This window comes from Tursiops truncatus, chromosome X (assembly GCF_011762595.2).
Source record: "Tursiops truncatus isolate mTurTru1 chromosome X, mTurTru1.mat.Y, whole genome shotgun sequence".
NCBI classification, from domain to species: Eukaryota; Metazoa; Chordata; class Mammalia; order Artiodactyla; family Delphinidae; genus Tursiops; species Tursiops truncatus.
Genome location: NC_047055.1, coordinates 41,091,092 through 41,163,180, shown reverse-complemented (window position 1 = coordinate 41,163,180; position 72,089 = coordinate 41,091,092). Strand labels below are relative to the sequence as shown.

The 72,089-nt window shown below is 38.6% G+C and overlaps 1 protein-coding gene across 1 annotated transcript; it reads left to right on the top strand.

The window, feature by feature from the left end:
* The first annotated feature begins 32,062 nt into the window (after positions 1-32,062).
* FAM199X (family with sequence similarity 199, X-linked) lies at positions 32,063-60,159 on the top strand. The gene is made up of 6 exons (XM_004331042.4): positions 32,063-32,259; positions 40,040-40,259; positions 50,155-50,304; positions 50,691-50,852; positions 51,942-52,208; positions 53,492-60,159. Exons 1-6 carry the CDS (start codon positions 32,063-32,065, stop codon positions 53,660-53,662), a joined length of 1,167 nt encoding a protein of 388 aa, XP_004331090.1. The 3' UTR covers positions 53,663-60,159.
* Positions 60,160-72,089: the final 11,930 nt, after the last annotated feature.

Below are 72,089 nucleotides of genomic sequence, written 5' to 3'. Positions count from 1 at the left end.
CTGAACCATGCACGCACAGGGCAGTCTCCAAATAGCTCAGATAAAACTAAAAGAACTAAATAGAAATTTCAGCTGGTACTTACTGCAGGGGAAATTGAGTATGGAGTTTGAGTTCTGTCAAGTTGACCACCTGCTAAAACAAAAAAATCAATACTCTTCAGAGGGACACAATGGAATCCAGATTCTCTACAACATGTCCTCTGACAAATCCAAATGACTGGGCATATCAGAAACAGAAAAATGTGACCCATACCGAAGAAAAAAGGTAATCAATGAAGACTAGCCCCCAAGATGACGTAGATGTTGGAATTAACAGAGAGGAGTTTTTAAGCAGCTATTATACCTATGTCCAAGGATACAGAGGAAAACATGCTCAAAATGAACAGCAACCTGTTGCATTCCATCCAGGTAGAGATGATCAATATGTAGATATGGGCAACTGATTCAAGGTGTAGAAGAGACATGGCAAGACTGGCCAGGAGCTACAGTACCCACTGACATCCCCTTAGTTCAGATTCTCATTGTTTCTCATGTAGACTATTAAAACAGTCTCATAAATTATCTTTCTGCTTCTGGTTACTATTTACTATGACACCCCCCCACAAACCCTAAGCACATCTACATTGATTCCAGAATTAACTTTTAGAATACAGCTTTAATCAGGACTTTATTGGTTGCAAGTGACAGAAACACAACTTTGACTTGAACACGAGAAGGAATTTATTGGAAGTCTCACATAATCATACAAAGGGCAAGGATGTGGATGGGCCTCAAGGACAAGACCAGAGACTTGAACACTAATAGGAATTTACAGCTCATCCTGCATGCTGACTGCATTTTCTCAGACAAGCTTCCTCCCTGGAGTTGTAAAAGGGCCACCAATAGGTCCTGGCCACACATCTCCAAGCTGTGCCACAAAAGTGGGACACAATACTTTCCCCCATTTAAGTTGGTTTAAAAAAAATTGAAGCGAAGGATTCTGATTGTTCTGATCTAGATCACATGCCCATATGCCAACCAATCAAATCAACTGAGACTGGGGAGATGATAGGGTACTTGGAATGGAAACACCAACTAGAACTCCATGGCTGGACAGGAGAGGAGCAGCACTCCCCCTGAAAAAATAGGGTTTTGTTTCCAAGGGAAGGGAAAGACCCTGGGTAAACAAACAAAAATAATAAAGGTCCAACAGGTTTCCTGTACTCTCTATCTCAACTCCTGGTAACCCCATCCTCCTTGCAATCACCCATGGCAGAGTTCTGGAATTTCTCTTATAGCAGAGACTACCAGTTGTCCCAAGTATCTGTTCTTTCCTTCTCTCTACCCAGCATTTTGCTGCTTAGAACATGAACGTGATGACTAAAGCTCTATCTTGTACCATGGGGACAAGTGTCACACTGTGGAGATGACAGGCCATTAAGCCTTCTAGGGTTTAATGAATTTCTTTCTTTAATGAAAGAGAAATGAATTTCTATCCTGTTTAATCCACTGTTATTTTGGATGTCTGATAGCTCACAGCTGAACCTAATCCTAACACCCTCACTCCCCACATCTAATCAAGGCAAAACAATCTAGAAGTTAAGAGTGGCATTCAGAGAAACAGGTTAGAGTGGGTTAGAACCAACCACCTGGACTTAAATCTAGGCTCTGTGGTTTACCCGCTCCATGATCCTCCACAAGTTGCTTTATCTCTCTGTATCTCAGTTTCCTCAGGCATAAAATGAGGTCAATAATGTTATCTACCCCATAGATTGGTTGTGAGAATTACGTGAGATAATTCACATAAGCACTGAGAGTAGCGCCTGGCACATAATAAAAGCTCAGTGAGTGTTAGCTACCGTTTTCAATGCCTGCCAATTTTACCTACTAAAAGTCCTGGAAGACAGTCCATACCTCCACTGCCTAAGTGCCACTTTATTCCACGCCAAGGAGCCCTGCCTCCAGTCCTATTCCTCCACAGCATCCTCCACACTGCCTCAGCCTGATTTTTCTAGAGCACCCCGATCTGACCAGGTCACTCCTTTTTGAAACCTCTTGATGACTCCCCATTAGCTACAGAATGAAGTCTTAACTCCACAGCTGGGTGACCAAGGCCTTTTTGGATGAGGGACCAACTGGCCTTTCTAGGCTCACCACCTGCCACTCTTCCACCACCGACCACACCCTGGCTGTAGCACTGAGCTATCCTCTACCACTACTTCCTTACCTGCCTCAAGAGTGTCAACCACTCCCTCTCCCTCTCTCCTGAACTCTTTCCTCTCTTGGCTTCTGTGGCACCACACTGTCCTGATTTTTTTCCAGTCTCCCCAGCTGTTCCTTTTTCATCTCTCTCATGGGCTTCTCATTTTCCACTCCCTTGGAAAGTGTCAGGGTTCCCTCCTTAGTCCACTCCCTGTTTCACTGCATGTCCTCTCCCGAGTGATGACATCTACCGTCAGGCTTTCAAGCTCCACCTACACGCTGTGATCCCCTGATCTTCACTCCTGACCGCCGACCTGGGCTCTGGTCTCACACATCCTCCTGAAGATCACATGGACACAACCTTAGCATGTCCAAAGTGGAGCTCATCTTCCACCCCAAACTCGCTTCTCCTCTTTGCACTGAATCTACTGGTGGCACCACCATTACCCAAGCCAGAAACGTTCATTCTCTACATCTAAGAAATTACCAAATACTGCTGAATTCACATCCTCAGTAACTCTCCAGTCTGTCTTCTCCTCTCCATACTCACCGCCATTGCTTTAGTCTGGCACTCCTCCTCTGTAGCATGAACTCAGCAATAGCCCCTTCTCTGCCTCCAATCCAAATGATGACGTGTGTCACCTACCTACAGTGATAACCTTATCATGTCACTGCCCTGCCTGAAACTCTTCACTGGTTCCCACTGCCCAGTCAGACAAAATTATTCCTTTCCCCATAGTTGTTAAATATCTACTATGTACCAGGGACTACGTTAAGTATTGGGTTGGCCAAAAAGTTCATTCGGGTTTTTCCGTAAGATGTTACAGATTACAATGTTGACTATGAACTGGCCCCTGCCTTCTAAGGAATTTGCCACCTATCTGGGAAGACAGATACACAACCACATACTAATAACATAGTGTATTAAGTCTTGTGATAGATATATTCACAGAGCATTACAGGAGCATAAGACTGAGTTCCTTGAAGCAGAGACTTGGGTCTTCCTAATCTTTGTATCCCCAACATCTGGTACCAGGTCTGATTCAATAGAGAATTGTTTTTGAATACTGAACTGATGATCCTCTCTGATCCTCAGTTTCCCTCTATGTAAAATGGCTCACAGCTCATATATCAAATGAATTAAATCTATGAACTTTGATTGAATCCAGATTTGAATGAAACAAATACAGTTTTAAAAATGAGACAACTAGGTAAATTTGAATACTTGGTATATATTTGATAATGTTAGGATATTATTGCTTGGGTTTTTTTTAAGTGTTATAATGATACTGTGGTGTGTTTAAAAGTCCTTACCTTTTAGAGGAATGTAAGAAAGTATTTAAAAACGAAATTATGCAGTGAAAAATTATCTGTGATTTGCCTGAAAATAATCCAGTGGTGTTGGATGGGGGGGTATAGCTGAAACAAGCCTGGCCACGCCTATGTTAATAATTGCTGAAGCAAGATGGTGGACAAAATAAATTACAAAATTAATCTCTCAGGGTTCTGTGGCAATTCAACAACATGATTATATTAAGTTTCTGATACAGTGCCTGCTGTCTCAAAAAATGTTAGTTTTGCTTCTCACCTCACTCTTTTAATTCCATCCAGGGCATAGCAGGAGACACAAGTTGGTGGTGTGGGAGTTAGAAGCCCAACATGCAAAGAATTGGAAATATACTCAGCATGGTTTCTCTCCTCTGCCTGGTAAAGACAGAGCGGCTTGAGCGCCAGATGACTCCCAAGCAGCCTTGGGTAGGAATAGCAGTGCTCCAAAACCAGCAGAACAAAGGGGAAGAAATCATGGCTTGAATTTCTGTGGAGAGGAGAGAAAAACAGCGTCAGACATAAACATGAACTCTTGGCTGGAAAGGGCTCCTCTTTTCCTCTTCTACCTGAATCCCTGTGCAGTACTGCCACCTGGTGACTCTCTAGCATCACTTTACCTAGTTCCTGGATGCTGTTGGCTCTCATAGATCTGACTGCACTGAAAATTCTAGAAGGGAACAGCCCCTCTCAACCAAATGTTCCCTGAATTGCTCAAAGTTGAGCATAACATATCATATCCCTCATGTCCTGCAAAGTGCCTTGTACTCAAGCTCTGTTATAGTACCTCTCACTACATTAGGATTGTTTACCAGTGAACATGCATTCACCTAACAAAATTACTAGGCATGGGAGATACAGAGTGAACAGTTGAATTCTGTTTAATTGAGCATATAAACAGAGTTAAACATGTAAACAGAAAATTAAAATAATCACCTTCCCACCCACTATAAAATTAGTTACATTTAACATTTGTTGAACATTTACTATATGCCAGGAACTTGTCTAAGTCCTTTATGTACACATGTATTAACTCATTTAACTCTTACAGTAATTCTATGAGACAGATATTATCCTCCAGAGGCACAGAAAGGTTAGGCAAATTGCCCAAGGTCACAGAGCTAGGAAATGTTAGGGCTCAGATTCAAGCCTGACCTGGGTCCAGAGCCCCTGCTCTAGTTAAAAAAAAACTACCACTGTGCCTCCACCCTCCCCAGTGCCTGTTTGATGAGTGAATAAATAAAAATCTTGGACCTCTGAAACCCAAAGAGAGAAAAGCTCAGGTAGTAGAATCTACTCCCAGGAGGTTAAGCTGATCAAGGACTTGATTCCATCCCTCTGAATCTCACCTAGGCCCTGGGGGTTCTCTCTGTGGGATTCCTGCCTCTATTGCAGTGCCCTGTTTAACGTTCTGTCTCTCAAACATAAAACAAAAAACACTCCATACAATTCTTCCTAACATATGGAAACATGCTGGCATTTTCAATAATATGTTACCAAATTCTAAAGGTGAACTGAACAGAAATAAACAAAGCAATTGCAGGAAGCATTTAAAAACAATTTCAATTCTGACCATACTGACATGGTTTCCAGCTTTGTGCATTTGGTATCTGGATTTGTGGCTGGACTCAGATTAAAAATCTGGCTGCCTTAGGGATATAATGTACAACATGATAAATACATTTAACACTGCTGTATGTTATATATGAAAGTTGTCAAAGAGAGTAAATCCTAAGCCTTCTCATCACAAAGAAAACTGCTTTTTTCCTATTTCTTTAATTCTGTACCTATATGAGATGATAGATGTTCACTAAACTTATTGTGATAATCACTTCATGATATACGTATATCAAATCATTATACTGTGTACCTTAAACTTATACAGCAGTATATGTCAATTATACCTCAAAACTGGAAGAAAAAATTATATGGATGTCTTTTGGTGAGCACTTACTCTGTGCAAGGCATTGTATTTTGCACTATTGATGCATTATCCCATTTAATCTTCTCACCAAACCTGTGAGGCAGGAAAAAGGGGGACCCTATTTCACAGATAAATAGGGTCAGAGAGGTTAAATTGCCCAGGATCATACAGCTAATAAGCATATAAGCAGAAAGTCTGGGATTTGAACTTAAGCAGTCTGATATCAGAACCTGAATTCTTGACCATTATGATATACTGCCTCCCCCATTTTTTTGATCATTGCCTAGTCTCTGGCTTTCTCCCAGGGATAAGCCTGGGATATATTCTTACAGTGGCTCAGTGAGGGGAATTAATTACAGATATCTCAATTGGTTGCATTAAATTTAACTGCTTTCCTACTCACCACACATTTTCTTCAACTAACCAACATGCACCCATTCTTGCAGGATCAGATCAAACCCGTGCCTCCTTCAGGAAGCCTTCCCTGATCTCTCCAGCCCACTACTCATTGGTTCATTCAGTAAGTGTTTGTTTCCCCCTTTTTAATATTATTCTCTCCCAAATTCCTTCTCAAGGAAAGGTCCAAGTCCAATAAACTTTCTGGGGAATGTGGTGAACAGTAAAGGGGAATTGGTGGCCCATCTCTGCAGAAGTTTGGCTCAAACATATCTCCAGGTTTTCAGATGCCTATGAGCACAGAAAGAAACAACCTAGTTGGGGAAAAAACAACATTATCTCACTGGCTGCCCATAGTTTTCACCCACTGTCCTACTCATGATCGTAGCCCAGCCTCAGTCCAGGACAGTCTTTTAGAGTCCTGAAGACACAGGAAGAGGCCATCTTCAGCATTTTCATTGTTAGTCCAAATCCTGCCCACTGCTAAGAAGTTCTGACCCAAATATCCATACAAGATTGTTATTTTAGATGGAGCTCTGATTGTACCCTAAACAGAATAAAAATCTGTGAGGAAGAGCTTTCAGAATGGCACAGTAGGAACCTCTGAAGATCCATTCTTGCAAAACAGCAATGAGAACACTGGCAAAAAGTGTTAAAATCAACTTTTTCAGAACTATGGACATGATTCAAAAGTTTGCAGACAATCTGAGGAGCATTTATTCAAGAAAACTACTTAGTCTTGCTAAGAACACTGATCTTTGGGGCCTTTTAACTTGCCCTATTTCAACCCCCTCTCTCCTGTTCAGTGGTAGCCTTGAAAACCAGCAGCCTCACACCCATGGTAAAAGGCCATGAAAGCCAGCTGCCTAACAGTCACTGGTGGGGGCAGAACAGCCTGGAGCTCCTCAAAAACTCCCATCCTCAGAGCACTATGACTATTTGATCTGTCAGCTCCCTGAAAAAGCCTCTTTCCCATGGCTTGTAGTTATTTGACATGACTCAGCAGGGCGTGAGAGAGTGGGAAAAGCCCTATTTACAGGGCATTTGCCAAACATTATCAGTGGCAATTGTTTAACATCACAGCTGCCTAGGCCATGATACCTGTTGGGAAAAACAAAAGACTGACCATAAAACTTAAAAGGAAGATCTGGAGAACGAGATGTCCAAAAAGGTCTTTGAAAAGCTACAATACATTCCTGAGGATCTAAAAGTACACACACATGAAGGGCTGTGCACATGCCCAGGAAAGACATTAGAAGGCTCCCATGTCTCACCTCTGGCTAACCTTGAGAGTCTGTGAAAACAGGAAGTGAAGGCTAAGGCATAATTGTGAACCGCTTACCAGAGCACTGACGGTGTACCACAATACACGCAGAGCCTTTCTGCAAAAAGTGGGAGGGTTACTGGTTCAAGACACTTTAGAAAACCTCTGACCAATTATTAGCTGACAACTAAGCCACAGTGATATAACCGGGCAAGACTTCAGTGGCTACACACAACAGGAAATACAGACTTTACAGAATTAGTCCAAGAAAGACACTAAACAAAGAGCAACAACAAAAAACAGCAACAACAACAAACCCTTGCAGTGTGAATGTGATTTCCAGAGTTGCCACAGTATTCAAAATGTCCACGTTTTTTTTTTTTTTTTTGCAGTACGCGGGCCTCTCACTGTTGTGGCCTTTCCCGTTGCGGAGCACAGGCTCCGGACGCGCAGGCTCAGCAGCCATGGCTCACGGGCCTAGCCGCTCCACGGCATCTGGGATCTTCCTGGACCGGGGCATGAACCCGTGTCCCCTGCATCAGCAGGCGGACTCTCAACCACTGCGCCACCAGGGAAGCCCCCAAAATGTCCACTTTTAAACAAAAAAATATGAGACACACGAAAGAAAGAAAGAAAGAAAAGAAAGAAAAAGAAAGAAAGAGAGAGAGAGAGAGAGAGAGAGAGAGAGAGAGAGAGAGAGAGAGAGAGAGAGAAAGGGAGGGAGGGAGGGAGGAAGGAAGGCCCAAATACAGGAAAAAAATCAGTCAATAGAAACTCCCTGAGGAAGCTGAGACATTAGACTTACTAGACAAATGCTTCATATAACCTCTTATAAGTATGTTGAAAGAACTAATTAAATCAAACCATGTACAGAGACTTAAAGTATGATAAGGATGTTTCACCAAACAGAGAATATCAATAAAGAGACAGAAATTATTAAAAAGAGCCAAACAGAAATTCTGGAGGTGAAAAGTACAATAAATAAAATATTCACTGGAGGGGCTCAACAGCAGACTTGAGCTGGCAGAAAAAGGAATCATCAAAATTGAGGACAAGTCAATTGAGATTGGCCAGACTGAGGAACAGGAAGAAAAAAGAATGAAGAAAAATGCACAGAGCTTCAGAGACCTTTGAGCATACCAACACACATATAATGAGCCCCAGAAGGAGAGGAGAAAGAGAAAGGGACAGAAAGTATTTTTGAAGAAAATATGCTTGAAATTCTCCAAATTTGATGAAAAACATTAATCTATACATCCGTGAAGCTCAACAAATTCCAAGATAAACTCAAATGAATTCACACCTAGACACATCATAAGACCAGAAACAAGACAAGGATTTCCATTCTTGCCACTTCTATTCCACATTGTGCTGGAGGTTCTAGCCAGGGCAATGAAGGGAGAAAAAGATATAAAAAGCATCCATGTTGGAAAGAAGTATTTGTAGGTGGCATGATCTTTTACATATAAAATCCAAAGGATTCACAAAAATACTATTATAATTAATAAAATCAGCAAGGTTGCAGGTCAACATACAAAAATCCAATACATTTATATACAGTAGCGATGAACACTCCAAACAGGAAATTAATAAAACAATTCCGTTTATAATAGCATAAAAATTACTTAGGAACTAATTTAACAAAAGAAGTGCAAGACTTGTATACTGAAAACTACAAAACAATGTTTAAATAAATACAAACAATCCCGTGCCCATGGATCAGAAGACTTAATATTGTTAATATGGCAATACTCCATAAATTGTTCTACAGATTCAATGCAATCCCTATCAAACTCCTTGCTGTCTTGCAGAAATGGATGAGATGATCCTAAAATCACATGAAAATTCAAAGGGTCCAAACAGCCAAAACAATCTTGAAAAAAAAAAAGGAAGAAGTAAGTAATAGGACTCAGAATTCATGCTTTCAAAAATTACCCCAAAGCTATAGTAATTAAGACTGGTACTGGCGGAGGATTAACATACAGATCAGTGGAATAGAATTGAGAGTCCAGAAATAAACTCAGACCTTTATTTTCAACAAGGGTGCCAAGATCATTCAATAAGAAAGAATAGTCTTTTCAACAGATGGTGCTGGAACAACTAGGTATTAACAGGCAAAAGAATGAAGTTGGACTCCTACTTCACGTTATATGCAAAAAGTAACTCAAAATTGATCAAAGACCTAAATGTAAGAGACTAAAATATAAAACTAGAGGAAAACATAGGTGTCAATCTTCCCAATCTTAGATTAGGCAGTTGTGTCTTAGACATGATTCCAAAAGCACAAGCGATGGCTTGTAACTGAGATTTGTTTTTAGTAAAAGATTAAAACAACCAAAATAAAACTCCTGAAAACACTCTCTTAGATATAGCTCCTTAATTCTTTGGGTCTGTTCAGCATGTTTGGCTTCTCTAACACCTATTCATTACATATGTGGGGTGCCACTCACGTCTCCCCTTAGGCTTCTGATGGTACATACACACAAGGGTCTGTTTTAATAATTTTAATAATAATAATAATGACAGATATAACACTTAACATTTAAACAGCACTTACTGTTTAAACATGGATGAATCTAGACATTATCATACTAAGTGAAGTCAGAGAAAGACAAATATCATATATCACTTATATGTGGAATCTAAAAAAAAATGATACAAATGAACTTATTTACAAAACAGAAACAGGGAATTCCCTGGTGGTCCAGTGGTTAGGACTCTGTGCTTCCACTGCAGGGGGCACAGGTTCGATTCCTGGTTGGGGAACTAAGATCCTGCATGCCGCGCTGCACAGCCAAAACCAAACAAACAAACAACCCAAAACAAAACAGAAACAGACTCACAGACTTCGAAAACAAACTTATAGTTACCAAAGGGGAAAGGTGGGGGAGGGATATATTAGGAGTTTGGGATTAACATATACACACTACTATATATAAAGTACATAATCAACAAGGACCTACTGTATAGCACAGGGAGCTCTACTCAATATACTGTAATAACCTATATGGGAAAAGAACCTGAAAAAGAATGGATATATGTATATGTATAACTGAATCACTTTTCTGTATACCTGAAACTAACACAACATTGTAAATGAACTATACTCTAATACAAAAAAATAATAAAATAAACAGCACTTACTGTTTGCCAGGCACCATCCTAAGTGCTTCACCTATATTAACTCTACAAATCCCCCTAACAACTCTCTATTTTACAGATAAGAAAACTACAACACAGAGAGGTTTAATACCTTGCCCAGAGTCATCAAAGCCTATGGGGTGTGGAGCCCAAACTGCAACACAGGCAATCTTCCTCCGGAGTCTGTGCTCTTCATCTGGGCAAGCTCCCTTAACTCCTCAGATGGAGAGTTTTTTATAAACCATGTGGCTTAGGACTAGACTGAGGCCAAAGTGCATTTCCTACTCCCACTGCCCCAGATTTTAAATCTTACAAACTGTACCTTCAGGTACCACAGATAAGGAGATACTTTTCCTATATAAATTTAGTCAAAATCACTTTGGCCCTGGGGGTGGGAATCAGGAAGAAGAAAGATTGGAGTAGAGCTAAGGAAAAGATACCTTTTTCAGAACCGAATAAGCAAAGGCAAGGAAACAAAAGATCACTATGCCAAAGGAGGAAGAATTCAGATTGGGAAGGGAAAGCATATGGGATTTTCCTTAGTGAGATTTGAGGTAGGAGTTATCGGGATGATGACCACAGGCCAGTAAGTACAGGGGCTAAAATGTATATGGTTTTATCCATCCTATTTCCTGTTTTTCAGCCACACCTATGGCCTCCATTACCTGGGGTCAGCTCTACTGAGAGAGCAGGACCTCTTGGGCAACCATAGACTCCAGCCACATTGTCCCACTGTGATGCCCCCAGCAAGGCCAATAAAAGGCAGCCATTAGTAATGAGCTCTGCTTTTTTTTTTGCTTTTAAAGAAATACTAACTTTCCCAAGGTTTTTACATAAAATGACATTTTGTGCCCAGTGCATCATATTTTTCTTTTATCAGAACATTAATGCAAGAGTTCAGTGGGAGCTGTCTCAGATTCCTCAGAATTGCTACCAGGGAAAGATAAGTGGTGCAAGAGAGCAGTGGAAAAATACAAGCGCAGGAAAAGCTGGGGTTTTCTGGCTTTGTGTTTCTCCTTTCATGCATCAAAGCAATGCATGAGATAAGAACTTGTGATAAGTAAAAAATACCCATGCCCCCTAAGGTCATTGTTATCATCCTTGTACATGAATGCTTATTTACCCCAATTGCTTATTATTTCAGTAAATATTTACTGAGTGCCTACTATGTGCCAGGCACTGCTCTAGGCACTGGGGAATGCATTAGTGAATGAAACAGATACCAAAGGTTTGCGCTCATGAAGCATACTACTTCCTCCTGCTTTTCCTCTCCCCCGCTTCCTCTTCTTCTCCTTCATCTAGTGGAAAACATCAAGCTGTGAATTAGGAGACCCGGGTTCTGGCCCTAGCTCTGCCACTGATTGGATATATGATGTTCATTAGCATCTCCAGGCTCAGGTGTCCTCTCTGCAGATCCTAAAGATGAACAAAACATCCCTCTTGGAGCTGTGAGGAACCCCCAAATCAATCTAATATAGATTCTGTTTTCCAGGGGCTCACAGACTGGTAGGAGGGCCAGACACATGCCCAGATAACTATAATGCAAACTGAAGGTGGCAGAAAAGAGAAACAAGGAAAGGTTATGAAGAGGAGAACATGAGAGCTAGGTTTCCAAACAAGTGGCGCTCACTGACTTTGGGCCTTGAGTGTGTGAACAGACAGGAATACTTTTCGAGGAAGAATGTAGAGGGAATAAGAAGAACCAGCAGTAGGAGAGGGGTGATCAAGGTTCAAATGGGGGAGTTCAGTGTGGCTGGAACACATTGAAAGAGCCAAACACCAAATTCACAGGAATTTTTACAAGGAAACAAGAGACTGAGACATTCTGTACTTGGCCAATAACCATGAGGTCAGTTGGTGGTTGTACTCAACATTTATAACCAATACCTTTTGAGTGCTCACCGATTACACAATTCCAATAATAGTACTAGGACTTCTATTCTAACTTACAGATTGAATGTCTTACCCAGCAAGAGCTATTCGTGTGTGTAAAATATAGACACATATGGAGGCTTTAAAAGTGAACCATATTCTGCCAGATTAAAATAATAAAACTTCTATACATGTCATTGGAAATAACACTGTGATTTCCTCCAACCTCGTACAATGATATAGAGGAGAGTATCGTCCCTCACCCTCTGGTTATTAAATACTGTTAATTAGGGTCACTACTTGTTTCCTTATGGAAAAAAAAACCCCACATACTTCTGTTAATCAAGATGTTCAATTAAAGAAATAACTAAATAGTTCCAGATCTTATTTTAAAAGGAGGTGCAATTATCTACAGAAGTTTCATTTAGTGTACTGGATAACTTCCCTTTCCATTCTTCCCTCTTCTGTCCACTCTGGAATCAAAGAGCTCAGCAGCAGCAGGAGCAACAGCAAAGCGAAATGCTTTGTCCCTAGCCTGTTTTCCCTCTTACAATTACTTGCCTTCCTTGCTCCTTTCACTCCATTTCTTCTGTGTTAACCAACATTTCTACCTCTGTTTGGGTTACTATTGCTTTGTGCTAAACCAGTCCAAAACTCAGTGGTGCAAAACAATCATTTTATTTTGTTCTCGGAATCTGTTCAGGAACTCAGTATACAGCAGGGATGTCTTGATTCTACTCCGTGATGTCTGGAGCCTCAGCTGGGAAGACTCAACAGCTGGGGGCCTTAATCATCTAGATGTGTCTTCATTAACTGGTCTCCTGGTTGATGTTTGCTATCAGCTGGGACTGCTGACCAGAGGACCTGTAGGTGGCCTCACCATGAACTTGGGCTTTCTCAAAGCATGGCAGTCTCAGGGTAGTCAGACTTCTTACATGGCAGCTCAGGACTCTAAAGGTCAATGTCCCTGCAGATAAGGCACAAGCCACACTGCCTCTTACGGCCTAGCCTCAGAAGTCACAGAGTCTCATTTCTCCCTATTCTATTGATTTAGACAATCAAAGTCTGCCTAGATTCAAAGCAGAGGGGATGTCAACCCGACTTCTCAATGGAAGGGTGGCAAGGTCACATTATAGAAGAGAGCATGGGATGAGAGGTACTGTTATGGCCATCTTTGAAAAATATAATCTGCTATATTCTCCCATCCACTTACCTTGCTTAAGTATACTCTTATGATTTTTTTAAAGGGAAACAATCTCAGGAGACTGCTATTTCTCACTGAGGCTCCTAAGTTCTGTTACAGGGTAACCAGATGCTTTAATCCACACCCAGCCCTCAGTCTTTCCTGTTCAACACATCTAACCATTTCTCTGCTACATATGGCTCCTGGCAGAAAGGGAATTTGGTCTCCTACAGGCTGCTGGACCTGGCACTGATCACTCTGAGGAGAAAAGCAGCCACTGACATATGGGAGCTGTCCTGGCCCTCACAGCGAGGCCTTGTTGTTCTCCTGATGAGCGTAACCAATTTCACAGACCATCAACATCAGACAAGGCCACTCTGTGACAAAAGCAAGACTACTGCATAGTCATGTCTGAAAAGAGACAAAACATGAACTTTGACCAAACCACAAAATAAGCAGACGTCCTCCTATCCTGGCTAATAGCTGCTACTTTACAAATTGGCCTCCTTCTAGTCTATCCTCCTAGATAAGATTCATTAAGATACCCAATCATGGGGCTTCCCTAGTGGCGCAGTGGTTGAGAGACCGCCTGCCGATGCAGGGGACACGGGTTCGTGCCCCAGTCCGGGAAGATCCCACATGCCGCGGAGCGGCTGGGCCCGTGAGCCATGGCCACTGGGCCTGTGCGTCCGGAGCCTGTGCTCCACAACGGGCGAGGCCACAACAGCGAGAGGTCTGCGTACCGCAAAAAAAAAAAAAAAAAAAAAAAAAGATACCCAATCATGGAATTACCCCTATGTACAGTCTGTTACTTCCTAACAGAATCCAATCCAGAGCAAAGCCTCGCTTCTTTAAATCCTCCCCCAAATCACCTAACACAAGTCCAAATCCTATAATAAGTCCTTTCTAACACCCTCTGAGACGTTTCATCAGTTCCCCGTGGTGTGCATTCTCCCTCAACTCACTAACTAATCAACCCAACTTGTTAAACCATAGATATGTTCCTGGTGGACTTTGGCTGCAGGGCACTGGAACTCCTCTAAGGACCTTGAAATTAGAAAACACATTTCTGGCAAGGCCATTTCTGATCTCCTGAACTCCAGCTTTCAGTAAGACTTTGGATTTGGCTCTTTTACATGCAGTTTTGGAAGACAATTATATGAATTCCTTGGATCTCCAGAGGCTATTAAAATGCTTCCATAGTTTTAAAAAATACATATTTATACGAGATTAGGTTATCAGGGTTTCTTCATCGCCTTATCAAGTGCAGAAAAGTTATGATAAATAGCGGCAATAGCTACCCTGTCCCCAACAGATCACAGGACCTAAGGGGAACCTGGCTGCAGGCACATGGGTGTTTAGGCCTCTACTGTGGGAAAAGCAATAAGTTATACACCCAGCAACTGGCTCATCAGTTGCAGATTCCAGATTCTAGAATATACTTCTGCCTCTTCTTCCTCCTAGTGAGTTCTTCACTTTTATCTAATCTTATTTTGCAAAGAAACGTGATATTAATTATGATAATTACCCTTCTCCCCTCTACTTTATAGTTCTCACTCACTTGATGTAAGAACTCTCATCCTCAGAAGAACCATTCCAAACAAAACAATGACATCCATAGCCTTGTGGTTAAGTGCCAGACCTAAAACCCCACTCCACTCCAGGTGAGAGATACACACTGATTTAAAGTTGTTTAGGGAATCAGCTGTAACAAGCAAGAAGTCTGAATCTGCTGAAACAGATTCAGGACTGCAAACAATCCTGTCTGAATCTGAATTCTGGAGTAATCATGTGTTTGCTGCTCTGACACAGATGGCCCCAAATTCTCTTCAGCATCCATCTGTCTGCTCACAGGGTCCATAAGCTATTGAGTGTTCAAGCAACAAAATTAAATCATTCCTACTTAGGAATCACTTAGGACACAATGATACATAGTTCAAAATCATAGGTTTATTTTATTCCTTTTTATCTCCTCATATTTCATAGAAAATTATACTGTCTGTAAGACTAAGTGCGAATTAGGCAGAGATGAGGACTGGTGAGGAGGGGAGGAGTCAGTGCACAAGTATAACTGAAAGGCTCACCAACCATAAGTGAAATTTAATTGATATTCAAGAGTCGTGTGTGTGACTGCCGACAAGGTTCAGAACACGCTACCCCAAAATATGGCACCGTAGCACACTGAATATTTTAAAGCTGAAGGAATTTGAGTAAATGGCAGAAACAAGGACACTTGACCTCTTGCCCCTCTTCTCCCCTGAGACAGGTCATAAAACCCTCATGTGAGAGGTTCCCTCCCTATATCCAGAGGAAAGGAGAATCTTTATCTCCAAAAATACAAAGGGATGTAGAGAAAAATCCTAACAAACAGGACTTGTTAAGTCTCCCCCAGTTTACTACACTTCCCTCATACTCCTTAATTTGTCATATTTCTCCATGACTTCCCAATCTTCGTCAAACCTAGCATAAAATACTCAGCTCTGTTTCTCTGGGTCTTCATTTCCCTATGCCGGCTCCTGCGTCATGGAAAACTTACATTAAATACATTTGTATGCTTCTCTCTTGTTAATCTGTCTTTGTCAGTTTAATTTTCAGACCCAGCCAGGGACCCTAAAAGAGCCAAGGAAAACTTTTTCTTCCCCTACAGTGTCCTGCTGACTCCCTTGCAATGTGGATATGACAGACCCTTAGATTTCTGAAACATCCAGGGTACTGGTCATCCTAGCATCTTGCTGGCCCCTGAAAAGGCTCACAATAGACCAAGGCCAGTTTATTTGGACTTTTTTGTGTGTTTTATGTGGGTTTGCATGTTTGGTTTTGGGGCTTGGTTTGGTTTTGTAACTGGCCTGTGGGGAAATTTGGGATCCAACACTGACAGGTCTAGAATGAGTGACATTTCTAAAAATCTGTCCTGGCCTTTTTCAGGCTCATGGGAGGGTATGGAGGGTAGGCAGAACTGAGGACTGCCACCCTCCAGTAGGCTGTTTAGGTCAGTCCCTCAAGGAAGGTTTCAAGTTAATCTCTGGCACAGTAAGAATTCTGGTCCCTTCTGTGCTTTACAGTGAATAAACTGATTATTTCTTCTGAAGAGGAAGGGGTTTCATTGAGGGTGGAAAAATAAATAAAACTACTTATCACACCATCTCAATTCTGGCTGCTTATACAAATCTTTGTGTTGAGTAGATTGTCCCAACTGTCTTTTCATGTTTTAACTTCAAACATAATTTATTACCAGAAGTTAGAACACCTCATTTGGGGGGAGGTGATGACACAAGTAGGGGTGTGAGTTCTGTAAATAACTAGCTACTTGAATATAACTCAGAAAGGGATCTGAAAAGGAAATAACTACTTTGTTTTTTAAACAATTTAAGGAACTCTGAACCCCATGAGCGAAGAAAAAGCTGATGCAAACCTTACTTTGTTTAGTTCAGGAAGATTCATCTTTGCTCTTCCATTCAAAACATACAAATGAACAACAAAAACACATCCGTTTTATTTCATATCTACCATGACTTATTTCAGACTTGTCTAACCTTTAGAACTGTGCCCAGCCTTCCCTAGAGATGTCCTTTCTGGTTTACTAATCTCAGTTCTGTAGAGACCAGTACTTCTCCAAGTGTGGTCCCGGAACCAGCAGTATCAGCATCTCCTGGGAACTTGCTAGAAATGTAAATTTGGGGGCCTACCCCAGACCCACTGAATCAGCAACTCTGTGGTGGAATCCAGTAATCTGTGTTTTAACAAGCCCCCCAGCTGATTCTGATGCACAGGAAAGTTTGAGAACCATTGACTTGGACTGTCTGCTATACTGTTTTTTCTCTGGTAAACAAAGCAGCAGGTTTGATGATTCAAACTTTTAAAAAGATTGCTTAGGATTCCAGGTAAATTCACAATTCCCTGCTATGAACTGAGTATGCTAGAAAACCAAAGAGCTGGCACAGAAGTGTTTCATATGGTTAAGGCAGAGAGCCCTTGAGTTCTGCACTCTGGTCCTACCCAGAGCTTGCAGGCTATGCGTGCAAGGGGAGGCCTTGATCTCAAGTTAAGAGTGACTCTCCAGCAGGGGTCCTGGAAGTGCCACTGTGATGGACAAATGCTCTCACCAGGAATAAACGAGTTTGGGCCTTAAGTGCTACTCAGTCCTCCAGGTAGCTGCACCTGAGCTAAACAGGGAGGGAACACGCTTGGAGAAATTGCACATAGTTTTTCCCTGCTTATTTTATCTTTAAAATGTATGTCAAATCACCACATCAAAGATCATCCCAGATGGCAACCTCAGGAGAGTCTGTGGCACCCAGTAGGTTATCAAAACACTTGGGGTATCTCTATCTCCTTGTATTGTAATTGCCTGTCTCCAAATGCATATAGTAATTGACAGGCTGTAAGTGTCGAGGATAAAGGCTAATTCCTTTCCTCATACAGAACTTCTAGTACAGTACCCAGCACAGAGCAAGTACTTGGTAATTTGTTAAAGGGAGTCAAGCCATCAAAAGTAGAATCTGAAACCAGGAGCCCAATAAAATCACTCCAAAGTCATCCCATATAGGTACGATTCATATGTGCTGGTGTCCCGCCAACAACACGTTTTCACCCTGCTGATTTTACCCTCCATTCGTCTATCCGCCACCTCTCCCATCCCAAAAGATTCACACAACTCATCACCTACGTAACATATTTACACGCCCCCTTCCGACACCCACGCCCTCAATTTTCGCCGCCGGGTCCGTCACTCTGTCAGTTCCCCCGTCTCCTCACCCCCTCTCACTTCCGTTCCCCTGTCCCAGCGCGGCTGGAGGCAGGACATGCCTACGCCTTCAGCCCAAAACAAGTGCTACAAACCTCCGCCTCGTCCGCCCTCCCGGCGGCGGCCGACGGCCCATGCCTTCCGGCCTCTGAGAGCAGCTGCGCCGGCAGTGGCCAGACCCAGCCTGCCGATGGCCCTTACTTAGGGTCGGTCATAATAGAAACGCGCACTGGATATTTCCCAGGCGCCCTGGGGCGACGTACAACGGAGCTCCCAAAATCCTCTTCGCCTCCGCTCGGTCCACCCCCAAACTCCGGTATTAACCCCTTCACGTCTATGTTCATTGGCCCATCGACGCCCCTGGCACGCAGATTGCTTCGTGGAGATTTCGGACACTTAATTGGTAAAATACATAAAAGACCGGGCCTGTCCCTTAGTTATAGTTATCTATTGAAGATTTTCTCAACTTGCTTGTAAGTTGACTTGTAAACTTACTAACTCATTTTTAAATAGGAGCTTAACTTGTTGACGACATGAACGGTTTATAATGATGCGTTTAAGCTTCCGGACCTACCGAAACTCTCAATTTCCTGTTTCTAACTGTTCACCTTGACCTGTGCCTTTTCTACCCTCCATTCCCCATCTCTTTTTGGTTCTTGACTGATTATTTAACTGCATACCTCAATGGTTAAGGGCACAGGCTTTGTAAACCTGACTTTCTGGGTTTGAATCTCCATTCTACCACTATGCAACCGTGGAATCTTGGGCAAGGGATTTAAGCACGCTATTCCTTGGCTTCCTCATCTGTAGAATGGTTATGATAGTAGGTTGTAGTGAGAATTTTAAAAGTCACATGCAAGCAGCACCTAAAACATTGCCTAGCACAGAGTTAAGCGGTATATTGAAATAGAAATTATAATTATTGACGCTAATGGATATGTCTTCTCAGCTAAGACCTTCTCGCTGATAAATAATAAACAGCAATCATGGTTAACGTTTGAGCGTCTGTGGACCAGGTACTATGTTAAGTGCTTTACACCCATTTTTGTTGTTGTTGTTTAATCCTCATGATCATTGGCGGTAGTTGTAAGTACTGTCCTTCTCTCTCCTCTTTGTTTTTCTAAGCAGCTAAGAAAATTCAGGCCAGGAGCTTCCCTGGTGACGCAGTGGTTAAGAATCCACCTGCCAATGCAGGGGACACGGTTTCGAGCCCTGGTCCGGGAAGATCCCACATAACGCGGAATAACTAAGCCCGTGTGCCACAACTACAGAGCCTGCGTGCCACACCTACTGAGCCCGTGTGCCACAACTACTGAAGCCCGTGCACCTAGAGCCCGTGCTCCACAACAAGAGAAGCCACTGCAATGAGAAGCCAGTGCACTGCAATGAAGAGTAGCCCCTGCTTGCTGCAGCTAAAGAAAGCCCACGTGCAGCAACAAGGACTCAACACAGCCAAAAATTAATTAATTTTTTAAAAAGGAACATAAGGGTTCATATATCTTAAAAAAAAGAGAGAGAGAAAATTCAGGCCAGTGAGATAGCAGATAACTCAATAACTTGCCCACGGTCACAGAGCTAATAACAAATAGAGCCGAGACTTAAACTCAGAGATGTCTTGGCCCTTCTCAAATATCACTGAGAAAATGGCCATAAATTCTTTTGGAGTGTTCTTCTTTTCCCTAAGAGTTGCCTCAATATCCATGCAGGTCAGGAAGGCTAGGTTCTCTTCAGAGACAGAAGGGACAGCAGGCGATAAAGCAAGGGTCTCTCCTTTGAAGGCTGACAGCAAAGATGACTAAAATAGCAAGTCAGAGTGAGCTCAATTATTGTGCCCTATTGTGCCCCACAGGCCCCATTACTGCCCAAGGCCACCAGAGATAAAATGTGCAGGATCCGCAACTCACCCCATCAGTCTCTAAAACTTGGGTATTATAAAAGATTTTGCTTGTTTTAAGACATCACCAAGAGACTCTTTAATATACTATTCTGACTCCAGATAAAGTGGTAGTAATTTCCACATTAGCAGCAGGTAGAATAAGGTATTTCTACCTCAGCCCAAGAGCACAGGGAAATCTCCTCTTTCCCAGATAAAAACAAAAAAGGAATACCCTCCTTTCCCTCAGAGCCTACAGTACCCAGGGTCTTGTTACTCTTTCTCCACATTTTTCAGGAGAAATACTGGTGATGATAAAGGGACTGGTGAAGGAGAAGAAGGTAAGTCCCTAAATTTGCTGAAGGTAAACCAAGTACTGCTTTGTCCCCACTCCTGTACCACTTTTGTAGCTCCCTGACCTTCTTTACTCCTTTATGGCACTTCAGAACACATTACCCTGCACACCCAGGAAAGCCTCTGGGCTTGAATTGCAGAAGAATCAACTTGCCTTTCTCTCTTCACAACACCCAACAATAGCACACGTGTCTGGGCTTGGTTTTCTACTTAAAGTGGGTCAACTGTACTCCAATAAATTTTTTTAAGTGGCTAAGTTTAAAAAGAAAAAGGAGAGATAGCATGAGAAAGCTTTTAACTTAATTTCCTCCATTATTTATAGTGTCAAACTATTAGAAAATGTCAGCATAAGGGTAAGGCTGAGAGAAGTCCAGTTCCAGAGGCCTGGTGCAAAGCAGAAGTGTTGACAGAGGGAAAACAAGCAGACAAGGGTGTCTCTAGGGCCAGTAGAAATAAACAAAGCAGAGAGGTTGGGTGCAGATCTCAGACACAAACAAGAGACCCTACCCTTACAGCTCCTTTCACCCTAAACCACATATCCCCATTCCAGAGACTTCATCTGCTTTAAATTCTCCCAACCAACTCTGTTCTTTCACTGCTGGGCATCTTGCCCTGATCACAGAAGCCACCACCAGCTGCTATTGCTTAGCAAAGAGAGTAGGTAAGGGGAGAGGATATTCCTAAATCGAATGTTAGAAAGGGAGATGTGTTCCCATCATCTCATCCCAGTTTTTCTCATAACATAATTTTAGAAAGTGTCATACATAGTTTGTGTTCAAGTTCTGCAGTACTTTCTGTGGTATTTTTCAGTTATATGTTTCTTAAGGGCTGATCTGGGGTCCTGATACACATATGACAGTGTTTCTATAGTGTACACATACTGCTGGTGCCCAGTTCAGGCCCCCTTTGCAAGGCAGATGGACGCACCCCCAGAAGCTGTGGGTGTTAGCAGCTAACTACACCCGCTTCCTTTTCTGGATAATTGTACTCTGCAGAATAAGAGCTTCAGTACTCTACAAGACTCCTACTCCCCACACACCCCTGCATCCTGCAGTCAATGACTGATGATGAGAGTACATAATGCCAGACTTTGCCTCAAGGTAGACCAATTTTGTGGTGCAAAATCTATCCCAGCACTCCTTGTGGGGTCAGGTTGAAGCTGGTTTCCAGCTGGCTTAAGTTTTTTCTCCCTGCTGTATCCTGCTTCCTTCACTCCCCTGCACTTGAGAGCACTCCCCTGATAAATCACATGAAGAACCCCCCTCCCCGCACCTCAGTCTCAGGCTTTGCTTCAGGCAACCCTCCCTAAGACTTTTTTTTTTTAACTGAAATATAGTTGATTCACAATGTTGTGTTAGTTTGGTATACAGCAAAATGATTCAGATATATATAGATGTATATTCATTTTCATATTATTTTCCATTATGGCTTATTACAGGATATTGAATATAGTTCCCTGTGCTATACAGTAGGACCTTGTTGTTTATCCGTTTTATATCTAATAGTTTGTATCTGCTAATCCCAAATTCCTAATTTATCCCTCCCCCACCCCCTTTCCCTTTGGTAACCGTAAGTTTGTTTTCTGTGTCTTTGAGTCTCTCTCTGTTTTGTAAGTTCATTTGTATCATTTTTTTAGATTCCACATACAGCTCATATCATATATTTGTCTTTCTCTGTCTGACTTACTTCACTTAGTATGATAATCTCTAGTTCCATCCATGTTGCTGCAAATGGCATTATTTCATTCTTTTTTATGGCTGAGTAGTATTCCATTGTGTATATATACACCACATCTTTATCCATTCATCTGTCAATGGACATTTAGGTTGCTTCCATGTCTTGGCTATTGTTAAGTAGTGCTGCTGTGAACATTGGGGTGCATGTATCTTTTCAAATTAGAGTTTTCTCTGCATATGTGCCCAGGAGTGGGATTGCTGGATCATATGGCAACTCTATTTTTAGTTTTTTGAGCAACCTCTATATATACTGTTTTCCATAGTGGCTGTACCAATTTACATTCCTACCAACAGTGTAGGAGGGTTTCCTTTCCTAAGACTTTATTTTATCTCATGTTTATCAGAGGACTAAGCAAGCAAGGCCCTCTGTAGGCCCCCCATTGTAGGCAGAACAGTCGTAACCATCTCTGGGGAAGCCAGGGGTGAGTTAAGGTGCAACTAGATAGGGACCCTCAAATTAAACTTGGATACATGACCTAACAAATGAAAATGAGGCTCAGCCTATTCATAACATCTCTTGTCTTGCTGACATTAACAGACTACATTCACTGAAATTAGAAATAAAAGTAAATTCTTTCATGCTTCATTGTAGTTCTTTTTCAATACAGAATCTGAAAAAAATCTTATAATTGTTAGAAAAAGCTATGTGACACTCCTTAAAAATTTGGTTAGATTGTAAATATTTTGTGATAGATATTCTTGCTCTAATAACACGCATCTTAAATTTATCAGTTGTTGGTTGTTTCATTTCTGTTAACTGTAAACCGTTACTGAAGATGGCCAAAGAACAAGCCCAAGGTTGGATACCCGATAAGGATGCTCTTATTAATCTAGAAGTGTTAAAAAAAAAAACGCCAGATTACCAGTTTGCAAATAATAAAAATATATCCTAATTTAATAATTCTGCTATGACTCAGAAGACATATTGGGGTCATTATTATAAACCTTGATCATAATATTGTAGAAGTATATAGGTATTGGTTGAGTAGGGTTCAGGTTGAAAAAGGGTTTAGGTTGAAAATGACCAGATTTTTAAAATTACATTTGCAGACATACAAAGTCCTTAACTTCTGGCATCACATTCAGTTTTTTTCCTCCAACACATAAATCCTATTATATATCCTTTGTAAAGCCACCCATACCAAAACAGTTAACTAAATATCACTCTTCTGGCTTAAAATAAAAGAGCCAAGGCAATTCTTTTCACTGGGATTATCCTCTCTATTAACTTCCATCTAAATTAAGACCTAAACATATCTGAAAACTTATTTCTGTATATTTGAATATATTCCTTTTAGTGTGACCTCTCATCATTAATTCCCTTTTTTATTTATTATTTTTATTTATTTACATGTATTTATTTGTATGTTATGTTATTATTTATTTCAATTCCTTTTTATTTGTTATTTAGCGAAATATATTGATTGTATCCTCCCTTGAAAAAAGTCAGGTTATGGAGGGTCTTTTTTTTTTTTTTTGCGGTACGCGGGCCTCTCACTATTGTGGCCTCTCCCGTTGCGGAGCACAGGCTCCGGACGCGCAGGCTCAGCGGCCATGGCTCACGGGCCCAGCCGCTCGGCGGCATGTGGGATCTTCCCGGACCGGGGCACGAACCGTGTCCCCTGCATCGGCAGGCGGACTCTTAACCACTGCGCCACCAGGGAAGCCCCTGGAGGGTCTTTTAAGTGGTTGTTTTTGATTTGGTAACTGAAATAAGCATTTCCTATTTCATAAGAATAAAATATCATTATTAAAAAATTTATACTAATCTGAGAAATATTGGTTGTTTCTGAAAAGCCCTTTCTACATTAGTCAAATAAATCTCAATGTTTATAGGTCTTATGTATTATTTTAGTTCTGTACAAGATTTTCAGTATAGCATAGGAAAGAATACTATTTTAACTTGCATAACACAGGTATACTGAAGAGGAGAGATGACTTTCCTAACTTGTAATAATGGTTAAATGAAGTCTTGGTAAGAGCAATTGAAGAATGGAGAATTACTCATTAAAAATTTTAAAGTGCTAAAACATTGGAATGGATAGAATTATACAGGGGAATAATATATCTTATTTCCTTTTCAGAAATAATAAGAAAATTATATGAGGGCAGATATGTACATTTTATTACAATAGTACCCTCTGTTGGTATTTCTCAAACATTTTCTGGCCACCAACCCTTAAGGGTTTCCATGATTGTATATGATTAATATCACATCATCCATTTCTAATAAAAAACATTTGCTAAGTCCTTCATCTTTCAACATTCACTAGTTTCACCACAAAAATTATATGAAATTTCAGTGTCACTGTTTGATCCAAAATGCCCATCTTTCCTGGCCTAGTTGACAGATACTCATATTCTAAAATCCCAGGCCAAGTGTCACTCCCTCTGTGAAGACCTTCCCAGTCTCCTTTTTCCTATGCAGAATTCATCCTTTCCTTAAATGTGCACTCATAGGTCTTTATACATACCTCTTTTAAACCTTACATCTTACTATATTATAATTATATGTTGTATCAATTAGCAATTGTGTTTGCCTGTCATTAAGAAACCCATTATTTTTCTATCACATAAAAGAAATCTGAAGGTAGGCAGTTCAATATTGTTACAGCAGCTCCTTTGATCTTTTTGCTGTGTTTTCCAAGCTCAAGCTCTGCCTTCCTAACTCAAAGTTTCCTCAGTGTAACAATATGGTTGCTGTAGTTCCAGCCATCACACCCGTGTCCTAGGCAAGAATGAGTAAAAAGGTAATGCCTCCCAGCTTAGCAACTTCATAAGCATCATCACTCCTCCTCCCCTACCCCAGTGCATGTATGTGCACACACACATACACATGGACAAAATTATGGAGCTTTCTAGGAAGCCCCACCCAACAACTTCCACCTATGTACCATTGACCTATATTTAGTCACATGGGCACCCCTATCTGAATGGAAGGCTGAGAAATTACATTATTTCCCATTTGGGTACATAGCCACCCCCCAACAAAACCACATTTTATCACTTAGAAAGAATGGGGAGAAAGGTATGTGATAGACAACTAGCAATCTCTGTCACATTTTTTTCACTTTTTAAAAAATCATATATGTTTCCTTACCTAGATTGTAAAATCTTGGATGGTTTAGAGTATGTCATATTTATTTTGTATTTCCAGGGCCTAGCATAGTGCAAGACACTGTTCACTGTTTATTTCCTTCACCTACAATATGAAGGGTTATTCTATGTAATCTGCCTAGATAAAAAAGATTTCATGTTTTACCAGAATAATTTTCCGTGCTTTGTATTGACTTTATCATGTCCTTGATTATTTAAGAAAACAAAGTTTCCTCACTTATGAAAGAGTTAATGTTCTTGATAGTCATATTACTTCTGTTTATTTTTAAGTGCTTTATTGTTCCTTTCACATGAATAGCCAAATATTGTTTCTTTTCACCAACTCTCCTATTTTAAGTATCCAAATCTCCTGACTTTTGATTCTGTTTCCTTCCTAAGATTGACTCCTAAATGTAAAATGAAATAAAATAACTTTCAGGATATATTTTCTACCAGGCCCCTGGACAATCAAAAACTTGTTCTTTCACCTTAGAAAAAGATGCTAGAAACTATTATGTTTATTCAATATTACTATTGATGAGATGCATGGGAAGAGTTTTCTAATCAGAAGAGATGCTCAGCCTTCTCCAGGTTAAATTTGTATGGGCAAAATGTTATTAACATAAAAATTTCAAAATTGTATGCTAAATGGGAAGCACCTAGAGATTTCTCAAGGCCCTTGGTCTCCATGATGTTTCTATTTGTCAGAGTCCTGGTGATTCTTTGCCTGAGAATATTAGGCAATAGCAGTATAGCATGATCAGTTATAATTTCAGTTACTATTTTAAACTGCTTCTTGGCCACAACCTTCTTATTAATTTGAATCTAGCATCTTCAAGGCCAGTGGTTTTTAAATGAGGATGTGCATCAGACTTAACCTATGGATTTCCATTAAAATAAAGTTTTTTTGGTAACTACTCCAGATTTACTGAATCTCTTTAGTTGGTATTCTTGATATCCTGTCAATATATATTCTTCCTGTATGTTTGGTATGTTCATGGTATAGAATGTACATTATATCTCTATTATTACTTTTCTTACAGTTTTTTCCTCTAAAAAAAACTATGTTCATCTCTTTTTGTAAATCATATGTAACATTTACTGTCTGATGAAAATAAGCTCAATCATTATCCTTATAGATATTTTGTCTAAAACTTTGGGAATTGGCTTTATTATTGGGATTGTCTCTTATATCATACATTTTGGCCCATTGGTTTGTCTTCTAGGAAAAAGGATAAGCAGATAATTTAATTCAAGAAAGAAAAAAAGGGAGGGGGACTCTGACTAGAGAACTGAAGCCCTAACTACTTTTGGGGAATTCTGGATTTCTTTTTCCTCTCCTCAGACCTCTTAATTTCATGCTTTATAAGAGGCCCAGAAAGTAGAGGAAATCTTACATGCTGTGGTTCAGGGAATATCAAGCGATTTAGACAATGCCACTGCAGTGGGCTGAATGGTAACCCCCTGAAACATATTTCCACTTCCTAATCCATGAAATCTTTGAATATTACAATATATGGTAAGCAAAAAAAAAATGATAAATTTAAGGATTTTGAGAGGAGACCTCATCCTAGATTATCCAGGTGGGCCCTACATCCAAAGACAAGTGTCATTATAAAAGTGAGGCAGAGGAAGATTTGACAGACACACAAAGAAGGCAGTGTGATGAAGGCAGATGTTGAAGAAATGAAGCTACAAGCGCATTAATGCCAGGGCAGCTACAAGAAGCTGAAAGAAGCAGGGAACCACTTCTCCCCTAGGGCCTCCAGAGTGAGTGTGGTCCTGCCAGATTTCAGATTTCTAGCCTTCACAACTGTGCAAGAATAAATTTCTGTTGTATTAAGCCACCAAGTTTGTGGCAATTTGTTATAACAGCTTTAAGAAACTAATACAGCCACTAAGATGATAGAACTTCTTGCCTCAGAAGTTCATAAAATTGAGCAGGCCATGGTTCAGAATTGAACTGTCTTAGATATGATTGGCTTCTTGAGGGAGAATGTGAGCTACTTTAACAATAGAATGTTGTGCTTACATCCCTGCAGACTTCTTTGAGATCTGTGATACTACTAAAAATCCAGGAAGTAAACCAAGAAATCAGAATTTGGGTAATCTGGAGAATGACCTCATAGCTGGTTCAGCAGACTGTTCAGATCAGGGATGGGATATATTCCCTTGGTTTAATATAGGCACTCTTGGCTCCTGACTGAGAAGTGTACCACAAACTCTGATCATAATCAAACATACAAAATCTGATCATAATCCTTCTTTTAGTATTCAGTATTGTTTGTTTTGCAGTTTCAGATTGATGATCTCCGTCACAGCTGTTGTTCCATCAAACAATTGAGCAAATGATTATATAGCAGAAAGAGCAGAAAAACCTGATACAGAGATATAAACCACTGTGGGAAACTTGGAGACTGGAACAACCATAGACAGAAACTTGACATATGATTGTGACACCTCAAGCAACAGTGAAAATCCAGAATGATCACACCTTAGACATTAATGATGTATTTAAGGAAAAACTGAGAGCCCAAACTAGCCCCACACTCAGCCTGGACTCTGAGAATCAAAACTATGCTTTACTGTCTATATTAATATAACTTTGCTGTTCCTCTGTCTTCATGAGCATCTCTTTATTTTCAGGACTGTCCTGCCCAGGCAAATGGTTTGATTGCTCATCCCAAGAACTTCCCCAGGATACAAGGTTAATATACAAAAGTGTCACTTTCCTGTATACCAGCAATGAACAAGTGGAATTTGAAATTAAAAACACAGTACTGGGGCTTCCCTGGTGGCGCGGTGGTTGGGAGTCCGCCTGCCGATGCAGGGGACACGGGTTCGTGCCCCGGTCCGGGAGGATCCCACATGCCGCGGAGCGGCTGGGCCCGTGGGCCATGGCCGCTGGGCCTGCGCGTCCAGAGCCTGTGCTCCGCAGCAGGAGAGGCCACGGCAGTGAGAGGTCCGTGTACCGCAAAAAAAAACCCAAAACAAAAACAAAAACAAAACCCCCCACAGTACTATTTACATTAGCACCCCCAAAATGAAATACTTAGGTGTAAATCTCACAAGATATATATAATATCTATTTAAGGAAAACTAAAATTCTAATGAAAGAAATCAAACATGAACTAAATAAATGGAGAGATGTTTCACATTCATGGACAGGAAGACTCAATATTGTCAAGATGTCAGTTCTTTCCAAATTGATCTATAGATTCAATGCAATCCCAATCAAAATCCCAACAAATTATTTTGTGGATATCGACAAACTGATTCTAAAGTTTATATGGAAAAGCAAAAGACCCAGAATAGCCAATGCAATGTTGAAGAAGAACAAAGTCAGAGAACTGACACTACCTGACCTGAAAACCTACTATAAAAGCTACAGTAATCAAAACAGTGTGGTATTGGCAAAAGACTAGACAAATAGATCAGTGGAACAGCACAAAGAGTCCCAGTTTAGACCCACATAAAATAATCTTTAACAAAGGTGTAAAGGCAGTACAATGGAGAAAAGATACCCTTTTCAGCAAATAGTGCTGGAACAACTGGACATCCACATGCAAAAAAATTAGTCTAGACACAGACTGTATACCCTTCATAAGAATTTCCCAAAAGACTCACCAATTCTTCACTGGAAAGCATCAACAAAGTTTGCACCCTAAGTTTCTCTGAATTTCTTACCTCAATTCTTGCCTTGCTGCTTCCACCACTCTTGGACTGTTGTATCATGATTCTGAATCCTAATTGAGTCTCCACACTGAAATCTCTACTTTAAACCAAACTTCCAATTTTAATGAATTCTATCCTTACCTCTTCCCTCTGAGACACTGCCAAATCTTTGTGGAATAGATGTGCTCCCTTGCTGTGATAAGTAATATCCTCAAGCTTTGTTTTTCAGGTTGTGTTGGTGATATTTGGGGAGCTGATTATATATATATATATATATAAAATATATATTATTATTTAATATATATAGATGTAGATATAGATGTAAATACATACACACTCATACGTTGCATCCATCAATCACATGAAAAAATTATAAGGGTTAGATCATAGATCATTGGGTCAAGTTCAATATTTTTCTATCCAATAATAACTACAACGATAAAGATTGGTTGGCAATTCTCAATCCTGTTCAGTCTCTCACAACCCTCTTGCAGTTCATCAACTATCTGGGTACTAAGTTATGCATCTGAGGAAGGTAGATCACTCCAGAGTTTCCTTCCAGGCCCAGACCCTCAAAGAAGGTAGGGAACTAATACATACATATTAGAATTATTCCATTCCATTATAATGGAAGGGAGGGACGAATTGGGTAAATGCATTCAGACTAGGTACACCCAAGGGACAAACCAAACAAATTGAAGTGGGGCAAGAAGGGAGGATGCACAACAGTTATCAACTCCTAGTGGCTAAGAGCATAGTAAAGATGTATTAGTACATAATTACCATGTATTTAAGTAAACATTACACACAGTGCGCATACTCTATGTACTGTCATTATATCACTGTTTCTCAGCTGAAAATTATATTCAAGGGAACTCTTAAAAGAAAAACATTCTCTCAGACCCAATCATTTATGTAAATTCTTTTTATACTACTATTTCTTAAATATAAACAAACAAAACTAAATATGAACTCTGCTGTTCATAAAGCTATTATACAAATTCAACACCAAAGTAAATTTACAAACTATGCACAAATAAAAAATAATGTTCATTTAATGTGATACATGATGTTTGCTGAGACAAAACTGCCCTTAGAAACCTGAACATACTACTGACTGGCCAGTGTGTGCTCTTGACCTTCAGCATGCTTGTATGTCTTGTGAGGACTCTCCTTTCCCATCACTTTCCTCTCGCAAACTACTGGAAAATCTTCATTTGTACAGTAAGCCATGAAGTAGGAGGTTCACCTCACTTATTTTCTCACTAGCTTATGACAAAGTAGTATTACCTTGTGCCAACTTGATTTTAAAAACAGACCCAAATACATGTCCAAATTATGTGGCAGCTGTTATCATTCAGTCATCCAGGTACTCCAGAATATGCTTGAAACTGGATGTAAAAGTAAGACATACTTGTAGAAAAACTCAGACTGTCATTGGATTCCAGTTTGAAAAACACTGTCCTATTAAAGTATGTGTACAAAATATATGTTTAAATTAGGCTATTTTGTTAGCTTCTTATTAAGACTTTCTGGTGCTATTACCTGAGTACCTACATTATAATGCAGCACTTGACTCTTGCTTCATTTGGACAATCAAGTCTCTTGTTTGTGGGGACTAAGCTATGGGCCATTCTATCTCACTAGTCCCAGGCCCCTGAGAATGGGTGCATTGGGACCGCAGTTCAAACCATCATCACTCTCACCTCTACAATCTCTAAATTAAGTTAAAGAAGACACACATACTCAACAGTTGGGTAAACAAATAACTGAAGCAAGATGTAAATTTTAAGGAGTGGTTGAGGAGTTGTTTTCATTATAAGTTGCATTGGTAGGACAAGGCACCGAGTTTAAGACTGTTTGGGGCTCGGGTGAAAACTCCCCACTTCTCCAACCCCCTTTCTCCTTCCCTTCCTCCTGCATTCTTTCACTGTTCCTCTTCTTTCCACCTACTTTAGTTCTATGCTTCCCTCAAAGTTCATTGTGATGTTTTCCCGTGAAGCTAAATATATTTTTTATTGAGAGATTATGTCCTTATCATTTTATATTAAAATGTTCTTCCTTTTATGAAATAGTAGGTAGTTTTAAAAATTGTCTTTGTTTGGCAAAATAAGTAATTGGCAATGTTGTGTTTTCCTCTATTTTTAAAAATTTTACACGTCCAAGATCTGGAACCACTGTCTAGAAAACAGAGAAAAGGGAAACAGGTAGGAAGAAAGAAAAGCATGTAAGTTGATTTAAGTTGAACAAGTTTAGCGCCATAATATATCTTCTACGGGAGCATTGGCAGAAATACCTAAGTCTCATTTGGGAGTCAGGGAAGGCTTCACAGAGGAGGTAACGTTTGAGCTGGGCTTTAAGGATTAGCAGTGGAGAAACAGCAGGGCATTCCAAGCAGAATGCATAATGCGTGCAAGAGCACAGAGCACAAAAGAACACTACGTGTCCAGCAACTCTAAGTAGCCTGGTGGCTGTTGCGCAGTTCTGGGGTTAGGTGATCAAGGGTGAAGCAGGGACTATTTCTTCCTACTTGGCCCACTTCCCCTGCAGGTCATTGCACAGTGCTGGGCACACACACTTCAGGAGCTCAATAATTACTTGTTGAATTGGGACAGGGTGATCGAGTGTGCTGGGAACCAGAGCCTCCGGATTCTTTCTCACGCACCGCAGTGTGACCTTGGCCAAGTCCCTTTTCTCAGGACTGCGGCTTGCTGCTTAGTAATCAGCCGAGGGTGAGAAAGCGGAGGAGGAGGTTGGCCTGAAGCGCCTGGCCTTTCCAGCGTCTGGAATCCCTGATTCGACGCGTGAAGGGCAGGGCGGGGCGGGGCGGAGCCGGAGGCGCGGGCTGCGGCGGGCGGAGATTCAGTTCCTCCTCCGCGCCAGCAGGGGGCAAAGGGAGCGGCTTCCCGCCGCCTTTCCCTTCCCTGCGGGTGTCGGGCAGACTGCTGCAGTTGCGAGCGGCGAGCGCAGTGGGCGGGCCGGGTGGTGGCGGCGGCGGCGCTGCACTGACTGGGTTGGGCCGGGCAGCAGCGGCAGCGGCAGCGGCAGCGACGGCTGAGGTGGTTGCAGAGACCACTGAGGCGCTGAGTGGCCGGCAGGCGCCTGTAGCTTCGAGCAGCCCCTTCGTGCCGCCCGGCAGTCCCCGGGCAGCGGTGGGCCGCGGTGCGCAGCCTGCCAGGGAGCTGCGGCGGGCACACCCCGGCGGCGGCGACAGCGGACAGGTTAGAGTGGGGGCAGGGACGGTCGCGGGAGCAGCTGGGGGCCGGAGAGGGAGCCCGAGCCAGGCCATCTCCGACCATGTCCGACGAAGCGTCAGCCACCACTTCGTACGAGAAGTTTCTAACCCCTGAGGAGCCCTTCCCGCTTCTGGGACCCCCTCGCGGGGTGGGCACCTGCCCGAGCGAGGAGCCGGGCTGCCTGGACATCAGCGACTTCGGCTGCCAGCTCTCGTCTTGCCATCGCACGGATCCGCTCCACCGCTTCCACACCAACAGGTACAAACCTCCGCTGAGGGCAGGGGCAGACTGCCCACACCCCTGCTTCCAGCCGGAGAACGCCGGGTTCCCCCCATTCTGGCCCTCCGCCTCGGGTCTGCGTTTCCAGTCGCCCCCTCCCCCACCTTCCTCCGCCCAGCGCTCATTCCCGGGCTCCTTCCCTCTTCCCCCCCCCATTTCACCCCTGTCCTCCGATTTTCCTTTTGGCCGGCATTTTACTCTCTCTCTTTTCCCCCATTCATCTTCTGACCCAGCGACTCCTCCCTTCCCCCTCCCGCCCCATCTGTACCCTGCGAATCCCAAGCCCCAACCCTTGATTCTTAGATGCTTCCCTGTTTTCATTCACCCTCAAAAGTTTAACCCCTTCCATTTCCGGTACAATCCAATCCTCCATAGAGAGGATTTCCGATGGATCAAAATCAAAAGTCGATCTTTTTGAAAGGTGGCACTTTAAAAGCTAGAATCTTCCTTTTCCCAATTTTTAACCTGTCTCATAGCCCTATTTTCACCCCCCAACCCCCCATTTTTTTAGTGAAGCTCTAGGAAACCAGGCGATTCTTCTTTTTTTTCTTTGCTCTATGAACTCTTTGCCCTAGCGCTTTAGGCCCTGCCAAAATGTATAAGCTTAAATCTGGAAGATTCCTTCCTGAAGCACATCCTTTGGTTTGCTCCCCCAGTGGAAGGATGCAGCGAAGCTTAGGATGGGCTTGCTTATACAAATTTATTCAGAGGGTGCATCCCCTAACTGGATTTATTGGAAGGTAGAATGTTCTGGAGAATTCTCTCATGCAGGCATTTGTGTTATATCAAATGTGGGGGATTTGAAGATGTTTTACACATACCCCAACCTATAACATAGGTGCATATTATATGTATATGTGTGTATACACACACACACACACACACACACAGAGGCCTGGGGGGGTGGAGAACAAGGGAGGAGAGAGAGAGAGAGGGATTCAGCTATGGAAAATACTGGAGTTGAATTAAGGAGTCTAGTTCTGATTTCTGGTCCACTTTACAATATGAACACGAACAAATCCTTCCACATTTTAATGACTTTTGCATGCTCCCCCCTAACCCCTTAAATCAATCTACAGAGTTACTAACCTTCTACCAAGTACAAGGAATATATAAAATATGATTCTTACCTAAAAGAAAGTTATAGTCTGGAAACAAGGTGTTACGATTAAATAATCATACAGAACATCGCTATAACACGTGTGAAAAGAAAACGGTAGTAAACTTGTTACAACTGTTCCAAGTCCTCATTGCAAAAATGAGGAAACTGAGGCCCAGAGAGAAAAGACTGTGCCCAAGTTAATAAAACCGAGTCAGGCAAAGCCAGGATTACTCCTTCGGAGCCAGTGATGAAACTTGGAACAGAACTAATGGCTCTAGTGTTATAAATGGTTGTTATGGTTTCTTAGACTAACTCACAGAAACCCATGATGTGACTATAGCATGAATGTAACATATTTATGAAATCAAGTGTGCTTAGAATTGTTTGCATTGGAAAATAAGGTAAAAGAATACTTATGCACATATTTGATGTTTTAAGTTTTGCAGCACTGGAATAAATCATATACACGGGAAAGTTAAATGATCTCAGAATTAGCCTGCTCTAATCATGAGGGCAAGGGAGTGGGGACAGAGGCTGAGGGTAAGTGCTGCCAAAATGTGTGGGGGTGATGGGGAGTGAAGCATGGTGAATAATACATTTCTTACAGCTTGTTCTGTTCTTTCTCCTCCTCCCAATTTTATCCTTGTGTTTTTCTACCCCTTGTCTTACAGACCTTGGTAGGGTCAACGTTGTTTTCCAGCATGAGGTGGTGAAGATAGAGGGGGAGGTTCTTGTTCAGCCCCTGTTTTCCCAAGTCAAGCATTTTTTCTAGTTACTGCCTGCTTTTTTAAACCCCCCTCTCCTACCCTACTTTTCACAAGGCTTGGAATGGTAGCAGGTCTAGTGTATCTTGCTCTGTACCCTCCTCAGCGGAGATAAGGGGAAGCGGAATTAGCAATTCTTACAGCAGGTGATGTTTCTGCCCTAGGCTACCTTGCTTTTTAAATCTTTTCTCCTTCTGGAACGTTCTGCCTTCTTACCCGCTCCTCAGGATGGCGTTTGAGAGGACCATATGCTTCCAGTCATTTCTTTTCAGGGAGAAGAAAACAGCTAAATCATGTATGTGGGCAAAGTTTAGTTTAGGGAGTTCTTTTATTTTGGAGTTGTATGGGTCACAGCACATTCATCAATTCAAGCAACAATCCAAAACAGAAATCAGATCTGAATAGTTGAGTTCTGATATCGTGCCTTGGGTTTAATCATTATAAAACAAGTTTCATTGAAAATAGAAAGCTTGTCAATGGGTAGGTACTTGATTTACCTTTATTTTGCTTCTTCCTTGTTACCTGATAACAAAACTATGGAGATTGTTTAAATAATGCTGTTGATAAGGGCCTTATGATGTTGATGATTTTGTGTCTGCTCATTTACTGGACTCTGGGGTATCTATGCAGTCTTCGTTAATCAAGAGAGCCAAGGCACTATTACTTATGATTCCTAAGTTTGAATGTTCGTTGTGTTTAGAGTCACCTGTGACTTAGATTGGTGTGTCACTGGTCTAGGTTCAGTGGAAAATAAATTACATGAACATAGCCAGCTTCCTGAGAATTCACTTTTCTAGGAGTATCTTTTAGGATTTTATGACCAAGTTGGGTTTGTCTAGAATTTGGGGGGAATAAAATAAACGTCAGTAAGCCAAAAAAACTTAAAACTTATTTCATTTTTAATTGAAATATCAATATGGAATATATATATAGTTTTAAGGCTTTTTTTTAGTTTGGGGGACAGGATTTTTCTGGTGTAATTGTGGGTTTTCTCTTAGCATTTGTCCACGGTAACTTCCACTGTCATCAAAAAAGGATATCATTTAGCAAATTGAAAAAAATATAATGATATTGGTAGGTCCTATAATTAAGTTGCGAGATGAAGGAGGTTAGTATGAACTAATCAGTGTGTTATTCTCTTCCTCTTTCAGGAGTGCATCAGTACTTTGACATTGAACAATTGTGAAAAGCATGTGGGAGGACAGTGCCTCACTTTTGTATACCCTATTGGCAGGATACAAAATGAACTATGTATTGTATAAAGCAGTTACTCAGTTCTGTGATTTCAGAGCCCCATTTTCAATCACCATTAACTAGAAAAAGCCCAAGACTACCGTGTGCCTTTTGTTCTACCCACAGTTTTCCTGTCTTGTTAGAGAATTAGAGGTGCAGAAGAGTTGTGAGTACAGGTGGGAGAATCACGTTTCATGAAGTGAGATATATTACAGAGGCAGGAGGAATTTGGTTTGGGGGCTTGTTGTGACAAATTGAGAATGGGGATCAGGCTTTGGGAAGTATTTAGGCTAGAAATGTCGATTTCTAGAACAGAGATTCCAGTAGTGTGATAGGAGTGGAACTGTGGGGTTACAGAGGCTGAGAGAATAGAAGACACTTTTCAATAAATTTAGCAGGGAAAGGAAGGAGAGATGTGGTAATTTGAAAAAAAAAAGTGAAGGTTTCTTCATTTGTTTTTTGCCTTGTTTATTTATTTATTTTCCAAGAACAGATGTTTTAGCTCCTTAGAAGCAGCCCACAGGAAAGAGAGAAATTGAAAATACAGGATCAGGTGGGATGACAGGAGATGGATGGGATTAACTCAGAAGGCCAAATGGAAAAATTAGCCTTAGAAATGACATGGAATGTTGTTTACTTCCCAGACTGTAGAGGGGGTAGGAGGGATGGGTAAGGATCCCAAGACAATGGAGGTCGCTGGGAGGAGAGTTGGAAATTTGAATGAGTAAGTAGGGGGGTTGTGTCATCTGCTCTAACTTGGGACCTTGATGGCCTGTTGGGCTCCAGAGGAGTAGCAGAAGTCAGGGTGGCTGTATGGGGATTCTGGCAGGGAGTCAGTGATGAATACAAAGAGGACTGTTAACTGAGAATAAATGGCATGGATTTGGAATGGCTTTCATCAACTTGACAGTAGGACTGTATTCCACAGTGCTCATTGCCTGGATTCTTATCCTGAGAGGTAATAGGTCTACCTGAGAGAGAAAGGGCTGCAGAAGAATGTATGTGGTGCACATGCTTTTCTTAATTTTAGAAAAATACCACTGAAAGCCCTTCATCTGTGTATTCTTGCTGAAAAGCCTTGCAGATAAATGTTCTTGGCTTTTTATTTTTAATTAAAATTTGGGCAGCAAGCCTAGTTATTGAGTTAAACCCCATTTCATGGATTCTTTTCAACATTTCTTTTAAAATATGGAGAAAGTCTCCTTTGTGAATAATTGCATGGTTATAGCTAGGATCTTAGTGTTAGGTAGTTTTCTCTTAGTGGAATAAGATGTAAGGGCTTTGTAAATTTGAAGAGTTCAGTGCTGAGCACACGTACACAGTGCTCTTCCATTACACATTTGAAACCAACAGAACAGTCTAAAAGCATCTCTTAAATTTCTATTATAAAAGTTCATTATAGAAAATTGTCGGCATATACGAAACTATAAAGACCACTTATGATCCTTTTCACTAAAGATAACAGCTGTCAACATTTTGATGTTGTTAACCGTTTTTGTTTTTGTTTTTTGGCTGTGCCACATCGCTAGCAGGATCTTAGTTCCCTGACCAGGGATTAAACCCCCACCCCCAGAGTGGAAGCACCGAGTCCTAACCACTGGACCGCCAGGGAATTCCCTGTTGTTACTTTTAATGTTATTTCTTTGTACATACATAATTTTAAAAATCAGGATCCGGCTATATATATAATTTGTGACTAGGTTATTTGCAGTTACATTTTATTTTCTTTTTCAATAAATAGCCTGAAAATATGATTTTTAATGATTTTAAAACACCATTATTCAGATATAGAGATATCATTTAATTATTCCCAGTGTTTTGGGGGCATTTGTTTTTCCTTTTTTTGCTATTGTAATATTGTTTGGACATGTTTGTATATACATCTTTTTTCCAAAATTCTATTTGGGGAAAGGAATAGATTCTTAGCAAGGCAATTACTGAGTCCAAAGGAATGAACCTTTTTAAAGCTCTTTGTATATACACTACCAAATTGCTTTTCAGAAAGATTATGCCAGTGCCAATTTAACATTCCCACCAGCAGTGGATGAAAGTACTTCCTACTTGGTTTTTATCTACCTTGTCTTAAAATAATATTTGCATATTAGAAGATAATAGAATTTTTAAAAAACTCAAAGTACTAGTTTTCTATTTTGTAAATGATTGTTTCAAGTATGAGACCAATTTCCTTGCCACTGTTAATTTAAAAAAAAAAGAAAAGAACAAGGAGCTAAGGCTTCTAAGAATACCCAGAACCTTGCAATATCTGTTATAAAGTTATAGATCTGGAAAACTGAGGAACATCCTGATTTTGCCCTAAGGTAAGAGCACAAAACCAAGCAAATTCCTGACTCCCTTGTCAGTGATGTAATGATTAGGTTATTAAATATGGCTTAGTTTTTAAAAAAGAGTCATTATTACTCATGAAGGGAAACACATTTCTACTAAGTTTTCGAAGCTAAAAAGAAATTCTTATTAAAAACAATTATCTAACAGCTTTTCCTAGTACACATGACACAGTGCTTTGGCACATTGAAGATGCTGACTAAATGTTTGTTGATAGTGTGAAAGGACAGAACTTTCACTGTAATTGTCATTCACAGCTTTCTATTGCCTTATTGCATGACTGAGGCAATTTGGTTAATTCTACCAGGTTTGTTGATTTTTAAAAAATGAGGATACTGCTTACCTAGCAATCACGTGATGAAACTAGGTAATGTTACAAGGTATTCTAGGATTCTTAGGTGAGTTTTAGGTTTTTGCCTATTTATAAAAGTTTGTTGACTTCTGCTTTTATATTACTGAACTATAATAGTTTAGAGTGTGTGTGTGTTTCAGTACTTTAAAATACTTTACCTTTAGTACAAAGGAAAAGGTGCCATAAAATTGTCAGGATGCCCAAATTTTGTAAATCAAGAACTTTGGAATTAAGATTAGCTATATAAAATAAGAGGGGAAGTTTAAAAAATGAACACACGATTCAGGAAAAAACTGGATTTAATGAAAGGTGAGAAACAACCTAATGATAGGTAATAACAAGCTTTTATTCAGGAAGTCATTATTTTAGTACCTTATTAGTATCAGATATACTAAATCATGTCTTAAGGGTTAATTTCCCTAGGCTACTGCCAAAGCAATGAAGATTATCTCATTAATAATATAAAGCTAGTGGAAATTTATAAGAGAAAACAGATTTGTAGATTTCAAGATAAAAAAATTTAAAAAAATATAACCCTGCAACAAATAATACAGACAAAATGTTAATATCCTTAACATATAAAGAACTCTAACAAAATCAACAAGGAAAATATTAACACCTAGTAAAATGCTGTAGCAAAATAGCTAATAATTATTTTTAATTTTGCTCTTGCCAGTAATCAAAGAAATAAAAATTGATATAAAAATGTTTTTCTCCTAACAGCTAGGTAAAATTTTTAAAAATGAAAATTTCGGTGCTGTTAAGGTTGTGGTGAAATGAGCACTTTTATGGACTGCTTTGGGGAGGGCAAATTAGTGCAGCCTTTTCGGAAAAGGCACTTGGCTAAGTATACTGTCACCCTTAGAAGTGTTCATATTCTTTGACTCAGTAATTTCCTTTCAAATAATCTATGTTGAGAGATTATATATATTTATATAAATAATTATAAACAAAACGGTTTCATCTCAGTATTATTTGTAATACCAAAAAAAGAATTGGAAACAGCCTGAGTACCTATTATTGAAGGAATAATGTTAAATAAATTATGATACATTGAATCAGTGGAATATTATATAGGCATTAAAATGTTTTCAAGTAATATAGTTGGGTAAATGTTCAGTATATAATGTTAAGTGAATAAAAGTAGGATACTAATATCTATCTACACACACGCACACACACACAATGCTGATTCTGTAAAAATGTACATATTCTTGTAGAAAAAAGTGCCAAAACATTATGGATCATTTATTGTTAGTTAGTGGAATTATTGGTCATTTTAGTCTTATTCATCACTCCTTTCTTGTTCCAGCATCTTTGCAATGATCCTGTATATCATTGATATGTAAAAGTTATTTAAATATAAGAAACACTTTGAGCTTCTACCTGTGTACTTTGTTGGTGCTTTTCTCTGCCCTGCACTGGCTACTCTCTTCCTTTAATAATAATAGCTGCCATGTATTGAGCACATTTGATGTCTGCTGAGTGCTCTGTATGCATTCTCATATAATGTAAATAGTAACCGCGTTTTAAAGATGATGACCCAGACTTGGGGAGGATTTGTTTCGCTTCAGATCAAACAGCAGGCAAGTGACAGAGCAAGAATTTGAACTCAGTCCGGCTCCAGTCAGACCGATAGGAAAGTAGAGAATAGTGTATTGAACCCCATATACCCATCATGCAGCTTCAACAATTACATATGGCAGTGTGCTTTATCTATACCCCGACTCATTCCTCAACCCCTTCCTTATAATTTTGAGACAAATATCAGACATATTCATTCATAAATATTTTAGTATGTATCTTTAAAAGATAAGAGCTCTTTTGAAAATAATCACAATATCATTATCGTATCTAAAAATATGCTCATATTCCTCATAAATGTAATAATCGTATCCTATTTGTATCTTAAAATTGTGTGGGTTCTGTAGTTTCTGTTGTGATTTCTTTTGTGTTGTTTTTAAGGTGGAACTTAACTTCCTGTGGAACAAGTGTGGCCAGCTCAGAATGCAGTGAGGAGCTGTTTTCATCAGTTTCTGTTGGAGATCAAGATGATTGCTATTCCCTATTAGATGATCAGGACTTCACGTCTTTTGATTTATTCCCTGAGGGGAGTGTCTGCAGTGATGTCTCTTCTTCTATTAGCACATACTGGGATTGGTCAGATAGCGAATTTGAATGGCAGGTAGGATTTTTTTTCTTATATTGCCATCATTACTCCATAAGTAGAAGTATGAATTTCTGTTTTGGTATTTTCATCTCTACCTCAAAGTAAATTTCTCCAATGTTTATTCAGTCCTGGAGATTCTCTGACAGCATTAAGAATTAGAAGAAATATGTATCCTTTATTTTTGCTAACGTACCTTTTAGGCGTCTCACGCTACAGATACCTTTTGTACATTTTCATGTAATTTAATTGTATAATGTTCCTATTATTATATATCATTAGTACCTTTGTGTGCATTAATCCAAGCAAATTTTCTCTTTACTGATAAATGGCCTTCATGTCCTTATAGGCACAATACCTTTACATCAAGGTCACATTATATATCTAAGATCACAAACCACTGCATAATACATAATTTTTCATTGTTATTAGGAATATAATTTCTCATTTTGTATTCTCTTCATATGTAGAGTTGTTTTTCACCTAACAATGTTTTTTCTTCTGTGGCACATATACCACATAAAATGGCTTTGTGGCAAATTGCACTCATCATAAGGCAGCATTTCCAAACAGTCTTTCAGAAAATGTAGATCATGTTATGGCAACATCCGTTTTCTGATTGTAAAACACAATAACGTTTGAAGAAGCGTTCCTTGCATACAGCAACTGTTATATTCAACAAATACTTGAATATCTACTATGTTTGAAAGCCATCTAAATACTTGAAGTTGTTTTCCAAAGGATGAATCAAACATTTTATTTCAAAAAAATTTTTTTTGATTTTTTATTTATTTATTTTTTTGCAGTACGCGGGCCTCTCACTGTTGTGGCCTCTCCACAACAGTTGCAGAGCACAGGCTCAGCGGCTATGGCTCACGGGCCCAGCCGCTCCTCGGCACGTGGGATCTTCCCGGACCGGGGCACAAACGCGTGTCCCCTGCATCGGCAGGCGGACTCTCAACCACTGCGCCACCAGGGAAGCCCTATTTCAAACAATTTTTATTAAAATATCAAATAATACCAAATAGCATAAAATTAAAAAATAAGTCTCCAAGTCCCACTCTTCTGTGGTTACCACTGATAAGAGCTTGTGCAGATACAAGTGTGCTTGCACAGCGTTTAAAAACACACAGGGGGACTTCCCTGGTGGTCCAGAGGTTAAGACTCTGCGCTTCCACTGCAGGGGCCACAGGTTCGATCCCTGTTCGGGGAAATAAGATCCCGCATACTGCTTGGTGAGGGCACCCCCCACCAAAAAAAAAAAAAAAGACACACAAAAATGGGATCACACTTCAGCCACTGTTTTGGCCCTCTGCTTTTTTTCAACTACCTGTACTATGTCTCATTCTTTTTGGTAACTGCATCATAATTTAATCAGTTCCCTAATGATGAATGTTTAGGTTGGTTTCAGTTTTTTCTTGTTATAAACAATGCTATACTGAAAATTAAGAGGTTTTTAAAGAGGAAAATATAATCCACAGCCCCTCTGTTTTTAAATTTTATTTTATTCCAAATGCTTCTATTTCATATACAGTTGTAAATATGATTTGGATAAAAATTTTTAAAAATTGAGATAAAATATACCATTTTAATAATTCTAACATGTATAATTCAGAGATTTTTAATATATTCACAGTGTTGTGCAGCCATCACCACTATCTAATTCCAGGACATTTCTATCACTCCAAAAGAAACCAATGCCTGTTAGTAGATAGTCCCAATTTCCCCCTGCCCCCATCACCTGGCAACCACTAATCTACTTTCTCTATGAATTTACCTATCTGGATATTTAATATAAATGTACTCATATAATATGTGGACTTTTGTGTCTGGGGTCTTTCACTTAGCATAATGTTTTCAAGGTTCATCCATGTTATAGCATATAGTATTTCATTCCTGTCTTAAGTCAGCTCGAGCTGCTGTAACAAATACCATAGACTGGGTGGCTTAAACAACAAACACTTATTTCTCACAGTTCTGGAGCCTGAAAGTCCAAGATCAGAATGCCGTCATGGACAGGTTCTGGTGAGCACCCTCTTCCTGGTTTGCAGATGATTGCCTTTTGCTGTATCCTCACATAGAGGTGGAAGAGAGAGATAGCTCTGGTCTCTTGGTCCTCTTATAAGGTCACCAATCCCATCACACAGGCTCCACCCTCATGACCTCATATAAACCTAATTACCTCCCAAAGCCCCACCTCCAAATATCATCATGTTGGGGATTAGGACTTCAAGATATGGATTTGGGGGGTGACAAACATTTAGTCCATAACAGTTCCTTTTTATGGCTGAATATTCCATTTTATGGATACCTAACATTTTGTTTATTCATTCATCAACTGATGGATTGTTTCCACTTTGGGGCTGTTATAAATAATACTGCTATGATCATTCAGGTACAAGTTTTTATATGGATGTATATTTTTAATTCTCTTGGATATACACTGGAAGTTGCTGGGTCATGTGATAACTTTATGTTTAACTTTTTGGGGAACTGCCAAAATGTTTTCCAAAGTGGCTGTACCATTGTACATTTTCACTAGCAATACATGAAAGTTCCAGTTTCTCCACATCCTTTCTAACACTTGGTATCGTCTGTCTTTTTTATTATAGTCATCCTACTGTGTGTAAAGTGGTATCTCATTGTGGTTTTGATTTGCATTTCCCTAATGGCTAATGATGAAGAGCATCTTTTCATGTCTTATTGGCCATTCGTATATCTTCTTCAGGGAAAATGTCTATTCAGATCCTTTGCCCATTTTTAAATTGCATTGTCTTTTATTGTTGAATTGTAAGAGTACTTTATATGTGATGGCTACTAGGCTCTTATATACATGATTTGCAAAAATATTTCCCATTCTGTAGGTTGTCTTTTCATTTGATATAGTGTCCTTTAATACACAAAAGTTTAAATTTTATAGAAGTCTAATTTATTTTTTCTTAGAGTTCTGTTCTTCTGATGTCATATTTTAAAAACCATTGCTTATTCCAAGGTCATGCAGATTTTTCATCTTTTTCCTTCTTAGAATTTTAGAGCTTTAGTTCCTACATTTAGATCTTTGATCCTTTTGAGTTACTTTTTATATATGGCATAAGGTAGGACTTCCAAGTTCATTCTTTTGCATGTAGATATCCAGTTGTCCCAGCACCAGTTGTTGAAAAGACTAATTTTTTCCTTATCTAATGGTCTTGGTACCCTTGTGGAAATGAATTGGTCATAGATGTTTATAGGTTTAGTTCTGGACTCTCGATTCTATTCCATTGATACATATATCTATCCTTATGCCAGGATATCCTTATCCTTATGTTTTGATTACTCTAGCTTTGTAATAAGGTTTGAAATCAAGAAGTGTGAGTTCTCCCACTTTGTTCTTCTTTATCAAAGTTTAGGATCAGGTTGTCCATTTCTGCAAAAAGGGAAGTTGGAATTTTGATAGGGATTTCATTGAATCTGTAGATCAATTTGGGGAATGTTACTGTCTTAACAGTATTATTAAATATTTCAGTCCATGAACATGGGCTGGAATGTGTTTAAGCCTTCTTTAATTTCTTTCAATGATGTTTTATAGTTTTCTGTGTTTAAGTTTTATAGTTCCTTGGTTCAGTTTATTCCTAAACATTTTATTCTTTTGATACAGTTGTAAACGAAATTGTTTTCTTAATTTCATTGTTTGGATTATTCATTGCTAGTGTATAGGAATACAGTTGAGTTTCGTATATTGATTTTGTACCTGCAACTTTGCTGTACTTATGTATTAGTTTTAATAGTTCTCTTTTTCTGTGTGGATTCTCTAGGGTTTTCTATATTGAAATCATGTCATCTGTGAATAGAGATGGTTTTCCTTCTTCATTTCCAATCTGGATAGTTTTTTTTTTTTTTCTTGCTTAATTGCCCTGGCTAGATCTCCAGTACAGTGTTGAATAGAAGTGGCAAAAGCAGGCATCCTTGTTTTTTTTCCTGATCTTAGGGGAGAAGCTTTCAGTCTTTCACCTTTGAGTATGTTAGCTGTAGGTTTTTCACAAATGTCCTTTATTACCGTATTGAAGCATTTCTCTTTTATTCCTAGTTTGTTCAGTGTTTTTATCTGAAAGGGTGTTAGATTTTTTTGTTTGTTTTTTGTTTTGTTTTGTTTTTGTTTTGCTGTACGCGGGCCTCTCACTGCTGTGGCCTCTCCCATTGTGGAGCACAGGCTCTGGATGCGCAGGCTCAGCGGCCATGGCTCACGGGCCCAGCCGCTCCGCGGCATGTGGGATCCTCCCAGACCGGGGCACGAACCCACGTCCCCTGCACTGGCAGGACTGTCAACCACTGCGCCACCAGGGAGGCCCCTACATTGATTTTTGTATGATGACTCACCCTTGCATTCCTAGAAGTAATCCTAATTGGTCATGGTATATAATCCTTTTAATTTGCTGCTGGATTTGGTTTGCTAGTATTTTGTTGAGGACTTCTGCATCGGTTTTCATAAACGTTATTGGTCTGTAGTTTTCCTTTCTTGTGATGTCTTTGTATCACTTTGGCCTCATAGAATGAGTTGGGCAGTGTTCCCTTCTGGATAAGATACTATAATAAAATTCTCATTTAACATATAAACTTCTTCATGATCTGCAAATTATTCACTTAATGACTACATAATAGTCCTGGTACTCTAGTATGTCAGAACTTATGAAACCATTCCACTATTTACCTCTGTTTCAGTTTTTTTTTCTACTATAGATAACACAGCAGTGAGCATCTTTGTGTGGGTACTTTTTTTATTTTTCAGTGCCTCGTTTTTAAAAAAAATTTATTGAAGTATAGTTGATTTACAATGTTGTATTAATGTCTTATGTACAGCAAAGTGACTTGGTTATACATATATATATATATATATATATATATATATTCTTTTTCATCTTCTTTTCCATTATGGTTTATTACAGGATATTGAATATAGTTCCCTGTGCTATACAGTAGGACCTTGTTGTTTATCCATCCTATATACAATAGTTTGCATCTGCTAATCCCAAGCTCCCATTCCTTCCCTTCCCTACTTCCCAGTGCCTCATTTTTTTAAAGTGCACACTTTGTATTGAAAATAAGACCACAAGGATTCTTAACACAGTATAAGCAAATGGAGTTCTGATAATTCTGATAAATATTTTTTCTGCTTATTTCATGTGACTTAATTTAGAGTTATCATCCATAATGTTGCAAAATGGCAGGCGCTTTTTAATTTTAATTGCTGACTTCTTCACTCATTTTATGAGTAGAGTGGAAAACTATCCCCGACCACTCACTGTTAATGCACATGACTGACAACACTGAAACAAAAATAAGGCCTGCCTTAGTAATGTGTTTTCCACTTCTGAAATTGGAGTGTAGGTACTCTGTTACCATGGATATTTGCTGTTTAAATATGCTGAAAGGTTTAAAATGCTCTCTTGTCTTTGTGGGATCTCATAATCATGAACAGTAAATTACCCCAGAAGATAATTACAAATTATGTATTAGGATTAATGTAGGCTAAAAATCATTGACTGTAGTTTAAAAATTCGTATTACCTCTGTTGTGATTAAAATCTGCATCTGTTTAAATCTTTCTTTTAGACAGATGTTTCAGTTACTACTAAAGTAAATATAAATGATTCATAGATTCTCTGGAAGAGAAATGCTAACTGCTTGGCAAGGCAGGATTTTAACCTTAGAATGAAGTAGCATTTTAGCATTTGAAGTAGCATGAAAACATCTTGCCTTGTTGATAGTTTTCTTTGCTTGCAGTCCTTTTACTATTAAAGATATATTTGACTAGTCTTAGAACTTGAGAAATTATTTTATTGTTGAGCAGGAAAGCATAGAAAATTTAAAGAGTGAGTAATTCAGCTGTCATGCTTGAAACCTAGAGGTACAGTTTGAAATTGCACATTAGCTGTTAAAGAAATGAGCTTACTCATAAAATTTTGCTGCATACTGCAGAAAATATGGCAGAGGTTTGATTTAATTCTCCTTACTTGTCACAATTACTGATTCTAATATAGATATACCAAATATTGTTGTCCATGAAAAATACGAGATGAGAATTATTAAGCATTTTTATCCTGAAATATATTATCAGTTATAAAATGGAAAATTGCTGGTCTAATAAATACACAGGAGCACATACAGTTAATTCTCCTGTATATCTGCAGCTCTAATCCCCTATCTCCAATTGACTACTTGACATTTCCAGTTGAATGACCTTATTATTTAATGCTAGCCCATTATCTGATGCTGAGTCCTTGATCAGTGATGCAACTTCCAATTACAGTGTTTCCATGGGGGGAAAAAAAAAGACTCTGCTTTGTGACATGTCTTACAGTGTATTGTAAAATGATTATTGTCATTTCAAAGGACACTTGTACTTGCTTTTCTCATTATCACTGCAAACTCTCCATATCCCAAATTGCATTCTTCTCTCATTCCAAACTACCTGCAGGGCAGGACAGCCTGACATAGTCGAAAGCACTGAACTTGTGTCCTTCTTTGGATGGTGCCACTAACCGTATGACCCTCCCTGGATATCATTTTTCCCTTATTTGTACAATGAGGTGTAGGACTAGAAGATCTATATAACATTACTTCAGGTCTCTTGCCATAAAAAATGAGGTCTTTAAGGGTTGTATGTTAACCAGGGTGGGTTGTATGACCATGAAATGTTGCCAGTTTTTCTTCTGGTCTCACATATGGCCATTTGACTATTATCCTTATCCATTCAGTTATCAAATAGTCTTATAAATTGTATTTCATTTGAAAATTTCCCTATCTGCTCCCATTTTTCTTTCCATTTTTGCTTATCTTAGTCCAGGCCCAGATCACAAGAAAAGAGCTTCCTAATTCCAGTCTTTCCTCTATTTTGTCCCCATACTGCTTTTTAACTCATCTTCCCTCAAGACCAATTTCATCATTACTACTTCTACTTAGAAATGTTATTGGTCTACTTCTTCATATCATATAACAGCTCTAGTTCGTCTGTTAAACTTTCAAATCCCTAGCACTGATTTTCTGTTTTAATTATATTGGTCTCCTTAACCTCATCCTGTGTTTTTTTCTTCCACCTATGGTTTTATTAACTTATTCTCCTTACCTGAATACCTTTTCCTTTTCCCCATGCTGTCATTCCAAGAGACTACCTTGTGAAATTTAACCCAGCCACTTTAGCAACATGAGATATTCTCTGAGGGTTTATGCTCCTTTTTAAAAAGGGTTTAAAACCATGGCAAGGTATAGAAAAAGGGACATACTGCGATTTATTGAGTATCACCCATGTGCCAGACATGTTACCTTTTGTAAATCTCTCAACAGTCCTTTGAGATGGATGACAGTAACCATAACTTACTGAAGACCCTGAAGCTCAAAGAAGGGAACTAACCTACACAAGATCACATGACTAGTGAGCAGTGGGGCTGGGATTTGATTTGAACTCTGTTTGGGGTCTTTTAACCTCTCCCCAGAAAAAAATGGCCAAAGAACCATTAATTGCCTATCTTTTTCCACCCACCCCCCCAACAAACATGTAAACATAATTAAAGGCACAAATTAGGGGGCTTCCCTGGTGGCGCAGTGGTTGAGAGTCCGCCTGCTGATGCAGGGGACACGGGTTCGTGCCCCGGTCCGGGAGGATCCCACATGCCGTGGAGCGGCTGGGCCCGTGAGCCATGGCCGCTGAGCCTGCGCGTCCAGAGCCTGTGCTCCGCAACGGAAGAGGCTGCAACAGTGAGAGGCCCGTGTACCGCAAAAAAAAAAAAAAAAAAAAAATAGGCACAAATTAAAATGCTTAACATACAGTCTGGCACTTAGCAGATATAGGCTACAGGTGAATTCTTTTCTTAAGTTTTGAGAGTATAGATACTTTGAGAGTTCCTTTCTCTACCTAATTTATCAAAGGAGCTTGAAGTAGGGGAGGCCTTTCATCTGACAAGGAGCATCTCATTTTGTTTTAGGAACCCCAGGGAGATCTTTAACATAGTAATGTTGTGATTTGAAGTTTTTCAAAGGGAAAATAGCAAAATGTTTTACTGACGTTAAAGGCTGAAAAAGAGATGGCCTTCATGTGTGCATTCAGCAATCATTCTTTCATTACACTGACTAGATAACATTTGAGCTAAGGGTGAACAAGAAGTGTTAGTTAGTGAGATTTTAAAGGAAGTCATACAGATTGTTGGATGTCACTTATATGCTTAGATTCATCAATGACAGTCAAAGTGAAAATGTGGTTTTTAAGAGTAATAGCTAACTTGGATAACTTCATTCTAAACATCATGGTCACCTTGCGTAGTGATCAACCCCCTTTTTGTGGCTTCACTCATCTCTTCTATGCAATTGACTCCCCAGTGCCTGCCCCCTTGTAGTTCTCTAAGCTTTAATCTTGTAGCTTCAACTCACGCTAGGTATTTCCATTGATGACTTGTCATCTCAGACATGCGTTTGTTATTTGCTATATTTATATTATAGCACAAAAATTATATGTTTGTGCTATTGTATTATCTTTCCAATTAGAATATAAAGTTCTTATGTAAGGACCATGACTTAGGCTCCTTTGGATTCCCTGTACCTGTTACAGTGCTGTGGGTACAATAGGAGGCCAAACACATGTGATTGCAGTAATCTGCATGGATAAAGTGGCTTTTCTTTTTGGTAACTTCAAAAGCCTAGTAATCACCTAGAGTTCAGATATAATTGCAAAGTCTGTAGAACCAAAACAACAAAAAGGTGCTGTTTTGTACATTGTAAAAATGAAAACATTATTTTTTTTTAATTTTAATTTTTTTGTGGTACGTGGGCCTCTCACTGTTGTGGCCTCTCCCATTGCGGAGCACAGGCTCCGGACACGCAGGCTCAGCAGCCACGGCTCACGGGCCTAGCGGCTCCGCGGCATGTGGGATCTTCCCGGACTGGGGCACGAACCCGTGTCCCCTGCATCGGCAGGCAGATTCTCAACCACTGCGCCACCGGGGAAGCCCGAAAACATCATTTTTGAAGATTGTTATGTACTCATTGTAGAAGAAAATATTTTATCTTTCTGAAAAATGACTTAAACACATTTATTTAAAATTAAATCCATTCTGACTTTTGGAGGTGATGGATATGTTTATTACCTTGATTGTGATGATGCTTTCATGGGTGTATGCATATGTCCAAAGTCATCAAATTGTATATATGAAATATGTACAGTTCTTTGTATATCAGTTATAGCTCAACAAAGCTGTTAAAAGATTAAATCCATTCTAACTGATTTTTAATAGGCAGTATAAAATTATAGCACATATTTTTGCTGATTTGATTTTCTGTGTGTTAGGCTTCTTGCTTTCTCCTTTGTCTACACGTTGTCTCTTGCCATTTTTTTCCAATTTTTTCTTTTATAATACTTCTGGTCTTTAAAGTATTTTTCTTTATATTAACAACATATTTTAAATTAGTTTAATTGTCTCGAGGTTATGAATACAGATATGAGGACAAGGGCCATGATTTGTCTTTATATTGGCAGTATGTCTAGCACAGTGTCTGGCAAAGAGCCAGGTGGTGGCAGATCACTCAGGTCTCTTGAGATGGAGTCTACTGCTCCTTATTCATTATGCTGTGTGGGTCCTAGCCTACATTCACATTATGAATTTAAAACCTTAATGATGATTGACTCTCAAGTTAGCATTTTAACAAGCCTTGATTGTGACTTTAAGCTTTTGGAAAATATCTCTCATTGAATAAGTGACTGTATATACAAAGAGTATGTTGATGTTGCTGCTTTGTCTAAAATAGGAGTGGATCAGAGTTAATGTCTTCTGATTCTGTATTTGTCATTAGTCTTTTATTAAAGTCATTTTTAATCAATACAAAACATGTGGCATTTACATTTTTTTAAATTTTTCTTTCGCTGCCCCCTTCTCCTTATTTTTATAAAGTTACCAGGCAGTGACATTGCCAGTGGGAGTGATGTACTTTCTGATGTCATACCCAGTATTCCAAGTTCACCTTGCCTGCTTCCTAAAAAGAAAAACAAGCACCTGAATTTAGATGAACTTCCTTGGAGTGCAATGACAAATGATGAACAGGTAGCGGTCTCAACATTCTTAATTAAAAGCATATATGTGGGGGACTTCCCTGGTGGTCCAGTGGTTAAGATTCCGTGCTTCCAATGCAGGGTATGTGGGTTTTGATCCCTGGTCGGGGAACTAAGATCCCACATGCTGCCTGGTATGGCCAAAAAACAAACAAACAAACAAAAAACACATATATGTGAAGCTTGATTTATTGCCTATTTAAAGCTACTGGATAAATGTGGATTGCTTAGTAAATATGAATTTGAGTTCTAACTAATTGCTTTGCGGGGAACAAATATAATATTAAGTGCTTCTGATATTTAAAACATTAAAAATTACACACTAAAGATCAGAGGTTTTGGCATTGATCTTGTTTATTGTAATTTTTCATCATTTAGGTGGAATATATTGAGTATCTGAGTCGTAAAGTCAGTACTGAGATGGGTCTTCGGGAGCAACTTGATATTATTAAAATAATTGATCCTTCTGCTCAAATATCCCCTACAGACAGTGAGTTTATTATTGAACTTAACTGTCTCACAGATGAAAAACTGAAGCAGGTATGTAAAGAAAATACAGATTGTACAGCTATTGAAAATACCATTGTTTTATAACATGTATACTTGAATAGTCATATGTAAATACATAAATAATTAAGGTCAAAATCACTGCTATGAAATGTGATATTAGAACATGTGGTTTTAAGAGGTTTCATGTACATCTTACCTGGCTGTACCTTTCTGGGACCATGTGGATCTAGAACCTGCTTTTTAGTTATGCAGGTTTTGAAACCTAATTTCACAATTTTAGGGGTGGTTAGGCTAAATTATAGATTTATTCTAACTCAGTTTACAGAAGACCAATTGACAGAATCAAAATATTGATTATTGAGAGCTGTACTTGAGTGAACACCTGAGCTGGGGGATTTGAATAGTCTTATGCAGTAATTGAGCCTGGCTAGGGTAAAACAATGAATTTTCCTTCTCCTATTCTGAGGTACACATTTCTGGTAACTTCTAAATATAGGCTTTACTTCTCTTTCTCTGATACATAGCTGAATGAGTACTTATGTTCTACTTTTTATTTTTTTGCATTTATCATGATTTATGAAAAATTTCTCTCAGTATTTCTCTCAACAGACATACTATAATTTTCTACATTCCAGCCCATTTTTCATTAGTATGGTAAATTGATGCCTTGCATTTGAAGACAGGTACTGTGGGCCCCTAGCTAAGATCTAGGAAACACTCTAATCTTAGATATAATCAGCAGCTTACTTAAATCATCTTAAGGTGCAACCTTTAAAAAATGCCTACTCTTATGCATTTTATTTTATTGTTAGTTTCTATTTCTGAGTGTTATTTTCTTATAATCCTAAATTCTATAGGCTAGTAGCCTTCCATTTACTGATTATATTTTATATGCTTTTAAAAATCTAACTCCATAATATCTATTCTAGAATTTTAAACATTGTCAATTTTTCTGGTACTTGTTTCTACATTTAGAGATTTCTTTTGTCTTTATATTCTACCTGTGTGCATCTGTAGCACATTTGACAATTTTAAGTACAATATTCTTCTTTTCTCCATTATTCTGAAGGCAGAATGTCGAGGAACAGCAGTAACCAATTTTTGTCTGTCTGTTCCAAGGTCAGAAACTATATCAAGGAGCATAGCCCTCGCCTACGGCCTGCAAGAGAGGCCTGGAAGAGAAGCAACTTTAGTTGCGCAAGCACCAGTGGAGTGAGCGGTGCCAGTGCCAGTGCCAGCAGCAGCAGTGCCAGCATGGTCAGTTCTGCAAGCAGCAGTGGGTCCAGTGTTGGAAACTCTGCTTCAAACTCCAGTGCCAACATGAGTCGAGCACACAGTGACAGCAACTTGTCTGCAAGTGCAGCAGAGCGGATTCGGGATTCAAAAGTAAAACGTCTAATCAATACAAAACTTTACCTTTCAATATTAACATTAGTATTCCTTCATATAAATTTCTTGAAGAGTTATAATTATCCTGCTGTATAGATGCCTGTGGGTTTTGGTTTTAATTGAACAAGCAGGATTCTCTCCTATTGATCAAAGCCCTCTAGGCTGAGTGCTTTGAAATGCTGTTTTAACCCACAGCCATATTACCTTCAATTTTATCTGATTTTTATGTCTGTTTTAAGTAAGATAAATTGATGGAAATAATGAGTGAGTCTCAAGATTGCAATACTGACTGCAGCTTACTACTAAGCGGATCTTACTATGTTGCTGATGTTGCTGTCTATTAGCTCCTAAAAATGTTCTGTATGTTTTTTGTGTGTGTTAAATGTTTTCTTAATGTTTTAATCTTGAATGTTTCTTCTTAGCTCTTTTTAAAATGTAATCATGCTTTCTCTAATTTCTGTCTACTCTTCTGACAGTTGAAAAAATTCTGTATAATATTATTGGGCACATAAATAAGAAGTTTAAATGTGTACAGAATGGTTCTGTGATGCTTAGCAGGGGAGTTCGGTTCCTTGCAGTGGCGACAGTGTGGAGCCAACTTATGGATGATAAGGGTTTCTCTATAACTCTGGGAACCCAGTGGTGACAAGGATACACAGTGATTTCTTCCCTGATTCTTACCAAAGTAGCAGAAACATAGCCAGCTTTGTTGGTTGCCACGTGTTTTCTTTGGATATGTGGTCATTCCTTTTTGGCATCAGTTTGCCAGTGACAAGGAATAGAGTACCCACTGGGTTTCTAATGGACTTTTAAGCTGGTATTTGCTTAATACGAAAAAGACATGGTTCTTTCCCAGCCATTGTAAAATTGCTAGTACTTTTGGATGAAAGGCACCTTAAAAGCATAAGCATTAGAGATTTTGACAATGTTCTCTATATTTGTATTCAGTATTGTTCACTACATGTTTCCTCTGCACTGACACCAGTGTGCCTTAATTTGATATAAAAAAGTCTTAGAAATGACTGGTTGTCCATAACTAGTCAAATGATAAGTTTCAACCCTTCCTTATAAGAAGATTCACTAGTCAAATACCATTGAAATAGAATCTTGAAGAATCGTTTTCATGTCTAAGCTAATGGCTCACTTACTGGAACCAGGATTGTACTGCAGAGGAATTTGAACATCTCTAATCAGAAAATATAGAATTTGATCCATAAAATACTCTGGGGTAGATAGGCCAGAACTGAACCTTACTGATTTAGAAATTTTTATTTTGACAGAAGCGATCCAAGCAGCGGAAGTTACAGCAGAAGGCCTTACGCAAGAGGCAGCTGAAAGAGCAGAGGCAGGCTCGGAAGGAGAGGCTCAGTGGGCTATTCCTTAATGAAGAAGTGCTGTCCTTGAAAGTGACTGAGGAAGACCACGAAGCAGATGTAGATGTTTTGATGTAATAAGGGTGAATTTATCAGCATTCTTTCTAAGCATTATTCTATCTTTATTTGTTTACATGCATCTTGACCAAACTTTTGTTGGTTAGGGCTGTGCTGATGTACTATTCATAATTTAGGTCTGTGCTTCTCAGCAGGTGGTCCTCAGACCAGCAGCTTCAGCATCAGCTGAGAAGTTATTAGAAATGCATACTCTTGGGCCCCACCCCAGACTTAGTGAATCAGAAATTCTGTGGGAGGGGCCTAGCATTGTGTTTTAACAGGCACCAGGTTATTCTGCCACACCCTCTAGTTTTAAGAACCACTGATTTAGTAAATGTTTTAACTATTTAAACTTCAGGGTGGTTAAGTGGGCTTTTTCAAAGACTAGTACTTTTACAGTTTAGAAGACTTTAAGGTACTGCTGACAAATAGTTTATTATGTCAGTATACATATGTAGAGATCATAATTCAGTTTCCTTCTTAATGTTATGATTTCTTAGTTTAGTTTTTCTAAAGGGCCATAGCATAATTCTCATTTCCTAGTGGACATCTTTTTTCCAGGTTGGGGTAGGGTGTGGATTGCTGTTTACAATAGTGCCTTCATTAGGTTTAGTTCTATCTGTTTTCATTAATTATTAACTCAAAGGTGTAAAAACAGGCCCTGATACCTTTCGTTAGGTTTGTTTTTGTTTTTCACTTTATGTAAATTCAGAATCCTTTCTGCAAGTGATGACTACTGAGAAAATAATGTTACTAGTGGTGAATTTTAGACATGATGCTATGTTGATTAATATTCAAAAGGAGAAATCAATTAAGCAAAACAACCAATTCTACTTTTCCACTGCTTTTTGAAATTTTAGGCTGTGAAACTGCCTTAAAGGCAGAAAATATCTCTATCAAGTTCTTTTGTAGGTCTTTTTATTTTCAGCACAGCTCTAATTTTTAAATATTTGGTGTAACAGCTTCTGGCATGTGAACAGGTTAATGTTCAAAATTAACTAAAGAAAACCCTTACAGTTCTGCTAAACTCTATAAATCGCTAGAAATACACTGAGCAGTGAGATATAAAAAAAACTTAGCTTCTTGGCTACTAATAGAACTCTAATTTTAAATGTGAAATCATGGAGTCCCTTTAAATGTTTTCATGGAGAGTTTGTTATGAACATTAGAAGTAGTGTGATTCCTTTTATTTTTCCACACATCTTTAAACATTCACATGGGTTAAAAAAAAAGGAAACTGATACTACTGACAATCAAGCTGCTTTCTGACTTTCATAATTTTCTTTTTGTTGTGGAAACTTGGGAGGTAATCATAATTTTGTAGGAGGAGTTGTAATCAATACTTTTTTTTTTTTTGCGGTACACGGGCCTCTCACTGTTGTGGCCTCTCCCGTCGCGGACCACAGGCTCCGGATGCGCAGGCTCAGCGGCCATGGGCCACGGGCCCAGCCGCTCCGCGGCATGCGGGATCCTCCCAGACCGGGGCACGAACCCGTGTCCCCTGCATCGGCAGGCGGACTCTCAACCACTGCGCCACCAGGGAATCCCTAATCAATACTTTTTTAAACTCTAGAGTCAGCGGTTGATAGATTCCTACTTTTTTTTTTTTACATTGTATCATATCAAGTAACCTGTTAAAAAGATTAACAACTTAGATTCTTAATTCTCAGTTGATAGAAAGGCTTAACCTTTTCTTACAGTCATGTGTTTTGAAATTTTGATTTTATTTTGGTTCCTCAAAGGTTAAAGAATTGAAACTGAGGAAAAAAATTGATATATTGCAGCTTTGCTGAGGACTGTGGTATGGTTGTAACATTTCGAAGACTACTAAATTCATACTTTAAATTTTTACTAAAATAAAAGTATATACAGTTATCAGTTGGAGTAGTCCTTCTGACTTTCCTCCTACCCCCTCTTTGTGCTTCTAACTAGCTTAGAGGGCCCAAAGAGAGCTTGGGGATAGATCCCAGAATATTCTGAGGAAGACAGAAAGGGTCCACCTCGTTGTTTTCCCTTCCAAATATATGAAGAGTAAATGGAGAGAAGAGCAAATACAGATGAATTCTCTACCTGCTCTTAGCAAAAGCAAAATTCCAGGGAAGGATTGCCTGTTTTCTTTACCTACTCTTCAAGGAAAACAGGCTACTTTTGGAAATCATAGAGCAGCATTTATCTATTAAATACTTAGAAACAGTTTACTTGACAGTGACCAGTAAAAGAAAATCCTAATAAGACCAATTCCTCTACTCTCCCAACAGTCACATAGTCTTATTACCCTAGATTTAACTTAAGTCACTATTAAACAAGTTTACCAAAGCACCACAGAGCCAATTTTTAAAGTTTATAAAGGTTTGAGTGTTTATAGTAAAGTGCGCCATGAAATTTTGTGTAAACTGGATGCGCTGTTTTTACGGTACCATAAATTAGAGATAGCTCGTTAAGTTGGCTTGGAAGAGATTGAAAGAATGAAAAGAAAAGAAATTAAGCAACTTGGATTTGCTTATGATCGAAGAGGGAGATTACAAAGTTTTTCTCTACCTAACCCCCCCTCAAATAAACAGCAGAAAAAGACAAAAAATTCTCGTCTTTGTTAATGTGCTTTCCTTTTTTTTCGGTTTTATTGCCTCTTGTAGGTAATTCAAGTTTGAATTATTTCTTTCTTGGAATAAGTAATAAATTGAGTCTGGTCTCTTTCTGAGTTCAATTTAAAACAAATCCAACTCAATATTTATTTCTTTTTAAATATAAACCCCAACTAACCAATTAATAAAAATGTGAGATTTATTTGCTCCAGTGTCAGTTCTCATCTGTAGAGAGTTGATGTTGGAGCAAATAAGTCTTTCCTTTTAAAAATAAGCCTTCTTAACTGAGGGCATGATAAAAAATTAGCCTTGTTAACTAAGGGCATGATAAAGTCACATCAGATTTATCCAGAAACATTTTATTAGAGATCTTGTATGTATGTCAGTTATATCTCAACAAAACTGGAAAAGAAAAAGATTTCATAGAAGCCTGTCAGTCCCTACCACAGCTTTTAAAAGTGTGAACCTTGAATTTAAACAAAATGGCATGTCTTTTTCCACAGTTTTGCAACGGAGTTAAAGTAAGACAATGTAGTATAATGTGTAGTGGAGTATAAAGGGCTAATTCATTCTATCCCAAGAAGAACTTAGAGTAAAATAACTTTTTTTTCTTGAGACTTGTCTCATTTTTAGTTAGGTGTGTTGGCAGTTTTGTCCATTTCGTCAGTCCTTTGGGTTAACTAGATATTGCTGAATTAATCCCAGAAACTGACTTGTAATTTGATGACTCCATGAATTGGGTGGACATTTCATTTTATTTAGCTCTTAAAAGTGCTAAAACCCCTCATGAAGGAAAAATTTTAAGAAACTATTGTTATAAAGGTATCCAGATTCTGATGAGCTTTAAAAATTGTGAAATTGATCAAATGTCTTCATATTTAAGCCAAAAATGTTAGTACATGACAAATATAGAAGTCTTGTTCCCAGGATTCTCTAGCAAAATTTTTTGTTTGTGGCTTACTCTATATAGCCTCATGTGCCTTAAAGGTGAACTCTGTACTTTTCGTCAATATCAGGCTTTTCCAAACTCAAAAGTAATCTAAATGTTTTAATTCGTTTTATAAAATGCCCATGCTGTTGGATATCAGTAAGCAAAGGCATTAAGTCGAGCTACGTAATCAATGATAAGAGTGTATAACAAAACAAAAACCTTCAGATCTCAAGTTTCATTTGCATAACTTGATTTTTGGCCCAGCTAGATCATGGAAGAACATTGAAGTCAACTAAAGTATAGCTTAATGTATTCTTTTATCTTTTCCCCTGAAAAAAGTCATAAACCAGAATACTTTTTTTTTTTTTTTTTTTTGGCTACGCTGTGTGGCTTGCGGGATCTTAGTTTCCCGACCAGGGATTGAACCTGGGCCCTCGGCAGTGAAAGCACAGAGTCCTAACCACCGGACTGCCAGGGGATTCCCGAGAATACTTTTTAAAACCAGATAACTCTGGAAAGATAATTTTCAAGGCAAAAATACTTTCAAGAACAGAGATTATATGGCAAGTTGATTCTCTTGTTAACTTTAGGGATTCTTTGTATTCATTCATGTAATAGCCGAACATTCCTTTTCCCTTTAACAAATTACCTTTTAGCACTTCTATCTAGAAGAAAAAACGTTTGCTTCAAATTGGGAGGGGGTTACTTAAAGTCAGTATATAGTATGAGATGGTTGATAGGAAAATTTCCAGTTACATTCAAATAATAGTAGTGATGTTGATTACACTGACATTCAACATGTCTAAACTTAGAGGTAAATTTAATCCTTAAAAGGACTATTAGGTAGAAAATAAGTATTTGTATACACATGTACTGTGGTAATTTTGGATTCATTTTAAGTCTGACAAAGTAAGATAAGTTTTATCTTTACAATGAAATTATGCTAAGTAGCAGGAAGTATCTGAGAGATATTTAGACCTAGGCATCCCTGTCAGTATCTGGAACGTAGCTCCTTAGAAATGCTTAATTCTTATTTCTTTGGAAAATAACTTATTTACTTATTCCAAAAGGCTTAGAAGGAACTATGAAAATTCCTCTAGGTTAACTGGCTATTAAGAGTAAGAAGTCAACTATACTTTGATAAAATTTTTTTTAAGGATAAAAAAGAGTAAGGAGGTTGCATGGTATAGCTGAGTTGACTCACTAAAATTTTATTTTCATATTTTTTCTAATATTAAAATTATTTGTTTTCAGCCCCCCTTCACAATTATATTTTAAATTAAGGTTATTAATGTTGTAACCTAGATCACATAATGGTAAATTAATTTTTAATTAGATATTCATACTGAACTTGGAGGAACTGATTTGGTCTTCTCTGATTTCAATATGTAATACTTTTTATTGTTAAATTTCTTTGTTACATCTTTGTGGTCAATGGAACCTGTGGAAATATGTGTTATTTTTTTGTGGTGAGGGATGGGGGTAGAAAAGAGGAGAGTTGTTCTAATTATACATATGCATTTTGATTATATAAAGGTAGATGTAGAATTAATATGTATAAATGACAAGTTAACACTTATTCTGAATTGTTCTAAGGAACAGTGGCCTGAAGCCATGGCTTGTTTTGTGGAGCTGCTTGCTCTTTAATAGTAGCTGACCAATTGGATTTAAGTTGAGACTTTGGGGTTAGGTTATCAAGCTGAGGCTTTTAGGAATGGAGCAGACCATGTCTGTTCCTATAGTGGATCAATTTCATTTCTCCTTTGAGTACTCTAATTTAGATATAGGTATTATCCATTCTAAATCTTTGTGTTGGGAGTTTTATAGAACTGTTTTCAAAAGCTATTAAGGATAAACACAAGTATATGTAAAACATTTCACAGACGGTTAAAATTTTCAATTTTTTGTTTCAGTTTCAAAGGTTAGTTATGTAGCATCAATATCATAACCAAAGCAAGTAGGAAGTTGACTGGTTTGGAGAATCTTCAAGTAGTCTTAAATACTGTAATGTATCAGGTTGTTAACCAGGATTTTTTTCCTGTATTTCTGCTAAATGTATTACTATATTAATGCACTTTTGTATATATAACTGTCTTCTGTACATTCTGTACTTACTACAATGTATATAAAAGCTGTTTTTCCTGAAGCTGTGAGGGAAAAGCAATAGCTGTAATACAAGTCATTTCTATTTTGAGTTTCTTCTTGTACTTGAAAGTAGTTGTTCAGTAGTTAAATCTAAATGAGTATATATGGTTGTAATTAAAATGGCAATGTGGCAGAGCTGTCTTTTGAAACTGATTATCAGAATGAAAAGTGTTTTGGTTATTAAGAACTCTTGTAATATTTTAAACTGTCTCTTTTGATGTACCATGAATTCTTACAAACCCACTGCTGCTTACTACTTTATACTTCTGATTCTACTCCTTTTCATGTCTCATCCCAGAACATTTATCAACAGAGAAGAATTCCTCTCTTTTCTTTTGCTCATGGTTTGGTTAAGGCTCCATAAACTTGTGTTTTGTGAAAGCTCCAATTTCTCAAATGTCATTGGCAAATCATTTTTTTTTCCTGGAAAGATCAGATTTCTAGAGAGATTAGCCTTCATAGTAAGTGAAAATTAGGTCTAACAGTGTTTACAAAAAACCAGATCTATTTTCCTTATGTATTGTTCTAGAGTCTTTTTAAGTTATAATTATATAAATGTCTGTGAGCAGTTTTATGTATAGGTACAGAAGCAGTTCAGCTTTTCAGCAGCAACTTTATCTCCTGCCACTAGAGGGGGGTCTGTGGTTGCTCTCTCCTTCGGAAAATGTCTTAACTGCTTTGCTTTTGTTTTTAATTTCAGAGGTTGGAATCGACCTCATGCTCAAAATTTCTTTTGTGATATTAAATGCTTTGATTTGTTAGTCAAAGGTAAGTTAATTGAGCTTCTTTAATAAAGCCAATATTATTCATGCTTTTCTGTAATCTTCAATTTTTAATAAATGAGTTAGATATTAAGTGAAGTGTCTGTGTCTGTGTGTTTCTTAGGTAGTCTAGAGCTGTATATGCTGTTCATTATGGTAGCCCCAGCCACGTGTAGCTATTTAAATGAATTAAAATTAAAGTTAAAATTTAGTTCCTTCGTCCCATTAGCACCACTTCAAGTGCGCAGTAGCCACAGACGGTGAGAGGCTACTATATTGGAATAAAATACAGAACATTTCCATCATCACAGAAAGTTCTGTTGGATAGTACTGATCTAGATATTTGATGTTTTATGCAGCGACCACTATCATCATTTTACCAATAAACAGTAATCAGTGACTCAGAACTGCTGCCCACTAATCATTTATTAGTGATTGGTGTGAGAGGAAGAGTGAGCTGTATTTCATTTTCTACTTCATTAAAGCCACTATCTATGTTGGGAACTTGGTGGTTTAATGGAGAAATTTCTCAAATATTGACTATTTCATTTGACTATGAATACAATTTAATGTTTGAATAATGTGGAAATTGGGTGCCAGTTTCTGTTTTGATTGTTGCAAAGAGTGATACCATGGAGCTTTCTATGAGTTTATCCTTCTCTGATGCAAAATCAATTTTAAGTGACAATACTGGGACATAAATTTTAAAGAATCCATTTTTTAAAAACTGTGCTTACAGATACGTAGAAGTATAAATTTCAGAATCATCCCTCAGAGTGCTTCTTCATTCTTGTGATGTGAGAACCTTAATAGAATCACTGTTACTTAGGTCTGACAATCTCTACCTTCTCCCTCACTATCAGTTTGAATCTCTTGGTAAGTGGGATGTTTATATTACATTATCTGTGTTTGTTAGTAATAGCTTGATAGATACTAGATTTAGGTAAAATGTTACTTCCCTTTGTAATGGGTGAATAACATTAATATTTTTAACATTCCAGTTTATTCATTTGGTTGCCAGGATACCATTATATGCTTTTTTTTTCCTTAAGAACAGCAGATAATTGAATTGGTACATTTTCTGCTTTGTCTTATAGAAATTTTGAAGTAGGACAGTAAAATGAATCCCCACATACCCATATTTCAGCTCTTCTCTCATGGCCAATCTAGTTTTCTTTTTCCTCTCTACCCACTCACCTTAACACTGATGATACTAAAGCTCACAGGTAGTATACTTCATATATCATCATATCTCATTAAAAATAATTAATATCAAATATCTGGTTTACTTGTTTGAAATCAAAACCATAACCATTAGTCTTAATTTCAAAATCATTCTGCTTTTGTTAGCACTAAGGTTGAATAATAATTTTTATTATTGCTTGATAAGTCCTGATGGTGTGTCTTGAGCACATTTTCAGTGAAAACGAGATACGTGTTGCTTTTAGATAAAAACAAAGTCCAGTTTTTTTCCATACTTCTTTGTTAATAAAGCCATGGAATAATTTGGATAGCAGGCAATAGGGAGGGAAATAACTGTTCAAGATAAGCTGAACCAGGTATTTTCTGTCTCACCTACCTCTGGGTTAAAAAATTTTCTTTTTCAGCCAAATTGGACCACATGGTAAAGATATGAATGTCTAGTATTTGTAAAGAGTTATGCATGGGTACTATAGGGGACATAAGGTAAAAATAGAGATTCTTATGCTTTTATCCCTTAGAAATTAATTTTAGAAAATCTTTTTCAACAGATGTGACCGGGACTATTGGTTCTGGTTTTCTATTTTAACTTACTGAAGTTTATACTTTCCAAATAAATTGTAGAATTTGAGAGCTTGAAAAGACTTTAGAGATCATTTAGCTTGGTGGTTCTCAAACTTGAGTGTACATCAGAATCCCGTGGAGGGCTTGTTAAAACACAGATGGCCAGGCCCCACTCCCGGAGTTTTGATTCAGTAGGCATTTTTAATGAGTTCCTAGGTGATGCTCATGCTGGTCCAATGAACACATGGAGAACCACTGATGTAGTTCAATCCCTTTTCCTCTTCCACTTTGCAAATGAGGAAATTGACACTCAGAGGAAAGTGACTTCTTTGCTCCAAACTGGTTAATGACACAGCCAAATCATCCAAATCCTGAGGTGCCTTGTTCACACCCCAAGCCCAATGCTTTTCGTATTGTGCGTTTGTTTCCTTCAGAGAAGGTGCCTCCAAAGGATTCCTTCTGAGTCTTTTCAGAACATTTGGATTTTCTTAGTAGTGGTACATCTTTATTTCCCCAGACTGGGAGTTTCTGAGTTAGAGTCTAGGGATTAAAATTGTCAGCAAAAATGTTTTGCATGCTGATGTACTTTTCTGGGGAGGGCTGTATATCTTTCATCAAGTTCTCAAACGAGTTTTCTTTCCCCTAATGGCTAAGACTCTGTTCTTTTAGGGCAATTTTGGCTTTTAGAAATAACCAAGGTTCATTTGGAGGGCTGTCTGGTGGTTACGTGCCGTTGAGAAAGCTGGCTACGTTTGGTCAATGAGGTGTGATTTTAAAAGACTGTCTTTCTTGTATGGCCTAAAAACTGGCTTTGATGTATATTTAAAAAAGAGTTCCAAAAGTATTTTGGGCAATGACAACATCATTGGACTAGGTGTTTGGTGATGACATGAAATGTGGATCTTATTAATTTGAATATATTAGCTCTGGCTTATTGATTAAAATAGCCTTCATTACTTCATAATCATAGCATGTATTCTAGAGAAAAATCTTCCACTAATGTTTTAGAAATACTGGGTTAGATTTCATGGAATTGTTTATCAAGTCTGAGATAACAGAACTAGATGGTAATCTGAAAAGTTGAAAGAGGTATAGATTTTTTGATTTAATGGTCATTAAACCAGTCTCTCTGTTTTGTAGATGAGAAGCTTGAGGCTAAGAGAGATGAAGTGCTTCATCCACGTCCTATAGCTGAATGATGACAAATTAAGGACTAGAATCCAAGTCTCTTGAGCTATAGACTAGTGCTCTTTGCACTGTATAACACTGCTTTGTATCATGCTGTTACTTTTCACACTGTTTTGAGAGAAATCACTATAAGATTTTGGTATAGAGCAGTAAAGTGTGGACCCCACACCAGCAAAATCAGCATTACCTGAGAACTTTTAAGAGGTGCAAATTCTCAGGCTCCACCCCAGACCTATCAAATCACAAACTCAGGGGATGAGGGCCTAGCAATCTGTGTTTTAACACGCTCCACCCCCACCCGGCTGAGAATTCTGACGCATACCTGAGTTTGAGAACCACTAATATAGAGTAGTAATTCTCTACTCTGGCTGAACACCAGAATCCTCTGGGGAATTTTTAAAAAATAATCGTGCTTAACCACCCACCCCCCTCACTCACCCAGGCAAATTAAACCAGAATCTCAGGAAGTGAGGCCTGGACATCTATTGTTTTGTAATGAGCATTTTATTTTGGAATAATTTTAGGTTTACTGAAAAGTTATAAAGATAGCACAGAGAATTCCTGTATATCTGTTACCCAGTGCCCTAATGTTAACATCTTATAACTATGGTACATTTGTCAAAACTAAGAAATCAACATTGGTACATTACTATTAACTAAACTACAGATTTATTCAGAGTTATTTCTTCATTCATGATTTGATTTCACTAGTTTTCCCACTAATATCCTTTTTCTATTCCAGAATCCAATCCAGGATCCCTCATTGCATTTAATCATCACATCTCCTTAGCTTCCCCCAGTCCGTGACAGTTTCTGTCTTCACTTGTTTTTCATGATCTTGACAAATATAAGGTGAATTGGTCAGGTAATTTGTGGAGTGTCATCCTCAGTTTGGGTTTGTCTGAAGTTTTCCTCATGGTTAAACTGGGGTTTTGAGATTTGGGGAGGTGAAGTACCATTCTCATCACATCATCCTGAAGGGTGCATCCTATCAACGTGACTTTAACACTAGTCATGCTAACTTTGGTCACCTGGCCATTGCAAAGCTATGTTTTCCTTTTCATAGTCTGTTCTTCAGAAGCAAGTCTCTTCTCAGTCCAGCCCATACTCAGTGGTGAGAGGAAATACATTCTACCTCCTGGAGATTTGCCTCTCCATTTATTTATTTATTCAGTCATTTATATCAGTATGGATTCATGGATATTTATTTTATACTTTGGGTTATAACCTAATACTATGTTATTTATTTTGTTGCTTAAATTTTTCCAACTTTGGATGTCGGGAACTCTTTTATTGGAGTATAATTGCTTTACAATGTTGTGTTAGTTTCTGCTGTACAATGAAGTGAATCGGCTATATGTATACCTATATCCCCTCCCATTTGGACCTCCCTCCCCCCCCATCTTAAAGGTTGGCTCCAGTGTCCCTTTGACCTACCCCTATTCTTTTGTATTTTTAGTACTTTATTTTTGGCACTACATGATGCTCCAGCCCTAGAATCAGAATTTCTCCAAGGAGCGTTTGAAAAGCTCCTCAGATGATTCTAGTACAGAATTAAGTATGGGAACCACTGATATTGAGAGTCAACCATATTCTTCTGTAAATCTCCTAATGCCATGATCAGACCAAATCTGATGTTGTATTTTCAAAAACCATAGTCATCTTTGATTCATTTCTCCTCCTTTTCCTTCCATGTTCAATCTTTTCACAGAAGCTGTTTTCTCCTTCTCAGCAACAGGAGCGGCATTTTAGAGACTTTAATGTTCATAGGATCTTGTTAAAATGGCAGACTGATTAAATGGGTCTGTGGTAGGAGCCCAAGATTCTGTCTTTCTAGCAAGTATTTAGGTGACATGAGTGCTGCTGATCCATGAACTGCATTTTGAGTAGCAAGCATCAGAACAATGTTCAGACAGCTTAGGACATCTCAAGAGCCTCCACAGTCGGCCTGACTCCAGTCTACTTTCCAGCTTCATCATCTATGCATTTCTTCATTTACCCTACACTCAAATCAATCAGTCTACTCAGCACTTATAGTATTCACCTTCTGATGTGGCCCCCAAAGTTCATATAATTCACTCCTTTGTGTAATCCCCTTCCCTTAGGTGTGGGCTGGACCTAGTGACTTGCTTCTAACCGACAGAATACAGCAAAATGGATGGGATGTCACTTCTGTGATTAGGTTACAAAAGACTGTGACTTCTGTTTTGCTTATACTCTCTCTTGTCCCCTTGGTTGCTCACTCTGATGAAGCAAGCTGCCATGCTGTGACATGCTCAGTGAAGAGGCCCTCATGACAAGAAACCAAGGGACTGAGGCCTTGGTAGTTCTACCAAGGCCTGTTCAGCCCATGAGGAACTGAATCCTGCCAACAATCGTGAGGTGAGCTAGGAAGCAGATCCTTCCCAGTGGAGCCTTGGAATGACTGCAGCCTTGTGAGAGATCCTAAGCTCAAGCACCCATCTAAGTCATGTCCAGATTCCTGACCCACAGAAACTGTGAGATAATAAATGTGTGTTGTTTTAAGCTGTTAAATTTTGGGGTAATTGGTTATGCAGCAATAGATGACTAATACATTATTTACTAAATATACAATGAAATGACTTCCTGTTGCATCCTTGTTATCCTGCAAAGGAAAACTCAGCTGCGGCTTCCTCATCTATGTATTCAGCAATAGGATGCTTATTATGTAGTAGGCACTGTGGTAAACACTAGGAGATAAGTGGTAAATAAGCAGACACAGTCTCTGCCCTCACACAGCTTACATTATTTTGCTTTGGTTTTCAGAGTTTCACAAAAGATGGAACCAAGATGCATTTCATTAAAGGAAAGCTATTTTTTAATGCCGAGAAAGTAGGAAGGAAGTAATCTAAAGGCGCTTTAGCCTGTATGCCATTCTTTCTTACAATTAGCAGGGTTTATTTGTCTTCCCCACTAGTCCTCATTTTCATTTTTACATCCCCATGGTTCCTTCCTTGCACATGTGCAAATAACTTTGCTAATTTAATATTAATAATAGCTTTGTTAATCTGAGATTAATGAAGATTTAAAATCAAATAGAGTTCTTTACAAAATCCAAGCAATGATGTTCTTCATTTTCTCCTGTGTTTGAAAGAGGATATTTATTGAAAGCACGAATACTGTTTGTCTCTTTGTAAAGCCCTTTTCCTTTCAACATGATTTAGGTCATGATAATGCTACTTATTAAGGTTACAAGTTCTAGTCATTGCAACATGAAGTACAGCCATTTATAGGCTGATGAAATGAAGATAATTTATGATTCTCTAATGTTGTAGTGACATGTATTGAAATTCTCTTATTTTAAAATTTTCTTCCATTAAAATAGTTCTCTTAGTATTCTATTATTCAAAATTTATCTGTAGGTATTTGATTTCATTTTATATATTTGTATAATACCATGTATGATAGAAATATGCCAAAATATATTTTAAGATAGTCATCATTTTAGGTTAATTGTGTACAAATTTCCTGAATACTCTGATGCTTGTGTCTGTTTATAGCTAGAATTAACTCATTAGCTTATAAATTTAGAGTTTCTAACTGCCTTGCAAGGGAAGGATAGTCACTCAGTGAGCCTAGCAACACTGATTTGTGATTAATCATTTTACTTAGTGACTCATCTATGATCACAGTACAACAAAAGTTTCATGTTTGCTTAATGGTATTAACTCCATTTATCTCATGTGCAGTCAGAAAATTGCCTTGTCACCAGAGGACTATATCTAAATAAGACAGTTATTAAAAGATTTATTTCCATTGAGAGTGTGACCATTTAAAACCTCCCCAAAGAATTCAGATTAAGTAAATACTTTATTATATAATTTAAACCACCATCATTTGTAGCAGAGGAGTTTGACACCTAGCTTTTCCTTGACTTTTTTTGTCTTAACTGCATATTTTATTTATTTTTTTATTGGAGAATAGTTGCTTTATACTGCTGTGTCAGTTTCTGCTGTACAGCAAAGTAAATAGCCATATGTATACATATATCCCCTCTTCTTTGGATTTCCTTTCCAGTTAGGTCACCGCAGAGCACCACGTAGAGTTCCCTGTGCTATACAGTAGGTTCTCATTTTCCTTGATTTTTGAAAGAAATATGTTTTTAAGTTAAAAATTTCAAATTCTCCATCTACCTTTCCCCACGTTACCACATACATTTCTTCAAGTAGTTGATGTTTTCCTCACTTTTTAAATTAAATTGTCGACCAGTTCTATCTGATATCTGATCTTTTTGTTAAATTTTGTTAGTTGTTTTAAGTCACCATTTGGTATACATGTAAAACACTATAAAGGAATAGGAAGTAAACACGGAGGATGCCTGATTACCTAGCACTTCACATTGGATGGAAATGATGCCATCCTTGTTTGCATACCTCTGGAAGAAATTAAGTGTAAATTTTGATGGCCTGGTTTATATGTGTGTTCTTTGATTCAGGATTGTGCATAGCTAGTTGGTTTGAGTTCGAATGAACTAAAATGAAACCAAAAGGATACAATTTGCAAAATCCGTACTCCAGGAAACACAACAGAACAAACAACCGAATTTCCTGAACAAAAACTTACAAGGAAAACAAGAAGATGGAGGGGGAATCCTAGCAATTAAAAGAGATATGAGAGGGACTTTCATGGTGGTGCAGTGGTTAAGAATCCGCCTGCCAATGCAGGGGACACGGGTTCGAGCCCTGGTCCGGGAAGATCCCACATGCTGCTGAGCAACTAAGCCCGTGCACCACAACTACTGAGCCTGCGCTCTAGAGCCCACGAGCCGCAACTACTGAAGCCTGCGTGCCTAGAGCCCGTGATTGACAACAAGAGAAGCCACCCCAATGAGAATCCCTCACACCGCAACGTAGAGTAGCCCCTGCTTGCTGCAACTAGAGAAAGCCTGCGTGCAGCAACAAAGACCCAACGCAGCCAAAAACACTGACTGGATATTCAATAATCTCAAATATTAAAGAATAATCATTAATTTTTCCTAGTGTGATAATGATTTTGTAGTTATCTTTAATTTTTAACAGTTTTTATTTTGGGGATCTATACTGGCATATTTATGGATGAATTCATATGATGTCTGGAATTTCCTTCAAAATAATTCAGGTGTGTGGGTAAAGTATGTGGGGTAAAGATGAAAGAACGTTGGTATGATTGGATAATTGTTGAAGCTGGGCAGGAGGTACATGGAGGTTAATTATATCAATTTTTAAATATGTTTGAATATTTTAATAATTAAAAGTTCAAAAGTATGAGGGCAATATAAAGTCATTTTAAAAATCAAAAGCAGAGATTATCGCCAACAGACTCTCTAAATATGTTTCTAAATATGTGATTCAGGAAAAAGAAAAAAATAATCTGAGAAGGAGGTCTGATATTCAAGAAGGAAGGATGATTACACTTAAGATCTGTGCATTTCCCTGTGTGTCAATTATACTAAAAAAGAGACATGTCTATGACATGAAGACCCATAACAGTGGGGAGACATATATCAGGCAAATATTAAAAGAAAGGTGGTTTAGCTGTATTAATATCAAACAAAATAGACCTGAGGGCAAATATCATTACTACAAAGAAGGTGATCACAAGTAATGATGTTTCAAGTTACCATAAGAATACAAAAATTCTAAACTTGAATGTGCCTAACAACCTAGATTCAAAATATACAAGGCAAAATTTACAGAACTACAGGAGATATTGACAAATCCATATCATAGTGGGAGTTTTGAACAATTTTCTCTCTGTATTTTTTACACCAGGCAGATAAAAATTCAATAAAGATATAGATTTGAACAACACAATTACCAGGCTTAACCTAATGGAATATATAGAAGACTATGCCAAATTATTACAGAATTTTCAGCAAGCCGACACAGCATCTGAGCAAAGTTTTAAAAAATCTTCTTCAGACCACTTCCTCTGACCACAATGCAGATAAATTAGAAATTTTTAAAAGATGATTAGGAAAAACCCATATTTTTGGAAGTATGAAAATGCACTTCTAAGCAACTCGTGTCCATGAAGAAATTCTGAAATTAAAAAATACAACTGAATGGAGAAGAATATTATGCATCAAAACTCATGGTATGCAGCTAAATATTATTCATGGGAAATTTATAGCCTTAAATGTTTATATTAAAAAAAGAAGAAAGGCTTAAAATTAATTCATTAAGTGTACAAGTTAAGATTCAGAGACAGAACAACCAAGTAAAACTACAGAGAACAGAAGGCAAGTAATAATAAAAATAGCAGAAATGAACTAGAAAACAAAGCTGCACTCTACAGAATCATCTTTGACATCATCCTTGAATCCTTTCTTTAACTCACAATCTACACTCAATCTATCAGCAAAGCCTGTTGGCTCTATCTGCAAAATTTGTCCAGAATTTGAACACTTCTCACCACTAGCATTGCTACCACTGAGGTCTAAGCTGTCGTCACATTACTTGCCTTTAGACTGTGATGCAAGTCTGACACATGTGAAAACAGAGAGAGAAGAAAGGAGAATTGGGGAAGACAAGCCTCAGACTGCAGCACAGCTCTAAAAAATCTCGGCCAGCTGAATGGGGTGCTCTGCAACGATTACTCGTGTGCAAAGATCATCCTGTGCTGGCCAGAAATGGCAAGGCTTTGTACCACTACCATGCTCAGTCATAGGCTGAGAGCTGCCTGAGAAGCACATGGTCTCAACTTAAAAACAGCAGGCCCTAAAGGAACCTGCATATAGAAGCTGTTGGATGATTGCATTCTTGGAGGCTGATTGTCTCTGACTGGGGCACCTTCATGGCTACCACAGTATTCATTTTTCTTTGATGTTGTCAAGATGAGACTCAGGACACGGTACAGGGCTCAGCAAAGTATGGCCTGTGGGCCAAATCCAGCCTGCTACCTGGTTTGTAAATAAAATTTTATTGGAACATAGCCACACCTATTCCTTTATTTCTTGTCCATGGCTGCTTTCATGTTACAGTGGCTGAGATAAGTAGTCAAAATATAGAGGCTATATTGCTTATGAAGTCTAAAAACTCACCCTTTACAGAAAAAGTTTGCAGACCCCTGACTTAGTATATATTTAGAAATATGCAAGGCACTGTGGAGTCTATGAAGTTATATGTTAGCTTTCTTTTAGGAAGAGTTAGACATACGCACAAATACATATGATTCTAGGGCTATCTTACAAATTCTATTCTTCATACTACATGTAACCACTTTGGAAGAAGCAGGGATTTGAGAAGGGCAGTTCTATATTCTGATTTAGGCTTTTAAAGGTTTATTCTGACTGCTCTGTGGAGACTATTATAGGAAGACAAAGATGAAAGCAGGAATATCTGTCAGGAAGCAATTGGTATAGTCTAGGCAGGAAATGATGGTAGTTTGGACTAGGATGATAGTGGCAGAAAGGGAAAGACGACATTTCTGAGATGAGGAAAACTGGGAGAGGGATTGAGTAGTGTGAGAATCAACGTTTTGTTTTGACATGTTGAATTTGAGGTATCCAAGTAGAAATACCAAATAAAAAGTTAGAAAAACGAGGCTAAAGTTCAAAAATGGTCTGAATGATGATGTAAATTTGGGAGACAGCAGATAGGTAGTATTTCAACTTAAGCCTAGATGGAATCATGTATCAAGAGAATATAGATAGAGAGGTGTTTCTTATGACCAAGACTTGAGACAACAACATTAAGCTGTTAGGGAGAAGAAAAGTCAGAAGAGGAGCTCGTGTAGTGTTTCTGGAAAGAGGCAGTGAACAACTGTGTGGAATGCTACTGAGACTAAGATGAGGTAGGAAAATGGTCCATTGCATTTGGCAACATGGAGGTCATTGGTGACCTAAAAAGTAAGCAGGTTTTTTTTTTTTTTAATGTTCAGGAGCAGAAGCTAGAATGAAGTGGGTATAAGAAAAAAATGGGAAGTAAGGAAACGAAGATAGCCAGTGTAGAGACAACTGTTTTGAAGCACTTTACTATGAAAGGGAAAAGGGAAATGAGGGGTAGTTGGAGGGAGATGTGGCATCAAGGGAAATACTAGAGCTAGTTTGAAGGCTTTTAAGCAGGGTGGTGACCCTATTAGTGCCTTAGGAAGTCTGATCATCCTTATCTTCTTTTGCAGAATAGAACTTACAGAGAGAAAGCCAGGTGAGAGACGATTAGAGTCTCAACTAAGGCAATGGTAATGAGGATGGAAAGTGGGGACAAATGCATTCTTCATTTTGTAGAAGCCACTGGCCTCAATTTATTTTTTTCTGAGATTTATATATATATATATACATACATACACACATAAATATATATATTAGCCATTCTTATCTTGATATATTTCTTTCTTGAATGTATAACTCACTTAGATTTTTCCTTTTCCTATAATACTTGAATTAGCATTAAATGTTAGAGATGGAATGAAACTAATGAAACTAATTAGCCGGCTCTAATCATGTACCACGCAAGCTGCTACATTGCCCTTTGTTTTATTACTTATACTTTGGAATCAGAGAGACTAGCTTACCATTGCTGTGTCTCCCACTTTTTAGCTATGTGATGCTGAGGGAATAATTTGGATTATTGTGAGGCTTATGTGAGGTTATATTTTAAAATAAATGTTTCAAGCAGGATTTCCACTGTGGTAATGGTGGGCTAGGAATTTGCACAAAGCTCCCATTGAGGGATACCATGAAAAGTGTATGTGTATGTGTACATGCATGCATTCACACACACACACACACACACACGTGCACGCACACACACACATACACATACATTACTTCAAAGCAATAAAGAAATTTGGAGGCCAAGATCTAGAGGGCCAAGAAAAGGCAGAAACTCAGAGAGGTGAGTCTGACATTTGCGGCAACTTTTCCTATAAGGCCTCTGTTGATTCCAGAAGACACTGTTCTATGACTGAGAAGCCAAGCAGTACCTTGACAGCTTCAAGGGGCAAGGAGATAAAAAAGCTGCAGTCCAGAGCTCACCAAGGAGAGAAGGGCCTGACAACTCTGCCCAAAGCTTTTAGTTGGACTTCAAAAGGCTACATCCTAGGAATAATGGGAAACTAGAAATAGACCAATCCTT

Bases quoted from the DNA above. Each gene is read 5' to 3' on its own strand.
- FAM199X (XM_004331042.4), top strand. From the start codon at position 32,063: ATGTCCGACGAAGCGTCAGCCACCACTTCGTACGAGAAGTTTCTAACC. The intron at 40,260-50,154 runs GTAGGATTTTTT...ATTTTTATAAAG, and splicing joins ATAGCGAATTTGAATGGCAG to TTACCAGGCAGTGACATTGC. The intron at 50,853-51,941 runs GTATGTAAAGAA...GTCTGTTCCAAG, and splicing joins CAGATGAAAAACTGAAGCAG to GTCAGAAACTATATCAAGGA.